The 72,089-nt window shown below is 44.6% G+C and overlaps 2 protein-coding genes across 2 annotated transcripts; both read left to right on the top strand.

Moving 5' to 3' along the window:
* Window positions 1-19,814: 19,814 nt before the first annotated feature.
* Window positions 19,815-48,937, top strand: GRPR (gastrin releasing peptide receptor; the record flags this gene model as incomplete). Its single annotated transcript, XM_080795610.1, has 3 exons — window positions 19,815-20,227; window positions 46,378-46,729; window positions 48,548-48,937. The coding sequence occupies 3 exons, from the start codon at window positions 19,815-19,817 to the stop codon at window positions 48,935-48,937; spliced, it is 1,155 nt and encodes a 384-aa protein (XP_080651736.1).
* A 15,410-nt stretch (window positions 48,938-64,347) lies between these two features.
* MAGEB17 (MAGE family member B17) lies at window positions 64,348-65,385 on the top strand (the record flags this gene model as incomplete). Its single annotated transcript, XM_080794913.1, has 1 exon — window positions 64,348-65,385. The coding sequence occupies one exon, from the start codon at window positions 64,348-64,350 to the stop codon at window positions 65,383-65,385; it is 1,038 nt and encodes a 345-aa protein (XP_080651039.1).
* Window positions 65,386-72,089: the final 6,704 nt, after the last annotated feature.

A 72,089-nucleotide genomic window follows, 5' to 3' on the forward strand; every position in this document is an offset into this window, starting at 1 on the left:
ACCCTATTTACCTATTTATCGCACACATACACCCCACACACACATACGTACACACCTACATGCACGCACCCCTCTTTCTCTTTTTTTTTCTTAATAAAGCTTGGTAAACCAAATCTTTAGCAACTTAAAACTTATTAGCCTGGAGGGCTCTGTGTCTGCATTCTACCTACAGTAGCAGTGTTAGTGGTGAAGTAGGTTTTTATGGATACTTCTAATGCAGCAAAAAAAAAGAGGAAGGAAAACAAAGGGGAAAGTTAACTTTCTATATAGAAAGAGGTCGAATACTGTTATTTTGCCCTGTGACTAAATCATATAGTATAGTCAAGAATCTGTTATAAAGAATGAGTCGAGAAATACCTTACCAGAAAGGAGGATAATGATTGCTGGTCCCCTAAAGGTAAGCCTTGACTGAAGCTTTTGGTTGGAGTTCTATAAGCCAAACGTGTAAATGCTTCCGAGGAGTCTGGGAGATGCTGAGTCTTCTTCCCCTCGCACCTGTCTGTCCAGGAGACGTACTTCTTTTCAGTCAATAAAGAAACAAGGAGCTCTTTCTGAAACTTTTACTTTGAAGGTCAGAAATTAAATGTATACTGTGTATCTCGGGCTCACTCTCTGCACATTTCATGTGGCTCTTTAGCTACATGGTTGGAAGACTTTGTATTGCGCAGTGAGTTTTATTAACACAGACCTGACATACCCAGCCAGGGGAGCAGCACTCCCTGAAATCAATGCACTTTAGAAGTACAAGAAAAGATAAAGAAAAATACTCAACTATAGAGAAACAAAGAGAAGTTTATTTTAGGAAAAAAGTTAAAACTAGAAGAGACCTGAGGTTATATACTTCACAGATGAGGAAACTGAAGCCCAGAGACATTGCAAGATGTATCAGTCAATGATGGCTGGATAACAAACAAGTACAGGCTCTTAGCAGCTGGCAGTAAACATGTATTTAGCCAATGCATTTCTGGGCATTCACTTATTCAGAGTTTGGCTAATGGAGGTGTCTCGCGGCCAGAGTAGTTCTGTTTTCACATTTTAGGTCCTTGGGTTTACTCCAAATGACTCTCACCTTCCTTGAACCAGTAGCCACCTTGAGGAGGTTTTCCTTTGGTAATAGTAGAGGCGCAAGAAAGTGAGTAGATGCACAGGAGGTTTTTAAGGCCCAGACTTGGAACTGAAAGATTATTATTTCTGACCCCATGTTATTGGCCAACGTCAGTCACACAGCCAAGCCCAAAGTCATGGGGCAGGGAAGTATTCTCTGGCCATGATAAGGCCCTGCCAAGGGTATGGACTGAGGAAGTGATGGAGAGATAGAGCCAACCATTTAATCATCCATGCAAAATTTGCCTGTGGTCAAAGAGCTACACAATGGCTCATTGAAGACACTAGAATTTAGGTCTCCTGACCCACCCCCGGCCCATCCAGGGCATTTTCCAGTAACCAGGAAGGCACTCAGTAGAGCATACAATAGATATATTTAAAATATCTCTCTGGAAATGTAAATTATCAAAATGATACAACACTGCTCAACTGGTTACATTTATATTATATAGTTTTTTTCTATTTTCTGTTCACATCATTAAAAGCCATTCATACGTTCCCGTAATCACTATCTGCCAAAGGCATATGAGATTGATGCATGTTCAGCGTGGTACTGTTTTCATTCATTGCCAACCCAAGTTTCTCCAGCCTGTGGGTACTAAAGTGGTCACATTAGAAAGAAAAGTTCAGATTTCACTGGTTTTGCAAAATCCTTTCTCGTGGCTCAGGAGACGCCTTCTCATCTGCCCCTCAGGCTCCTCAAGAACATCTGCAGCTTGGTGCTACTCATCATCACAGCCAGCCTCTTGGGGACACCCAGGTGCCCCAGAGCTGTGAGCCCTCGAGTTGCCGACATGACACTGTGTTCCCCGCAGTCTTCTTCCACATCCTCAGTAGAGTGACAGTACAGTGCATTCTGGACCTTTCAGACTTTCTCATGCAGGTGGGTTCCCAAGTTTTTGCTGTTATCCTGTTTCTCCAGAGAGTTCAGACATGAGTATACAGAGCCAGACCAGGGACCTGTGTTCAAAGGACCATTTTTGACTCTTCCCTAAGGTGACACAGAGCAACTTTCTCTTCATTCAGCCAAGGGCGTTTATGCAAATCAGTTTATAGATATAAATTCGCCAGACATATCTGAATCACAGTTAAGGCCTAAACTCAGATTGTTTTCACATATTTTGTTCGAAGAATGAGCCCACAGATTAGCATTAAAAAATTGTCGCCCAAAATGGAATTCAGCAAAGGTGTGAGTCCATCATTTCCATTAGGAAACGGAAATTAATGATAAATAGCCGGTTTTAGTGACTCGCTTTGTAATTCTCTCATTTTTTTCTCCCTTAGAGATTATTACTTGACATTTTTAAGTGGTTTCTAAAATGCAATTTATAGAAAACTTCTCAGTTTCATGGGGCATAGCTAAGTTGAATTGGAACATGGCAGACCCATTTAATTTTGCTGAGAATGCATTTAGAAACTGAGTCTTTCTGCTAAATGCTTGTAAATATTCCCAAAGGTCATTTTTTTTTTCTTTGTTGAGATAAACTCTCAACATGGCCCTAAAGATGTAGATGAAATGGGGATTTAAATCTCAGCTTTCTGTTTCAGTTGAGAGATCTGAGCCTTCTTCCCCTTTGGCTAGAAAAACAAAATGGAAAGTGCACATTAGCAAATGCTTTCCTCCTTCAATACCACTTTGCCATGAGGGATCTGGTTTAGCCCTTCTCAAACATTTTAAACCAAAAAACACTTTTGAGACTCATCTGTCTCAATGGTGTACTTTTACGCTGAACTCTTGAAAATTACTATCTTCTCTATATATCCACCAAAGACACCAAAGAGATAAAAGCAAAAAAAAATTGTTTTTATTTTCTAAATATAAAATCATCTATTAAATATGGCTTTACAAACTGTACATGCCTCCCAGGTATTCTGATTTGCCCATGTGGAAAAGTACTTAAGTCCTGTCCCAGACTACCAGTGAAGCAGTTACTGTCTATACCTCACCCATATCTACCTGGGTCTTACCATTTTGGTGGACAGGTCTGATTTCTAGCTGACAAAATCTCATCTCTTTCCCTGAGAATTGTCTCTGGCCACAGAAGCCCTCTCTGACAATTCACAAGGCAGGCCAAAAAATTAACACCCCCCAACTCCCCTAGCAGTCTGAATTGGTGTGTAAATACCCCAGCTCCCTTGCCCCTCCAGTAAGATCATTCTGAGCCATGTGTTCTACATTGGGTCCCAGACTTCCCAGTGTGTTTGGTAGTGTACCCTTTATTTCTTCTTTCCCTTCCCTGAAACACCTCCCCACTCATCTGCCAGAACTTCCTTCATTATCTCACAAATAAATTATTTGCCCTAAAATTCATGTCTCCGGGCCTGCTTCTGGGGAAATTAAACCAATCAGATAAGACCAAGAAACACATTACAGCCTGATAACAGCATCAGGTAGAATACTCTGGACACTGGGAATACAAATATATGTAGGATATAGTCCCTACTCTTAAGTTCTTTAGAGTCAGTTTGGGCGAAGATGGGTTGAAGCATGTAAGCACAGTGTCCTCTGATATGTATTAATAGAGGTGCTACATAGGATTTATGGGCAGTTTCATCACTTTTCAGCTCTGGACCTCAGTTTCACCATCTGAAAAGTGGGGCATTGTGAGGATTAAATGAAACAGTGTATATAAAATGCGTAGGACAGCACCTGGCAATTGAATAGTGAATTCCTAAGTCATGCACTGAGGTACTGTGGAGCACTGCGGGAAATTCACTATGAGTACAGCAGGATGTTCTATTTATATGTTTGTCTGTTTGTTTCCAACTTTATTGAGGATTAATTGCCAAATGTAATTGTATATATTTAAAGTGTACAGTGTGATGATTTGATATACATATACATTGTAGCATGATTACAGAGATCAAGAGAATTAACACATTCATCACCTCACATAGTTAACTCTTTCCTGTATGTTTGTGTGTGAGTGGTGAGAATATCTATTCTCCACAACTTTCAAGTCTACAGTACCATTTATTAACTACAGTCATCAGGCTGTATATTAGATCCTCCAAACCTACTCATAACTGGAAGTTTGTACCCTTTGACCAACATCCCCCCATTTCCCCCATCCCAAGGCCCCTGGCAACTACCTTTCTATTCTCTGTTTCTATGAAATTAGCCTGCCTCTCTCTCTCTCTTTTTTTTTTTTTTTTTTTTGTTCTACATATAAATGGTACCATATAGTATTTGTCTTTCACTACCTGGCTTATTTCACTTAGCAGAATAGCTCCCAGTTTCATCCATTTTGTCACAACTAGCAGGCTTTCCCTCTGTTTTACAACCAAGTCATATTTTGTTGTATGTATGTGTATGCGTGTTGGTGTGCATATGTAGTGTGTATATACATTATATATAATCACATTTTCTTTATCCATTTTCCTGTGAAAGGACTTTTAGATTGTTTCCATGGCTTCATTCTTGTGAATAATGCTGCAGTAAACATGGCATGCAGATATCTCTTTGAAATACTGATTTCTTTTCCTTTGGATACAAACCCAAGAGTGAGATTAGCAGGATATTTTACATTTTTGAGGGAAACTCGGGGCTATACATCTTTTGGACACTATGCAAATGACAAGCTTGAGGTTAGATCTGGTGACATTACTTTTGATAACATGATGTCTTTGCAAACCTGGTGTTCAGCAGTTGTTGTGGTAAAAAGCAAATACCAAGTGAAAATCAATGCAGAACAGAAAATGGGGGAGGTGGTAGCTGATCTGATTCCAAGGTTTGAGAAATTGTACAGTGCCCAGTAGGTGCACACATCCCGCTGGGAAGTAACTGTGGTTATTGAAGACTGAAATTTTTTGAAAATTATTTATATGCATTATTTTTTTCCAATGGCTGCTTAATTTTTAGGATATAAATATTCAATAAGTCACTTGGACTTAGTTGCTTAACAAATGGAATTGTTAGGTGTTTCTTTTGGCCTAGAAATCCCATGAAAGAAACTACAGAGACACAGAGTACTGTGAACTGAGGAAGTTTTGGAATCTCCAGTTTATTATATTTTAGCTACTTATATACCTACTTGAAAATTGAAATTAATTAAAAAATATTTCGCACATGCAACTTGGACTATATCAGTCTACTACTTAAAAAATCTCTGTGTCCTTCCTTACGTGGTTACCAAGAAAATACGAAATTTCTCAGACCTTTATTGTAGACCTTCCATGTTCCCCACCCACCCACCCAACATGCCTTTCAGGTTTAATCTTCTATCACTATCATCTGGCTAATGCAATATATTCACCATTCCCGGAGTTATGACTTGCTCTCTCTACCACCTTCTTGGCCCAAGATGCACTCTCTTTTCTCTTTATGGTATCCTACTAATTCCTCAAGAATCTTCAAAACCCAAAATAAGCTCTATCCCCTCCATTGAAGAAATTTCTCTTTCTCCTCTGTCAGATGTCATCTCTCCTGCTTGAAGCATCTGAAGACTTCTCCTACAACTTTTGCAAACGTTTATCTCATTTCCCCCTCCTTTCTTTTCTCCCTATTAAATGGGAAGTTTTCATATGGTAAGGACCGTTTCTTACATGGGCTTCTATACACTGCAGTGTTAACTACCTTGAATGGATTATTCGAATGGGTTGGTGAACGGAAGCAGGGATGCATGGGTAGATGAATGGCTAGATAACAAGCTGATGGATGGGTAAAAATATCGATGCATTGGATGGAGGACAGGTAACTGATGGATGGGTAGATGAAGAGGCGCACGGGTGAGCGAGTGGATGTGTGAATAAATGTTACAGCAATTTGAAAACCCGTTTTTCCTGATATTTTAGTCCCTCATGGTCATAAATTACTGAGGGGTTACCTCCAATTAACAATCCTTTTACCATTCCATGCCTTACTAGAACTCTTACATCCCTTCTCATCTTATCATGAATTAGAACAAAATCTGCTACTAACCAATAAGATCTGCTTCTCCCAGTCAGTTTTATACATCAGATCATTCTCCCTATCAAATCATTTGATTTGTCTGTCAAAAAAAAAAGTATATTGATTATGACATCTAATTTTTATTATATATAATGTATTTTGTATTCTATAGTCACATAAAGGCAGCGTGCTTATAGCGAAAAATCAAATATCCCCATAAAATGTGGGAATTAGCTAATTTTATACAAATATGGCTCAAGAGACTATAATGGAGTGGACTGTGAAGATCAAACACAAAATTTGACAGTGATCCTGAGAAAGGGAACTACTGTTCACTGAGCACTGCTATGTGTCACTTAATTTTCACAACTACTTTCTGAATTAGAGATTATTATTCCTATTTTCTAAACGATAAAATAGAAATATACAGAAGTTGTGAATCTAGCCCAAGGTGGCCCATTTCAATACGGGGGAAACAGTACTGAGAGTTGCACAGTTGTTACCAATTTGACACGGCTCAGACCCACACTTTTTGCTCTTGCCACATCAGGGTACATACGTGGACACACAGCAGTGAGAACTAGAAAGAAAGCTTTAAACAGAGAAAAATTGGCCTAGGTTTGTCCTCCACTCTTCAATCTGCAGATCCTAGTAACATCAACTGCTTGAACCCAGGAGCCATAACAATTACAGTTGTCTACTTCACATTTCAAAGAATCAAGGAGTAAAAAGGCAATAAAGGAATAAAGGCAATGGAAGACAAGAGGGCCCTGGGAAATCTGCAGGATTCACTTTATCAGTGGCAGAAGCAAAGACTCTTTCCCTGTCTCTCTTCCCCCCACCAGGCCTGTTGAGCATCCGGATCAGACTCCGTTCCGTGGCCCCAGCTCAGAAGTTAAAGTGGGTCTTGAAGGCGTTTAAGTGCTGGAGGTTCTCAGCTAACCGTACTCCTTGTAGCCGAACAACACATTTTGTCTGGAAGGAAGACCTGAGAAGTGCTTCTCCATGGCTACCATAGTTCTTCCAATGAAATGTCTCCTAGGAGACCACCGTGAACGGGAGATGGAAGAAGAGAAACAGGTAAGCTCACAGCAGACCTGATTTCTGACCGACCCCCACTCAACCATCTCTTAACCTCTCTAGGTCTCAGTTTCCTCAGCTAAGAAAGGGAGAGGGGGTTCTATTTGAAATCTAAGAAATATTTGATTCCAGATAGCATGAATTCTTATCTAGAAATCCCATGGAACTAACATGGTATTAAGAGCATGGACTCCAGGGCAGATGGCCTGAGTTTGAAATCTGGCTTTAGCACTGATCTTAGGTAAATCGTAAAAATCTCTCTGCGGGACGCCTTGGTGACTCAATCATAAAGCGTCTGCCTTTGGCTCAGATGATGATCCCAGGGTGTTGGGATCCAGCCCCACATTGGGCTCCCTGCTCCCTGCTCGGCCGGAAGCCTGCTGCTTCTCCCTCTCCCACTCCCCATGCTTGTGTTCCCTCTCTCGCTGTCTCTTTCTCATCAAACAAATAAATAAAATCTTAAAAATTAAAAAAGAAAATTAAGAAATAAAAATCTCTCTGGACTTTGGTTCCCTCCTCTTTAAGATGGGACGAATAATGGTACATACCTACCTAATGGGGGTGAAAATCAAAAGAGAAGGAGGCATTTATTCACACAGTGAATAGTCAGCAGACGCTAATAATAACTCCCGTCCCCTCGCTGCACATCTCCCCACGTACGAATACTCTTGAAAGGACCCCAAGCTTAGAGTGAGAATTTCAGGGGCAAATGGTCCAGGTTAGGCTGGGCTACAGCTGCTTCTAAGAAGGTTAGCCCTGCTTTTTAAATATCCTCGTTTTTGAGAAAGGGTAGAAAGCATTTTTCTTCCTAGAGTATAGTGTGTGTTGCTTCTGGGTTGTCTCTTCTCATTCATTCTCTGATCTGATGGTTTGCACCTCAATTGATTTTTTAATTGAAGGTCTTTAAAAATTGTTAATTGAGTTCTGCTCCTCTGACCATTTGAAGTCACTGAGTCTCAAACAAACACTGAGTCTCTTATGGGCTTTAGAAGCCCATAAACATCATCATGTGCTACGACCTGCTCAGAGCTATTAACAGTCTATTCTTATATTTTTTGGATGCTTGACAACCAGGCTTCCTTTGCTATGGCCTTAATGAGGCATCACCCGGAAGGCAGCCTCACAGCAGGGGTGGGGGTGGGGGTGGGGGGTGGGGGTCTGGCCAATCTCTTTTAAAGGCAAGGTTCGCATATTTTCAAAATTGATTCCAATGATGATACGGACCCCAAAGAGAAAGACTGTTGTCAATCATAGTCATCAAACGTGGAGCTTCCAAGTGAACGAAGAGGATTGTACGTTTGGACGACTGGAATGAGGTCTTTCTCATCGCAGTAGAACAGCAGGGCTATTCCTTTTGAAAGGACATCCTCACTGTTGGCAAAAGGATGCAGAAGTGGAATTAGGGCAGGGATGAGGGTGTGTGAGGGGGAGATTAAAAAACAACACATCAAGGCTTGCTCTGATCCTAGAAGTAGCCTCTTTGCCATGGGATCAGATATGGCAAATGTTCATGGTTGTTAAGAGTCAATCAGGGGGCGCCTGGCTGTCTCAGTCAGTAGAGCATGTGACTCTCGGTCTCAGGGTTGTAAGTCTGAGCCCCATGTTGAGTCTAGATTTACTTAAAAATAAAATCTTAAAAAAAATAGTCATCCGGAAGCATAGCAGTGCCTTCAGAAAAATGGTGCATAATTTGCTTTATGTTTCCATGAAGATGTTTCATTTCATTTACTGAAAGAGGGAGCACAGTTGAGGTCCTTTCACGACTGGGAACCAGTGAGCAGAATCCCTTCTCTCTACTCTACATGTTAAATTACTTTGATATTAAAGAAATGTGCCTGAAGTCATGAGACAGGAAGTGAGCATCCTGTTTATGTCCCTAGAGGCAAGACAAAACAAAACAAAAAGAAAAGAAAAACAGGAAAACAAAAAATACAGGACACCATTGCTGAGGAAGAAATAGAAACCACAGCTGCTGGACTCTGTGTTTTTTCCCATTTGTTTTTCAGCTTCCTAATTTTTTATCCCTAGTTTCTACTCACTTGTATTTCAGCAGACTTTTTCCTTCTTCCTATCTGTCCATTTCACCTCCCAGGAGAACCTCGAAGTCTCTTCAGTTCTACCCTTTGTCCCCTGAGAGGCATGCTTAAGTACCCAGTTATCAGAACACACTTCCTAGCCCATGTAAGTTCAGGCAAATTGCTTCCCCTCCTCTTAGCTTGTGTCCTCATCTGTAAAAAGCATCCGAATCACTGTTAGCTCTATTACATATCCTCTGTCCTCACTCCTTCCTGTAAATCCAGGATCACTCATTAACTAGCAACTTAAGGAATTTAAGGATTATTATTAATTATTATTAATTTAGTAAAGTAAGGAAAACTGGCTAAAAGAAACAGGTGAATGCTGGTATAGTAGCTTTCAAGTTGAGGGGAGGAATGGAGTGTTAGCCGTCATTGAAGTATGAGAAGGCACTCTCTAGAATTTTTGCATAAGGGTCTAGAATAATCATTTGAGCTCATATAATTCATATAGGAAAATAGGGATGTAGGCAAAGCCGTATCTAGTTTCTCTGACCCCATGATAGAGAGCCCCTTCATTACATCTACTTGGAAAAGAATTTGGACTAAAAATGGATCGCACTCTTTCAGCTTCTGTAGGACAGAAGCGGAATTTAAAATACATTAATACAGCTGTGGGGAGGAATGGGAAAGGATGACAGAGAGAGAAGGTAGTAAAAAAAAAGCAAATCAGTCCCTTTCCCCACTGCATTGAAGAGGTGTTTTCCTAGGCTGACCATCCGCTGGCCAGTCTGAAGTCAGTTCCATCCCAAATCATGGGCGTCCCATGGCACTTCAATCTTGGGCCCCCAGATTGATGTAGACCAAAAGAAAGGCATATCTGAATGGCCGGAATGATGCTGCCAACCTTCTGGAAAGCTCCAATGTATGCCTCAAGCCAAGGCCTCAAAGACATGTGCAGAGTTACTTGGTTGGCATTATTAATCCTGTCAATCCTAGATTATGTTTTAGACATTGTACAAGCTTTTAACAGTGGAGGATTTAAAACCTAAAGAAAACAGACACATGCATAACACGAGCTGCCCCGTACCCTTCATCTATCATTATCATCTTGGGGCCGGTCCTGTTTCATTTTTACCCCAAACCACTTCTCCACTTTCCCATATGATTTTGAAGCAAATCCAGGCTATCATATCATTTCATCCCTAAGTATTTGAGCAAGTTTCTTTGAAACAGAAGTTCACAAACTCTGGCCCATGGATCAACTTACTGTTTTATCAGTGAGGTTTACTGGAATGCAGCCATGCCCATTCATTTACCTCTTGTCGGTTGCCATTTCCCAGAGACCCTATGGGACATAAAGCCCAAAACATTTACTATTTGCCCTCTAAGAAAAAGTTTGATAAGCTGCCCCATCCCTGCTCTAAAAGATATGGACTTTAAAAAAACATAACTAGAATACTATTATCACACCTCAAAAATTACCAGTAATTTACTATGCAGTAACTTGAAATTGTTTAGGAATTTACACCTTACTAAGTGCCTTCCTATTTGTTACTTCATTTGAATCTGCAACCACTCTCTGAGATAAAGCTGGAAAACTTTAATGCCATCTAAATCCCTTTTCTATATGAAGAAACATGGAAGCATAGAGAATTTAAAAGTGATCTCATCAAAGCCAGGCAGCTCATAAGCAGTTTGAATAAGCCTCTGCCTCTGATACATTGTGGTAGGTCAAAGGGAAGTTTGAATTCTGCAGTATGTGGCTGATAAACTCCCGTGTCCTTCTCAGTTCTACTTCATGAGTACGTGACTTGAAGAACCTGGGGTGGCATATCTATTTCAGACATGACTTGGAGTTAATTTAAGGCGAACCTCCTTCAAGCAGTAAAAATAACCGAGTTTTTATACTGGGTGGTGAGTTCCCATCGAACCACTCTGCGTTTGAAGAGCTACAGTGGCGTCTGGAGAAAAATCTATGGGTAATCCTGTTTCCTCACATCTTCCTTAGAGAAGAACATGGTGTATCATTTTACAGGCCAAAGAAAAAGGGTGAAATGTGAGGGGTGGAAATTCACTTTAGTTATGCGAGTACCCAGAGTCTGGGAGTGCATCCCAACTTTTTCTGTCCCATAAAGCTGGCTGGAAACATAATAAAAACCAGTCTTTCTCATGAGAAACCTGATGGCATTTTTATTGGTTTGCCTTTGAGATAATACTCCACCTTCGGGAAGAAAATCCAAGGGAGCTTCTAATAGTGGGAAATAGTCACAGAAAGTCCAACTGTATTTCAGAAACAATAAGAAAATTAGTTACCATTTTCACATGACCTGAAACTCTCTATAATCAAAGGTCATCACCCAAGCAGGGTCTGGATTATTTAAAATGAAAGCTTGTTTATGTTTACAAGTTAGCTTTCTTTAAGAAATTGAAAATGTTGGGACGCCTGGGTGGCTCAGTTGGTGAAGCGGCTGCCTTCAGCTCAGGTCATGATCCCAGCGTCCTGGGATCGAGTCCCACATCGGGCTCCTTGCTAAGCAGGGAGCCTGCTTCTCCTTCTGCCTCTGCCTGCTACTCTGTCTGCCTGTGCTCACTCTCTCTGACAAAAAAAAAAAAAAGAAAGAAAAAAGAAATTGAAAATGTTGTCCTCATTAGGCAGTTGGCTCCCTGAGAGTAGGGACCATTGCAGGGCCTCGAACTGGGTCTGGTGGGGTAGGGCGCTTCATGTAAGTGGTGTTGAATGGCTACATGGTATCAACATCATTACTTCAGATCTGAGCACAGTCATACTTCTGGTCACCAAAAGGAACCTTTCCCCCCAAATAATAACTACAGTGGAGAATCCTGATAGGTACCACCTTAACTAAGTGATCAAGGTTAACATCACCACTGATAAGTCATGTAGATATCACATAGCCTGTGGTAGGCTGAATAATGGCCCCCCCGTGATATCCAGGTTCTGATCCCTGGATCCTGTGACTGTGTTATATGGCAAACCTTATGTGACAAAAGGGACTTTGCAGTTGCAGTTGGGATGGGGAAATTATCCTGGATTATCTGGGTGAGCCCAATGTAATCTTAAGAGTCCTTATAGGGGTGCTGGGTGGCTCAGTTGGTTAAGTGTCTGCTTTTGGCTCAGATCATGATCCTGGGATCCTGGGATCAACTCCTGCATTGGGCTCCCTGCTCACTGGGAGTCTGTTTCTCCTCTCCCTCTGCCTGCCGCTCCCCGTGCTTGCCTTATAAGAGGGAGGCAGAGAGAGATCTGACTATGGAAGAAGAGAACGCAATGTGATGACAGAAGCAGAGACTGGAGTGCTGTACCACTCCACTCCACTGCCAAAGAATGCTGGGAGCCTCCAGAGGCTGGCAGAAACAAGGAACAATTCTCCCTGGAGCCTTCCAAAGGAAGCAGGCCTGCCAACATTGATTTTAGCCCTGTAAGACTCATTTCAGACTTCTGGCCTTCAGAATGATAAGAGGATAAATTTCTGTCACTTTCAGCCACTAAATTCATGGTAATTTGTTACAGCAGCAACAAAGACATACTCTCAGATATAATGTGATGAGAAGAGCACCTACTCTCTGTGGTTTTCTTGTTCCCGTCATAATGAAAAGACATCAGACAAACCCAAATGGAGGCATGCTCTACACAATACCCGACTAGTGAGTGCTCTTCAAAAGTGTCAAGGTCATGAGAAACAAGAAAGCCAGAGAAAGTGTCACAGAAAAGAGGAAACTAAAGAATCATTAAGGACTGAATAGAGTGTGGCATCTTGAACTGGATCCTGGAACAGAGAATGACAGTGATAGACTGGTGCAATCTGAATAAAGTCTGTAGTTCAGATAGTCTTACTGTACCCATGCTAATTTCTTAGTTTCGTAGACATCGACAATAGAGGAAACTGGGGGAAGGGTATATGGGAACTCTTCGTACCATTATTGCAAATTTCTGTAAACCTAAAGTTATTTCAAAATAAAATGTTTAAAAAGGAATCCCTCCCAGTAATGTTTATCTCATCAGCTCTGTTATGGGGGGTGGGGATAATACAGGGATGTGTTTTAGGGATTTGGGGGCTATACTGATTGGATTCCCCTGGAAGAAAGGAAGAAATAGCTGGAAAGAGAGATGACTGAGGGTAGAAGGAAGCTGCCACTCTCCACTGCACTGGGTACCACTGGGTGGTACTAATACCTCAGGTCATCCTGGAGTTATAGGTAAGGGGGAAATGCCCCTGTATCTAACGTAGGGAGAATTAATGGCACAGAACAGTTCAGTGGCAAATGATGTTCATTGAATTAATTTGATTTGCCCAAGCTCACGGAGCAAAGAGGGGAATGGAATATAAGTTGCCTAATTTCCAGGTATATGGTGGCTAGATAAGAAAGATCAGCTCATTCACAATATTTTAAAAATCCATCTATTTCATCCGGAAAAGAAGCTTTGGTGTTACTGAATAACAAGTGGATTTTAGTCTCCATAACTTTCCTAGATTCAATCATACTTTTTTCCCCCCTCATACTCTGCCTCACCACTCAAGTTTCAATTCAGGTTTCTAGCACTTGCCTTCTCTGGTATTTCTTTTCTGTTTTGTTTTGTTTTGTTTTGTCTTTTTGGTGTTTTTCTTTTCTCACCTTCTTCCTCCATTCCACTTACCAGGTATTACCTATTGCTGCATAACAAATTACTATAACACAGTGGAGTAAAAGGAAAAACATTTATTAACTCACATTCTCCATGGGTTGGGAATTTGGCTGTAGCTTGACTGGGCGGTTCTGGCTCTAAGCATCTCTGGAGGTTGCAGTCAAGATGGCAGCCAGGGCTGCAGTCATCTGAAGGCTCGACTGGGGCTGGAGGATCCAATTCCAAGACTCACATAGAGTCTCCGTAGACAGGAGGCCTCAGTTCCTCACCCAATGCACCTATCCATAGGGCCGTTTGACTGTCCTCATGACACGGTGGCTGACTCCCTTCAGAGCAAGTGATTCAGAGAGCGTGCACAGAGGAAGCTGCAACATCCTTTGTCATCTAATTTTGGAAGGGACACACTATCGTTGCTGCCTCGTTCTGTTTGTTAGAGGCCAGTCCCTAAGTGCAGCTCACACTCATGGGGAGGGAAATTAATCTTCACCTCTTGAGGGAAAAAGTACCAAGACTGATAGATATATTTTCAAACTACCACACCAGGTGCCCTCTTAGACGTGACTCTGACTGGAAGTTTGATCTTCTACCCCAGGCTTTCTCTGGGAAACCGCATTTCCTCCCACAGTTTCACATGGCTCAAAGTGAAACTTGGCTTTCTTTCAGAAGACTCCCCCCATCGCTCTTCCAAGTTTCCAAGCCCCATGAAAAGTCACAGAATGCTAAGAAAAGAGAAGGGAACTTGAAACGATCCCAACCTTTCAGGATCTGGATATAGTCACCTGTCTCTTTTGTTCTTGCTGCCGCACTAAAATGTGACATCTCTGATTCTTCTCAAGCAAGGGTTGCTGCAACTTTCAGCAGCTTCTCCATGGTGCTGCCACTGAATGACATTGAAGATATGTTCAGTACCCACTGACTTTCACCACATGACCTTGTCCTTGAACCCTGACTTTACTTGATTCTTGGCAAGTCCTTTTCTATACATTTGTCCTGTTCGACCTTCAGTGTGCTGGTTCTCAGGAAGTCCTCTGAATTATTTACCTCTTTGACTTCGGACTTCAGTTCTCATTTCCGTTGACTTCCTTCCTTTCCCTTGTTCAGCTAGCGAACTCAGTATACCTGGAACCCGATTTAGCATTTTTCTCCACGGAAGCGTCTTCCTTGTCCTTGCTCTTTATTCTATGAGTCATGAGCCTATCAAGAAAAATTCACTGCCTTTGGCTTCTTTGTTGCCTAAATTCCCCATATTTGTAATGACCTTCTTGCCCCTGTATTGTGTCAAAACGAGCTCATCTGCCGCTCAGTCTGGGACGGTTCCCAGCCATTATCAGGGACATCAAAAAGCCTCAGTTCCGTGGCTCTTCATTAGCTTCAGATTGGTCCAATTGCTGGCTCCGTTCTGAATTTGAGATTCCAGTTCCCTATCTGTCCCCACTTCCTGCCCTGGTTTCTTAGCGCTTTCTGCCATATCTCCCTAACACTTAGATCATCACTTCTCAGACTATTACAATGTCCACATGAAAACCTGAGGATCTTGTTAACATGCAGATTCTGATCCAGGAGGACTGGGGCGGTGCCCGAGATTCTGTATTTCTAAAGAGCTCCTGGGTAATACCAATGCTGCCGGCTCCAGGGCCACACTCAGTAGCAAGGGCTCCTAGCAACCCTCTCCTAAATGTGCTTCCTCACTCACCTTCTTCCTCCACAAAGGGGAATACACAAGTGCTGTCCGATTGCCGGGCTTTCTGGATCTCACACCGCCAGCATCATTGGTCTCCAGCATAGGACAGTGCTCAAATCCCCTGCAGAGGTCATGAAAAATACTGATTCTTGTGTTTCAACTCTAGAGATTCTGACTCAGTAGGTCTTGGGTAGGGTCTCGGAATCTATATTTTTAAGAAGCACCCCAGGCAGTCTTAATGATTTTTTAAGAACCATGTCTTATAGACTAAAGTCCAAACTGAAGTCTTAAATACAGTCTTCCCCAGCAGATCCAATCTCCTTTATTTCTCATTAATTAGTCCCCTCCAAACCTTTGTTCCAGGCAGGCTGTCTCTTAAAAAGACCCAAAGCATTCCCTCCTCTTCACTCTGGCTCCACCTGTAAATTCTACCCATTCTAGAATTAGTCGGCCTTATCTGTGTATGTTCCTTGTCATTCCACCAAGAATGCCAACTACTGGAAGACAAACCGCTACGCGCACAGCTGGTAGAAAGAGACTGTCTCCACTCTCTTTAGCCCTGTCAAGTCCAATCGTCCTCCCAAATTCTACCAAGTCACTGCCTCCACCCACATATTCAAGTCCCATGGGAAACGCACTTTTCTGGAAGAGTGGAAAATGTGACTCTCTTGACTGAAATAGAAGTGACACCCTGTCCTGACACATAAGAAGGGATGCTGAGTCACACTTCAGTCCTAGCTGGAAACAAGTCCCTGGGGACAGGGACTTTGTCTTACGTTTGTTCTGTGTTATTTTCATAAATCAAAAGCATCTCATGTTCACCATTAAATGAAATGCTAAGCAAATGTCTGAGTATGTCTGGTGATCTCCCAGAAGGTGACACATAATGGCAAGGATGGAGAGAGTCATTAGAGCTAATTAGTTGAAATGACATTAAAATTTTCTAATTAGCTTTTGTAAACATCCTTGTGCCAGGAAAACATGAGGTGTTGTACCTCAGTATATCTTTACTCCTAAAATATGACTAGAACAGCCTACAGTGCCACAGAACACGTAAGGCTAACACCAGCTGTGAGAAATCAGAATCTACCAGCATCCGCTTAAGTTACTTGGGAAGAAACGTTTCTGGCTCAGTTGGAATTAGGAAGTAAGGACGACTCAGCATCCTGGGATGTCTAAAGACAGAGAAACAACATCCAGGAGTCCTCTTTTTTTAAAAGATTTTATTTATTTACTTATTTGACACAGAGAGATACAGCTAGAAAGCACACAGAGGGGGCACGGGAGGCAGAGGGAGAGAGAGGAGCAGACTTTCCACGGAGCAAGGATCCTGGTGTGGGGCTTGATCCCCGGACTGCGGGATCATGACTTAAGCTGAAGGCAGATGCTTAACTGACTGAGCCACCCAGGCGCCCCTCCAGGAGTTCTCTTTCTAAACCAAAAATATGCTCTCTGGACCAAGCCTAAGAAGAATACATGATCTATCATGATGTCACCCAAACCTGCCTCTAGCTCGTTCCCCAACCCCTCTCTTCCAATCCAGGTGACTTTCCCGGACCTAAAGCTGTCCCCTGCCCACTGCCATGCTCTTTCTCTCATGCCTCTGTTCTAGGCACATACTATTTTCTTTGTTCAAGAGGTCCTGCCACACAGTCACTCAACCTTTAAGATCAAGTGTCACCTCTGGAGAAAAGGTAGTGGCTTCATTCTGGAAAGGGAATGGGTTCTGAATTGCTGCCACTTTTTTTTTTTTTTTTAAAGATGGAGTTTATTTCTGTTAAAACAATACTCAAGGAATTTTTCAGAAGGTCAGAAGGCCCAAAGATAGCTGGTTTAATATAATATTATAGCCAGGTGCCAGTTTTGAAATCTTCAGGACAACCCTGGGTGGTCTGACATCTCACTAATTCTCCCAGTCCACAGTGGTGAATTCCTCTGAGTTTTGGTGTAATTCACATGAGGCTATCCCTCCAGTAATGATGACCAAAAACAAATGCTAGAAGGAGTCATCGTCCTTGAGAGGAAGAAAGGTAAACGACCAGAGAAGAAAGCCACCATAGCAATTTCAAGAAGCAAAGTTATTAATTCAGTATAAAACAAACAGAAGCATTTGCAAAATCTATATGAAAACCCTTCTTGCAATATTCTTTGAAACCAGGTGCTGTGACTATGAGCTAGAGTAGCTGGGATCATGACGGATCTTATAAGAACCTGTATCTTCATATTCTTTTTCTCAGGCTCTTGTATGGTGCCTGAAAACTGGCAGACGTGGGATCGATGTCTTTCAAGTAAATGGAGGAGCCGCTGACTCACCTGTATGAGTAGGCCCTTCTGCCAATTAATGCAAGGTCGATCCCTCTTCTGACTTTATTGGGCTTTTCCAGAGTAAAACCACGACACTAATCTCTCTCAATCACAACCATAACAACAGCTTTATAGTAAGAGCAGCTAATATTAATTGAGCACTTCCTATGTGCCAAACGCTGTGAAATCTTAACATGGGTATTTTCAGTTAACTTCACAAATTATCCCCTCTTTTCAGATTAGGAGCTTGAAGTTGAAGACAACAACTCATTTAACTTGCCTACATCATTTGCCAGGGCAGTCGGTGAAGAAGGCCAGATCGAAGCCCAGAAGCCATATAGAGCATGATGAAGGTATAGTGCTAACAAGTAATCAACACTACCAGGCTCGTGGTTATTGACTCATTACCGGTGATACTGATCTCCCCTGAGCAGCTCTTCCCACTCCAGGCATGCGCAGTCAGGCTCTCTACGGCTGGCTGAGGGGCGCACAGGCCCTTTGGATTTGTGGAAGAGCGTGGAGGCCATCTCAGTGTTGTCACGGGCCGTTGGAAATTACCGTGACAACAAGCTTGGAGGCTTTTTGGGTGGCCTCTGGCCTGGTGATAAGTGCAAGCTTCTTTACTCCTTATGGATCCCAAAAAGCCAAACCTTCAATGGCAGAACCCATCAGTAACTGGCTTCCTGTGATATTCCTGGGAGAGCAGGCTCCTCCGAAGTCTTGAAGATAAACCCTCGTCACGTCTGTGTGAGTTGTTGGCTAAAGGTCCAAACTCAAGCCTTTTCTGGCCCCCGATCAACTCTGAGTTATATCTTACCATTCCCCCATTCCTTGGTATTCTATCTGTAAGCCCTTTTCAGTTCATTTCCCACTCAGGGCTTAAGAGGAAAGTTGCTACAAAACCTGGCAGGCAGTCGATAAAAAATTGCAAGTAACTGCATCAAAATGCCAGTTGATGTAATTTTTAGGTCCAGTGAGAAAAATCCCATTTTTCTGGAAAAGACTACTGATCTTTGAGATTTGAGAATGCAGCCAGCGCCCGATTTTATTTTTCCCTGGTAAAGGGAACAATAACGGCCTGGCAAATCTATGGGGAAGAGCGTGTGTGTGTGTGTGTGTGTGTGTGTGTGTTTTCTGCTTCGGCCCTCCCAGATGTCCGTTACTGAAGGTTTAAGGCACAAATCCCATGCCCATTTTTTTTTTCCCTCAGTGGCTGCCCGCCTTCAAAGAGCCATGGGGAAGGCCGGTGGGACAGCTCCCACATGGGCATTCCGCGTGCATCCCTGTGTGTTTAATTCAGATACAGCCCGCATTTTACAGCCACTTGAACATGCCATTCTAACGTACTGGAAGAGATGAGAAATGGGGCTGTGAGTTCTATCTGGATCGATGGGCTCAGCATCAGCAAGGTTTGCAGTGCCTTTCAGAGGGTGCCACGTCCGAAATGAGAGGCCCAGGACATCTGCGGAATGGAGTCTGCGGGCCGGTTCCCATCTGGGAAGAGCCGGCTGCCGGGCGGTGATGAAAGTGTCCAGCAGGGGGCTGGCATTCTCTGTCTATACGTAGCCCTGGTTCCCCCGCAGAGCCCCGGCTCAGCGCCGCTGCTGTTTGCTGGTGAAGTCAGTGACGTGCACAGCATCCTGCCTAGAGGATTGGAGGGCTTCTCAGTGCAGTTTTTTTTCTACCCACTTTAAACCTTCAGGTTCGAACTATCAGGAAGGATAGGACATGCCGTATGAAAAGAGCCGGCCAAAAGTTCCTAGTAAACTGCAGCCAGAGAGACTCAGCCTAGAATGGAGGTAGAAGGAGTTGATACAGAGTGGGTTTAATTCCGGCTGACTTTTTGTTGTCGTTTGGTTGTAACTTATTGAATTTAGACATGTATTCCGTTGGCCATGTGAGGACCAGAGCAGGACCAGCATCAAAATAGCACCAGACCCTTCTGAATGCCACAGTGCATGTGTCCTCAGAGTATCTGTGTCAAGGAAGATAAAGAGCCCAGCCTAGATTTTAGCCTCATCTTCGCCCAACTACAAAATCAGAGTTAAGCAACAGCCTCTGAGAGCCCTTTTCAGGTGGGAAAGAACCCAGAGGATGGCTCTGAATGATTGCTTGCTTTTGAACTTGGAAGTGGAGCACTTCTTGTACTGCAACATCTCCAATCACAGTGCAGATCTACCCGCGAACGACGACTGGTTCCACCCAGGGGTCTTCTATGTCATCCCGGCCATCTATGGGGTCATCATTCTGATAGGCCTCATCGGCAACGTCACCCTGATCAAGATCTTCTGTACGGTGAAGGCCATGCGGAACGTGCCCAACCTGTTCATCTCCAGTCTGGCCTTGGGAGACCTGCTCCTCCTGGTAACGTGCGCTCCCGTGGATGCCAGCAGGTACCTGGCCGACAGATGGCTGTTTGGCCGGATTGGCTGCAAACTGATCCCATTCATACAGCTCACCTCGGTGGGGGTGTCTGTCTTCACGCTCACGGCTCTCTCTGCGGACAGGTGAGTTCTGGAGGAAAGTCACCTTCTCTCTGAGGGTAGCAGGTGCCTTGGGAAATGAGCCACCCGCTTGGGGCAGGCAGAGCTATTTGCACAAAGGGAAGTTTCACTCAAACTCAGATTCCCTTCTAGGCACGTTGTTCTGGGGATTACTTCTTGAGTTTGACATATCGGCTTAAGAAAGAAAAGTGAGGGGGTTGTGGGACAAAAGGGGACAAATGAAAAAAAAAAAAACCTCTGAGCATAAGATTGACATGTATTTTCTGGAGACAAATCGGTTTTGCATTGCTTTTTCCTACCTCCTCCCTCCCTGCAAAATTAATTGGTGAGAAAAAAAAAAAAAATCACACCTAATAGAGTTTACACTCCAGGCAAACATTTCTTAGAAGTAATTCAAAGGCTTCAGAGAACAGAAAAGTCCCACTGAATTTCTTCCTCAAAATATTCTTTCAGAAATAAACAAGAGGAGAAAATAAGCAGCATTTCTTTGAAATTTAGTTTCCTCAGACCATTTAACTTTTCTCATAGCTGATTTTGTACTTGGCTCTCTGTAACCAGAAAGCTGGTTTTTGTAAGTGTCCCTTCAGTGAAATCAAGCATTATGTGGATTTTTTTCCCCCTTGAGAAAGTTCCATTCAAGTTTGATTTTGAATTTTAATACCTTTATTGATGTACTTGCACATACAGTGCCTTCGGGGAGGGGGTCGGTAGGGGAGGGAGTCCAGCATTTCTTTCTGGGCAACACTCGTATCTGTGAACTGCTTTTCTTGTGTGAACGTGTTAAAAATTAAAAAATTTTTAAATTTTAAAATTCACATTTATTCAGTCTTAAATGTGAAATTTAAAAATTCACATTTATTCATTCTTAAAGATTCATAATCATTCCTCGAACATGTACCAAGCGTCTATTTTGTAAAAAAACACTTGCTTGAGTGAAACAGTCGGGAAATATCTGCAGGTTGTTGGCACACATTGCTGCCTAGATCTAACATGCTTCTGAGCTCTAGAAACTGGACCCAGTAACGTATTGATTCCAGAAACATCACGGAGCATACGGTCAAATTAAGAAAAACTGGGACGGTGAACCAGAGACTCAAGCTTTGATTCGAAAATGCTCTGTCTGTGATGCCATTACAGACGTATGAGGATCTGAGCATGTACCAGGAAAGGCATAGAAGCAGCTCTCGAAAGTTTATGCTCTGAAGAAAACTCCCACATTTTAACACAGACGGTAGTGGATTTTCATTTTATAGAGGAGCAAACAGTCCCCGGGTGATCTGGCTTTGTCAAGTAACGGCCGAATAAAGATAGTGTTATCAGTATTTATAGACACATGTTTATACTTAGCTGCCTGAAGTACACTGTTCATTTTCAAAGATGGAAAAATGAGAGCCCTGAGGCAAGGTTTGCACATCGTACCGGCTGGAGGGGCTTCCTCCATTCCCAGCTGGCTCTCCCCCAAACTTTGGCCCACCAGGTACTCGTGGCCACGGGCAGCCTCACCGGTTGTCCCGGGCCAGGTGGACCCTGGCGCAGGCAGAAGGTCTGTGGCTCATTCCACAGATGCTAAGGGCATCTCAGGATAGCGGTGAATTTTCCTGATGGGAGGGTAAGATTCTGGACTCCGGACAGGTGGGTACAGTGGTGTAGAGGGTGTTTACCGGCTTCTTGGGGCAGGGTGGGGGGACAGAGAGGAAGGCGAGGCTGCGGAACGTAAAGAGGCAGCTGCAGGGGACTCCTTCCCGAGTTGCCGAGCAGACCGAGTTCCCTGTGGGCAGAAAGGCTCTTTCCAAAGCCCGGTTGCAGCCTTTGCCAGCTCCCGTGTGTTCTCAGCAAGTTTAGAGTTCCTGTGTGTCCTTCCCCTACTAGAAGCTTCCCTGTACCTAACTTTCTGTGCTTTGCTGAGGTTTCAAAAAGCTGACGAGTCCCGTGAATCACAGGTAGTGCGTGTAATCAATTTCGACAAGAGTAAGTGCTGAGCTAGTTAAATCATGTAAACCTGTACTTATCTATTGAATCTCATTTTTACAAGCTACTGGGGTCTTACAATAACCTCACGAGGATGGCAGGGCAATCACAGAGACACACATACTCCTTTTTTCCCAACAAGTTACTATCTATATACAGTAAAGTGAACAAGTGTATAGCTCAATGGGGTTTTTACTTATGTCTTTAACCACATAACCACCACCCAGATGGAGATAAAAGTCCGCTTCCGCCCCCCCCCCAGGAGTTTCTTCTGTGCCTCGTTCCAGTGAATGCCCTAGAGAGGAGCAGTCACTATTTGGAGTTCAGTTAACACAGATTATTTTTGCCCGTTCTTTAACTGCATATAAAGGACATCATGGTTCTTATGCTTATCATGTCTGAGAGAGTCACCTGTGTGGGTGCGCACGGCAATGGGTTTCTTCTTAACTCTTGTGTGGATATTCTGCTGTATCCACTCGAATTTCTGTATTTCTGTATCCATTCGAATACTGATGGACATTGGGTTGTTTCCATAATAACCCACTCTGGGTATTCTTATTCATGACTTTTGGGGGACATACGTGTTTGTTTCTCTTGGGTTTGAGCCAGGGAATGGACCTGCTGGATCATAGGGGACACATATGTGTTTAGTAAGCATTGTCAAAGAGTTTCCTAAAGTGCTAGTCTGTATTTGACAGGGTGGTAGAAGGATGAACCAGCAGACCCTCCAAGCTGGATGATCAGCCCCCACCCTAACTCTACAGCCTCAGGGGTGCCGAGGTGGGAAGGGCAGTGGAGTGAGGCCTCCCTGCCCCCGAAGGTTCACCTGCAGTGCCGGGACTCATCCCCACCTCCCTGCTGCAGTCCTCCCTCCCCCCAGACCAACTTGAATCTTTGTTACTATGAAGGGAATAACAGTTTTCTGGAAAAGTTTATGCTGCTGCCACCGTGTCAGAGGGAGACTTCAAGGCAGTCCCAGAAACCGGAATGCTGGGGTTCACCCGGTTGGCCAATTGCAGATTTACATTCACGCCCTTCACCTCTGGTCCCTGCCCATCCTCTCCTTCCATGCTTTCTTCCTCTAGACATGCACTGATGTCCTCATACCTCATACTGAATTCCTGCCTCTGCTTCCTTTACCGATGCTGTGTCCCGCCCACTCTCCAGAACGCTTTCTCCTTCCCTGCCTAGAAGACGCTACTCCCCGTGTGACGTCCCTGCTTGGAATGGGCATCAACGGTGCTGCATTTTAGGCTATTTGCTGCCATTACTCCCCATTGAAAGGAGTCGGATTGAGTCACTTAGCTCCCTGACCTTAAGTTGAATCATCTGTAAAGAGAGTTGAGCTCGATTATTTCTAAGGTCCCTCCAAACTTTTTCTTATCTGTCATCTTGCCTAGCATTCAGAATATGGTTCAATCTTCCTCCTTAAAACCCTAAGCTGGACCATTCTAGCCCCGAGTTCCTAGCACTCCCCCAAACATAAAGCTTATTATCTGAGACATGAATTACCTTATGACTTCTTTCATTTTGCTCTTTGGAAGTATTTCACTCATTTGTCTCTTTTTAGCCTTTCATATATTCACTGCATTAACTTTTCAAGTAGGTTATTAATGCTGAGGGCAGGGGCGCCTGGGGGGCTCTGTCGGTTAAGCCTCTGCATTCAGCTCAGGTCATGATTCCAGGGTCCTGAGATCGAGCGCCACATCGAGCTCCCTCTTCAGTGGGGGGCCTGCTTCTCTCTCTCCCTCTGCCTGCTGCTCCCCCTGCTTGTGCGTACCCACTCTCTCTCTCTGTCAAATAAAATCTTTTAAAAAAAAAAAAAAAAGGATGCTGAGGGTGGAAATTTCTTAAGAAATCACAGGATTCCTTGGCACCAAATGGGTGATCAGTAAACACTGATTAATTAATTATTTAATTAATTAATCCATACTTTTCTTCTCATTCTTCTTCTTCCCTTTTTCAGAATTCATCGGAAAGCATATTCTTTAAAATGTCTCATACAGTCACCAGCTTATCTCTTCCTGTCTATGAGGCTCTCCCTGTTTGAGTAAATGTGAGAAAAACCTTTCCGTGAGTGCATTCAGGGGATGACGATGTGTGGATGGACGGACAGATGAAAAGACAGGTGGATGGATGAGTGGATGGGTAGAAGGACGGACGATGATCGGATGGATGGATATACTTTTTACATGCTGGTCTTTCCTATTAGATGCCCATTTCTGTACTAGGTGCCTCATTGTTAGGTAAATGGAGTTTAAGACCAAAATTGGGCCCTCAACTGGAGAAGCGTTGGGAGAATTTGTGTTTTCTTTTCCAATAAATGTAAAGTTTAAAACTAGATGTAATGCTGACAGCATAGAATGCCCAAGTTATATTGTGCCTGCTTCATATTCTGCTGGAATGGAACTGGCCGAATGAATGTTAAAGGCAGATGGATAGAGGAGTTACGCCGTAATTGTGATCCTTCCTTGATTTCATGGAAAAGACTATTCATACATCTTCCCCCACCTTGTGACTGGCAATGTATAAAGAAACAGGAAAGAGTTGCATTTATGTAAACTTCTTGAAGTATAGATTCTTTGAATTAATTGCAAGGAATTTATGAGCTAATGGGCTTTCGGCCTTTGCTGCCATCTCAGGCTTCATGGTCCAGCACCTGAGCCCCTAACCGAGTAAAACTAAAAATTCTGTTCTCTAGTCACACCAGCCACGTGTCCCAGGCTCAGTAACCACATGTGACTCTACTGGACAGTGCAGATACAGGACATTTCCATCATGGCAGAGAGTTCTGTTGGACAGAACTAGTTGAACTAGCTGCCAGAACAAACACTGTTGTAGCTAAATTCCTTTTTTTTTTTTTTTATTTTTAGAGAGAGAGACAGAGAGAGCACAGGCGTGTGATCGGGGTGGGGGTGGGGCGGCGAGGAGGGGCAGAGGGAAATGGAGAGAGAATCTTAAGCAGGCCCCATACCCAGCCCGGAGCCCAGCAAGAGGGGGCTTGATCCCACAACCCTGAGATCATGACCTGAGCAGCAATCAAGGTTTGGACACTTAACCGACTGAACCACCCAGGCGCCCCTCTAGCTAAACTCTTCTCATTGCTTCCACACGTGCCTTCTGTTCTCCCCTCTCTGACTTTATTTCCCCCTCCTTAAGAGCTGGCTTCCGTTGCCTCCCTCTCTCCAAATCCTATGAATCGTTCAAGGCACAGTTCAGGTCACGTCTCCTCTGTGAAGCATTCGCTGATCTTTTGCTTTCACTGATATTTCCCTTTCTCAAGATGTTTTTGCCTGTACCATGAAATACCAAATCTGTCCCGCATTGTATTACTGGGTCCTTTGTGTAGATGTGTTTTCGACGTCCTTAATCATGTGGCAAGCTCCTTGGGGTCTGTGCCTTCTATGACACCCGGGCCTACTGTACATCTAGTAAGAGGACGATAACCACAGCTTGGTTTGAGCAGTGACAAGTAGAAGTCATCTTAAAATTCAAACCCTTGTTTGACAGAGACCAAACGATGGAATTTGGCCTTGTCACGGCAGATTGAGAGTACAGTCAGACCGCCATCCTGCTCTCCCCGTTTGAAGTCCTAGTGCGTTCCGGGGAACTGGAAACTTTTCTTTACGCACCACCAAAACAGAGTCTGATTCCATTTCCCTTCCCTGGACAGTGGGAGCTTCTGATTCCAAACCCTACTGTTCTGACGGAGGATAACCTGAGTAGCCCCAAAGTGGTGCCCTCCTAAAGGGGTCACCCCAGTGATGCCGGAGGCTCCTGTAATGTTCTAGAGGCCCAGCTGCAGATTTCAAGGAGATGGGCACTTTCACACAAGAGAGGACAATTTAATTTCTTGTAAAGCATCTTTTCCAGAAAGTCCCTCTGTTGGAGGGGCTCACATGAGTCACCAGTTCGTCACTTCTCGATAGTATGACTGTCCTGAGGCATACTGCCTCTCTGGAAGGAAACTCATCTTGTGTTTCCTCGGGGTGATGGATCTGCCACGGCTGCTGGCAGACTCTGGGGTGCCCAGAGGGCAGGTGCGGCAGAAGTGGGGTTTCCCAGCAAGGCTCTTTCAACTGGAGTGCTGTGGGCAGAAGGGCAGAAAAGGATTTTGACCTTGTCTCTCACACATTATCTTCGAAAGTGTTAAACTTCCATGTGATTAATTAAGTATCGTTTCTGGCAACTTAATATGCATGGAGGCAGAAAGGAAAAAAAGCACAAACTTGATTGTGAAACATACTGAACAGCCTGAAATGGCTTCCTGGTGAGGTTTTTTGAACTGTGCTTGTCAATAACATCCTTTGAAAAATAGACTAAATTAGCATTTTTGCACTTGTAAATCTTCCTGGTGTGTAGGGTTTGCATAAATTCTCCCTTAATTAAAACACATGTTTTGCAGAATAAAAGAAAAAAAAAATCTCCATTCCTCTCTTTCCACCTCCCAGTCATGGAACAAGGGATTTTGTTTCTTGTAGTCATCTTTGAAATTATGCTGATTAGTATCTGATATTTGTTGCTACCTGAAATGATTTGATTTGTCTAGGAACCTGTAAGAGGCTGCTAGTTCAGTTTACACATTAAATATCACTTTCTATTGGGGTGTCTGGGTGGCTGAGTCAGTTAAGCACCCGACTCTTGATTTCAGCTCAGGTCATGATCTCAGGGTCGTGAGATTGAGCCCGACGTTGGGCTCTGTGCGGGCATGGAGTCTGCTTGGGATTCTCTCTCCCTCTCCCCCTGCCCCTCTGCGCCCTCTAAAAAAATAAATAAATATCACTTTCTAAGGAAGGTCTTCGTTGGCCATTCATTCTAAAGGAATGACCAACACTACTCTATCATCCAGTTTCTTTTTTCAGGTTGATTGAGGTATAACTTATGTACAGTAAACTTTTAGGTGTACATTTCTCTGAATTTTGACAAACTTATGCAGTAGGTAACCACCGCCACTAGAGTCCAGATGCAGAACATCCATCACCCCAGATACTATCAGGTCCTTGTGTAATCTGTCCCCTTCCTTCACCCTCAGCTCCCGAAAACCACTGATCTTTTCCAAAATAGCATATGAATGACATTATACAGTGTATAGTTGTTTAAGTCTGGCTTCTTTCAGCTCACATTGTTGTGTGTATCAGGAGCCCATTCCTACTTATTGCTGGGTAGTGTTCCACTGCGTGGGTATACCAGTTGGTTTATCTCTCCTTGAGTCAACTGGTTGTTTTTGAGTTTGGGTGATTATGAATAAAGTTGTCATCAATGTTCACATAGGATTTTGTATGGATGAATGTCTTCATTTTTCTTAGGTAAATATCATCCATTTTCTTGAGAATTATTTTGTTCATTTATTTGCTCACTTATTTTCTGTCTTCTAGCACTAGAAATATAACCCTCCCCAAAATGGGAGGCTATCTCATTCAGTAGCATATTCTCTGATACTAAAACCATCCCTAGCCTGCAGTAGATGCTTGGGAATTGTTGAATACATGAGTGGATGGAAACATGAAGGAAGGAGTAAAGAAATGAATGAATTCTGGTAGGTCCTACAGAGAAAACCTGAAAGGCTGGATTATGGTTTGTGAATCATGTTCATCTCCCTTTTTTTTTTTTTTTTGAAGATTTTATTTATTTGTTTGACAGACAGCAGGAGAGCACAGGCAAGGGGAGCAGCAGTCAGAGGGAGAGGGAGAAGCAAGCTTCCCACTGAGCAGGGAGCCTGATGCAGGGCTCGATCCCAGGACTCTGGGATCATGACCTGAGCCAAAGACAGTTGTTTAATCCACTGAGCCACCCAGGCGCCCCTATATTCATCTCCTTTGATGGTTAGCAGAATGACTGCAGCAGAACAGTCATCCCAACTCTAGATGAAAAGACCTTATCCAGGTTTTATGGGAACTATTTGGAGGATGCCTTTTTTTTCTTTTTCCCCAAGAGAGCCAACCCGGGGAGGGGGTAGGCAGAGGGAGAAGCAGACTCCCCGCTGAGCAGGGAGCCTGATGCGGGGCTCGATCCCAGGACCCTGGGATCATGACCTGAGCCGAAGGCAGACGCTGAATAACTGAGCCATCCAGGCACCCTGGAGGATGCTTTTTAAGAAAAAACAAGTAAAATTATGAATGCAAAGTTAGGTAGAAATGTGGCCATTTTAAAAGATTTAGAAAAATATTAGATTTAGGAATCACGGTGTTAAAAATGTAAATAAGTTGATAAATTCTACAAACATCACAAAATCCAGAAAAATAATATCTATTATTCATTGCCTGACACATGACCATCACACTTGTTTTCTTAAGTATTTTGGCTTCATCCTCATTTGTCTCCTCTTAAAATGGCCATGGTTTGGTGATATCCTTTTCTGTAGAGAAATGAGAAAGACGAGTCAGACTTGTAGCATGGTTGATTAAAATGGGCTTATTATTAAGAAGTTAGAAAAGTTTCTTTCAGCTCCATAAGTCATTACTGGTTATGTCATATATGTTTAGTATTATTTAGGATTATTGTATAATGATTAAGATTATTTGAGAAACCCACTATCAAATTTCTTTCCTGTATGGGCTATACACTTTCACAGTATTTAAAATTTTGTGCCTTGAGTAATCTTAAGGGCTCATTTAATTAACATCCATTAACCTGTTTGCCATGAATGCCACTGCATTATAAGTTTTAAGTTTTCCTCATCAATGTTGGTATTTTGAGGATATGCATAACATGAGTCACTTCACACAAATGTCTTTGCTCTTTGTAACTTGGCTACAGGTTTCTGTCCTATAAACACAGACACTCTGGTAAATTCGACTTTGCTGATATATTTGGATTTAAATCTACCATGTTATATTATGTGATTGTTATTGGTCTCACCTGTCTCATTATCCTTTCTCCCTTTCTTCTTGCCTTCTTTTAAATTAGTGAAATATTTTAATTATTCTACACCTCCCCATGAATTTAATTATATATTCTCTTCTTAGTATTCTTTCAGGGGCTACCCTAGAGTTTACAAACATGTATCCTTCACTTATTAGAATTTGCTATAAATTAGTACTTTCCCACTTCCAGGACAATTCAAAGATTGCAATGCAAGGACACTTTAATTTTAATTCCCTTCTGCCTTTTTGTGGGAGGTAGGGTGGAGGGAGCTATGGTTATTTTATATTTTAATTCTCTTTGTATTTTAAAACCCACAACTCATTATGTTCATTGTTTACACATACTTTACATTTACTCACATATTTACCTTTAGGCTTAAATTTATTCCTGTATTTACCTTTCCTGCTGTTCTCTATTTTTTCCTGCAACTCTGACTTCACCTGAGATCATTTTACTTCTGCCCAAAGAATGCCCTTCAGTATTTTACTGAGTGTACATCTAATGGGGATACATTTTCTGGTTTGGTGTGTATGAAAATGCCTTTCTTTGATGTCAATTGGGGAGGAGATTTTCACTGGGCATAGAACTCTGAGCCAGTAGTTCTGATCCTTCACACTTCGACACCGCATTTATTGTACGTGAACTTCCACTATGATGACAGATGTCAGTCTTGAATTATGGACTTGCCGCTCTTTGAATGATTTTAAGATTTTTTTATCTTTGGTTTTCAGCAGCATTACCATGATGCACTTAGCTGTGGTTTTCTTTGTATTTTCCCTGCTTGAGAGTCATAGCCTTTCTTAAATCTGTGATTTGCAGATTTTAGCCAGTATTGTCAAGTTCTCAACCATTACAACTTCCAATATTGCTTCTGTCACATTCTCTTTTCCTCTCCTTTTTTATGCTGTCTACATACCAGCAGACTACCACAGGTGAACTTGAAGCTTTTCAAATGTTCTTCCTCCTTTGCTTGTTTTTTGCTTTTTACTGAGGCAGAAAATGTCATCCTAGGGTCAGGCCTCTGTTTCTAGAAACTGTTTGAAACGCAATCTCCTTCACCATGTCCCATAAATTTCCTATGTTTTACTCCGTTTTCCTTTCTTCTTTTCTCATTGTACTTCACTGTGGCCATTTTCACTCACGAATCCTCTCTTCAGCTGTGTCTGGTCTTTCCATTTGGTTCCATCTTGTCATCTAATTTCTTGAACTGGTCCCAATATATTTTAAAATCCCTCTCTGGATAATTCTAACACGCAGAAGCTCTATAAGCCGGTTTCTATTACAAATTTTCTTCTCTTGTTTTTTGGCCATTTTGTTTTGCCTCCTGGTATACAAGGCCATTTTGTTTGACCACCTGATTCTGTAGATGAAGAACTGTAAATAATTTGAGGCTCTGGATATTATCATCTTTCAGAAAAGATTAGCTTTTGCTTCTTGGAGATCATCAGAGGTGGCAGTTTATCTGACCCAATCAGGGACTGAGCAGATTGGAGGCCGGGCTTTGGTCTTTGCAAGAATTAGTTCACCCCTCCTACTAAGGTGTCCCCCTTTGGGAATCCAAACTGAGAGCTTGGAGCGTTTACCTGGCCTCCTCTCCTTGGCGGGCCTTGAACTCCATTGACTGTCCTCCTTCCTCCTAAAAATGCTAGAAGCTCTGCTCAACTTTATTTCTCTGCGGCTGTTTGAAACTTGGTAAATGCCTTATGGGGAAAATGGTGCTACTAGCTTCATCTCTTTATGCTTCCCACCTTCCCAGGGCTTGGGCCCCTCAAATCCTCACTGTCTTGGTATTTCTCTGATGTTTTCAAAGAGATCTTCGAACTTTTCATTTTAGGAGAGTTACTCAGCAACAAGCTGCTCTGCCATTATCCGAAGTGGAAAATCCCATCCCACCTCTCTTAAAGACCTGATCTGCTGCCCTTGAAGCTATTCATATCCCAGTTCCTCTAAAGAAGAGTGCAGAACTCCCCAGTCGGGCCTGTGGGACCAGCATCCACAGCCTCACATTGTCTTAGCAGTTTAGATTCAGAGAAGTGAGCTCTGGCTAACTTCAAAGTGAGTAAGTCGGGACTCTCGGCTGAGGCCCGCCGCAGTGGACACCGCCAAGTGGTGGAGGCACATCAGAGCCCCCGGGACCTTTCAACTATGCCAGGACTCTTAGGCCCAAAAAGCAAGAGCTCGAGCCGACATTGAGTGATGCAGTGATTGATAACAGCTAAAATTTCATGGCAAGGAAAGAGCCAAAATGTTCCTGGGGTACATTTCTTTAAACTTTACTTCTTTATTACTTTTTCTTTTTTTTGTATTGTACTCAGACCAATTGGCTAGTGGGAATAGCTAAAGGTACATAGGAAAGAAGCAGGAAGAAAATGTGAAGTGCGGCACAGAAAGAAATTCATTTCCAGCGTGAGAAGAACGTATTGTGACAATAATAATATGTCCATGTGACTCACTTATTTCTTTATGCTGTCTACATATAAATAGAATGACTACAGGTCGACTTCAAGCTTTTCAAGGTTTCCTTTTTTCCCCCTTTGGTGGTGTTTTTTGTTTGTTGTGTTTTGTTTAATTCTCAGACAGTTTCATCATTACCAGGGTTGGGCCTCTGAGAAATATGTTAGACACAATTAAAAAACAATACAAAATTATGTAAGAACAAAATTACAGTAGTTTCTCCTTGAGAGCCTATGGGAAATGCGTATTTCTTTTTAAATAAATGACAAAACAGATTTTTAAGAATTTCATTATTATTTATTCTTTTCCCCTTCTACTTTATTTTTTTTTTAAAGATTTATTTAGGGGCGCCTCGGTGGCTCAGTGGGTTAAGCCTCTGCCTTCGGCTCAGGTCATGATCTCGGGGTCCTGGGATCGAGCCCCACATCGGGCTCTCTGCTCAGCAGGGAGCCTGCTTCCCCCCACCCCACCTGCCTCTCTGCCTACTTGTGATCTCTCTGTCAAATAAATAAATTAAATTAAATTAAAAGATTTATTTATTTATTGGAAAAAGAGAGCACATGTGTGTGTGCATGTGTGGTCAAGCCAGGAGATGGGCAGCGGAAGAGGGAGAGAAGCAGACTCCCTGTCGAGTGCGGAGCCTGATGTGGGTCTTGATCCCATGACCCTCAGATCATGACCTGAGTTGAAATCAAGAGTCGGACGCTCAACTGACTGAGGCAGCCAGGCACCCCTCCCCTTCTACTTCAAATGATCAGAAACACCACAGAAGAATAGAAAAATCAGAATTTGACATCTTTTCTTTCCTAGGTTTTTCAGCAGAGGTGAAATTGAAGGTTAAAATGATGGTTTGAGGGAAACAAGCACCACAGGATGAAGATAAGCATAGTACATATTTAAAATATTCTTTACTGGTGCTTTAAAAAGACCTGAGACTGAAGAGCTATAGTCAAATATAACTAACTAGGGGATGCAGAGACGTAGGTTCAAGTCTTGGTTCTCAGCTAACCAACTGTGCGACCTCTGTGGGCACTTGTTTGCTCTTCTGTAATGTGAAGGGAATGGGACTTAATGACTCGTAAGTTTTAAATTCCATAATTATACAGAAAACAGGTTTGTCATTAAACATGTACTCACACATCCGCACCATGGTAAAAGCACTTCGCAGACTGACCCAGCATCGTCTGTTCTAAGAGCACCTCACGAAGGGGAATGTTATATGTTAAGTATCATTCTGTTCTTTCAGGGCTTTACCTGGGCCTAGCTTGCTTCCCCAAACAGATTTTAATCCTTCATGGTCAAGGACTTTTATGTCCATAGTGCCAAGGAGAGCCCGAGGTACTAAATTAGCACTTACCTGCGCCGATACATTGACAAAGCATCCTGGACAATGAGCGTTTAGCACTGGAACACCAACAGCAAAGGTCAGTGGCCTGTTGTCTTATTATCACAAACTAATAAGCGTAACAGGCAGAGCGCTGTGTAAAATGAAGACAGACTCTCTCCCCCATTAAAGAAGGAAACAGCAATTTTGGTATAAACAGGCAGAGAACAACAGAAATGCTAGCCGTGTTCACGCATTCAGTGCACACAGGCTGGGGACCAGTAAACATTTTTTGTCAAGGGGCCCTATATTTTCAGCTTTGTGGGCCATAATGTCTCTGTTGCAACCACTCGACACTGCCATTATACCATGAAAGCAGCTCTACATGTTATGTAAGAAAATGGGCGTAGCTGTGTTGCTATGAAACCTTACCGACTGACCCTGAAGTTTGAATTTCATGTACTTTTCACATGTCACAAAATGTGATTCTTCTTTTGATCATTCCCCAACCATTTAAAATATAAAAACTAGTCTTAGCCCGGGGTACCTGGGTGGCTCAGTCATTAAGCATCTGTCTTCGGCTCAGGTCATGATCCCGGGGTACTGGGATAAAGCCCCACGACAGGCTCCCTGCTCAGCTCATTGGGCTCTCCCTCTCCCACTCCCCCTGCTTGTGTTCCCTCTCTCGCTGTGTCTATCTCTGTCAAATAAATAAATAAATAAATAAATAAATAAATAAAATCTTTTAAACAAAAACAAAAACTACTCTTAGCTCGTGGGCCATGCGCAAATGGGCAGAGGGACAGAGTTGGCCCATAGATCCTTGGTTTGCTCTCCCTTGATGTAGAAGCGTGTGCATGCTTGCTGACGTGGTCATTAAGCAGTGAGTCTTCACTATATGGTTTCTGAGTAGAGTTGACACACAATGTTACATTAGTTTCAGGCATACAGCTTTGTGATTTGACATGTTTCTACATTATGCTATGTTCACCACAAGGACAGCTACCTACCTGTCCCATTACATCACTATTACAATATCAAAGTAGAACCTAGGGGAATCCATAACCCCTGTCCAGTTAGCCAGGATAGACTATCCTATGGGATCTGAAAAAACAATACGAGATGAATCACACAGCTCTGTGGTGCTTTAAAGTATGAGGCACTGTCAAGTCATGCACATTTGCTTTCGAATCAAAAACTTGAGAGTCTTTAAGTCTTTAAGATATGTGTCTTTTCCAACATGCCCTGGGTCCACTGTGATACTAACAGTTGTCTAAATGAAGAAAAGTAGAGAGGTTTTTTAAGTAGAGAGTTTTAACTCCAGGCTTACCCAGATCCCAGCTCGCTTGGTTGGTGGGCATGGGGGCGGGGGGTGCAGAGGGTTCCTGCTGCTCCTCGCAGAAGTGAAGATGTAACCAGATGCTGCACTTCTCCCAGCCTCCTCCAGATGGTTTCACCATCATGCACAGTGCTGCCTCCTCTAAATTCTTCTCTTGTAAGCAAGGCCCTTTACAATTATGTAAAGGGGGAATTGTTCTCAGGGAGAATCATTTCCTCAGTACATCCAGGGATGTGTCTGGGCTTGAAATGGTTAGAGAAATACGAAGTGTTTGGGTCATGGCAGATGTCTTGGGAGAAGGCTGTTAGCACTTTTATACTAAAATTTTTAACTGAAAAAAGTCATTCAGATGCACTGTCTAGACCATTTTCTTTGATGATAGCTTTGCTGACTCAAAGCAAACTTTTTCAGTTGGTTCTTAATTAAGATGCCCCCGAAGTTGCCTGGTGACAAACTTCTAAATTTTTCTTCCCTCCCTCCTTCCCTCCCCCTCCTCCTTCCTTCCTTCCTAAGTGTATTGTGGTAAAATATACATAACATAAAACTGACTATTTTGATCATTTTTAGGTGCTCAGTTCTGTGGCATCCTGTGGTACATTCACATGGTTGTACAACCATCACCACCATGCACCCCCAGGATTTTTTTCATTTTCCCAATCTGAAATTCCCTATTAAATAATCACTGTCCTTTCTTTCATTGTTTTTTTTCTTTGTTCTTTCTTTTATTGGTAATTTTTGGAGGTCACATTTAGTGTAGCACTATTCATAGTGAGGACAAGTTCAAAAGCACTAAATTTGAAATGATGTCTGAGTTGGGAGTCCTGGCTCTTCTCATTGTCAACGGTGTGACTTTGGGCAAATCACTCTACAGGTCTCAGTTTTCAGATCTTAAAATGGGGACAAGGATATTTACTTTTAATATATCACAGGACTGTTCTAATTTTTATAATGAAATGAGGTTAATGTATTGACTTCTTTATGAAATGTTAGAATTCCTAGTCAAAAAAGTGAGTGTACCATTAGCATGATTGTTATTTCTGTTCATAAGGGAGCTGAGAGGATGTTGTTGAAATCTCAACCAGGTGTTCAGGGGATAGTCATTTCTTTTCATGGAATGCGATAGCCTTTTATTTAAATTGTGCTTCCTAGTTTCCAAAGTGCTTTTGAAACACCTCATTTAGCTCCTTGTTATAGCAAGTTAAGGTTGATATCATTAGTTAGGAAACGGAAATCTGAAAGTCTCGTGGTTTAAGATCTGGACCCAGGACCTCCGTTGAAACCTGCGCTCCGCCACCTGCTGGTTGTGTGAGCTTGGGTGACCTATTTCATCTCCTTGTGCAGCAGATTCTTCATCTGTTAAGAAGACGATGACCACAGTAGTACCTACTTTCTTGCGTCATTATAAGGGATTCAGAAAGTTAATTCCTGAAAAGTGTTAAGAGCTATATCAGGCACATAGTCTAATACAAGTTTTTGTTAAATAAATAGTATAAAATAAAATAAAGGAAACTGAGACAGCATGCTTATGCAAAAATAGCAAATTATGGAAGTGGGTGTAAAAGCCAGGGCTCCCCATCTCCCTCCGGTCCCTCCATCTAACTGTCTTGGGCTCCTTCATCACCCAGTGGTACCTCACTAACACCATCAGGATCAACCTTCTGGGCCAGAGGACCCAAAAAGCTACAAAGTTAGGTCAACATTTCACCCTGTATGAAGCCTCTCATAAAAGGTTATTTAAATATAGTGCCATTAAATTTTTATACTTAGATACAATGACTCATAGCTCATGATATTTTTGAGCTTTAATAATAATTCCTGTTTTGAAAAAAAAAGATAATGCATTTTATTGAGATAATTTAGAAATTCTATTTTTATCCCCAATAATTTGAAATATATTAAAAAACCAACATTGTCTCTGATATTTCATTGTCTGTGTATGCATTTGGTAAACTGAAGGGACCGGGAGAAGAATTTGCGTCATGGCTGCTGTTGGGGGCCCAGCCATATCCCTCGCACTCCCTGGAGGTCCCTTACAGACCTGGACTTGCTGTCTTTCTCGGACCAAGAGCGCTACCTGGCCATGGGAGGGTTTGAAGCAGGTGGGAGTGCTCCAGAATGCACAATGGAGGACCGTTCTCAACCAAAGAGGGATGGGAGTCTGTGAGAAACACCTCAGCCTCCTCATGCCTTGGTGGCACAGTTCTGGAATGGGCTCGCCAGTCTCTCAGGGTGTCCCCAGCAGGCCTGTGCTCCAGCTGCCCAGAATGGCACCCGTCATTGGCTTCCTGTCCCGTCCTGTGCTTCCTGGGATCCCCCCTCAAACAAACTACTTCCCCCTAAATCCTTGTCTCGGGGCCTGTTGGGCCGTGAATGACCATTTTTGACGACAGTTTATTGCCCGAGTCTATCTGACCTTCGGCCCTAGAGCACGGGTGATTTTTCTCTTCTTTGTGAGTTCTCCCTGTTCGCTAGCTTCTCTGTTACTCAGTTGAGCTAATGCAGGCCATGTCTAACTACAACTCGCAAGTGGGATTTATAAACGTTCCTCAAACTTTGGGGCTTATAAATTGCTGAGACAGTCTAACAAGTTATAAATATATGTTCTTCCCTCCATAACATTTTTTAAGGAATGGCCTACGAACAGCTTGTGCCAGGATGTGTGTGCGGCGACTGACACTGCACTAGGTGACTGCTCTCCTTTGTCATTTGACACATACCCCCGGCAACTGTAATGCTTCATCCTGCTTATACCCCTTCTGACAAATTCCCTTACAGGATTAGCACGGAGCTTTGGAATCAGGTCATCCTGCTGAAACTCATTTGGGCCCTAAACGTCAATATTTGCCCAACTCCTTCTGCCACGGCACCATGAGATGTCCAACAATTATTTGCAGCTCTCTTTCCGTTTTATACCTCAGCCTCTGCATCCCTCATAGCCCAAAAACAGTACCTGCCCTTCAGAACTTTCTCCGTGTCAGCCCCCCTTTCTCTAGCCCCATGCCAGCCTCTGGATTTCAGAGTTTCCCTGATGCCATTTTCAGCTTGGTGCCCAAGTCTCATTTGCATGGCCTCTTGAGGCCCTGTGGCCTCTGACTTTATGAAAGAGCTCAGACCTCACTCTAGGCCCAGGCCACGGCGAACTTGAGGGTGTGCACATGGCAGGGCAAGAGGCAGAGGAGTCAGTGTAACAGACTCAAGGAAGAAAGGAATTTTGTCTCTGCCTCGAACCACCATGTTTTCACCACGGATGGAGCAGGTGGGGAATGGACATTCTAATCATTTTTTTGCTCTTCTCCTTTAATTTCAATACCAGCAAAAGGGCAGAATTTGCCACTTCAAAATGTGCCCTTTTGGCGTTAGGTTTATTTTAGGCTGATTATTTTTTAAGAAACAGCAGACACAGGACAGGCTCTGAAAATCTTAATCAAAGTTACCCTTTTGTAAGAGACACTGACATTTATAAGGGAACTCTCATCTGTGGGTTCATGCCCTTCAGCAGAGGTGCAGCCTGCTTTAACAGGTAAGGGAGGAAGGTATCAAAACTTCTATTTATACTGATTTTTATTTAATAACAAAGATGAATTAAACATTAGAAATATGTACTCTTGAAATTGAGGCTCACTGTCTCCCTGAGTCCACATCAGAGGATCCCTTATCACGTGCAGCTCAGGCAGCAGGAGTACAAGGCTCAGCATATAGAAGGGTCAACCGTGGCACCTTCTTCTCCCCCGCACTTTCGGGTTTTGGAGAGGCTTCCCAGATTGCTGGGTTTTGGCATGATCTACTTTTAATTAAACTAACATCCCCAAATGGATAAGCAGCTTTAAAATATTCCTGCGAAACAAAACCCCACAGATTGTCAATGATACTAAAATTGCAAACCAAGAGAACAATATGAATATAACAAAGAAGATAGTTCCCTCCTTCCTGGTACAGGCACTAATCAGATATGACACATTCAATCACATTAGAATTATAATAAAGTTTTTCTGATGACAAACAGGTTGACAGTTAATAAAACAGAATAAATCATATAACACATTATTATCTTTTTTTCTATGTAAGTAAGTTTCACGCCCAGCATGGAGCCCAGCACGGGGCTTGAACTCACAACCCTGAGATCAAGACCTGAGCTGAGCTACCCAGGTGCCCCTAACACATTATTTTGAATTTGTTATTTTACTGTTAGTTTCTCTTTTTCTAGTTTATCTTTTTAAAATTCTGTATTTTAGCATGTTTTCTCCCTTGTTTATGAACTTCTGTATAATAGCCACCCAAATTCAACAATTAACATTTCCTAGACTTTGTTCTTGGCTATCCAGTGCGTGTGTATGTGTGTGTGTGCATGCGTGTGCACACACATTTGTTTGTTTTGTTTTGTTATGTTGAACTCTGGAAAGTAAGGTGCAAATATCCTGAGTATTTCAGTGTGTATTCCCTAAGAACACGGACACTCTTCTACAGAGCCCCAATACCATTATCACACCTAACGAAATTAACAATTAATTCCTTAATACAATCTATGTATTAAAGAATATTACATAAGTAATATTATACATACGTACATAACACTACATAAGTAATATGTAATCACATTTCCCCCACTTTCAAAAAAAAAAGAAGTTACTACTTTTTAAAAAACATCCAGGATCAAATTAAGGCATACGCACTGCATTTGTTTGTTATATTTCTTTTCTTCCATTCCTATTGAGTTACAAGTGACACATAACATTGTATAAGTTTAAGATGCATAATTCACTGTATGTACATATTGTGAAAAGGATAACTTGTTATCTCTTTTATCTCCTTTAAGGTGTTAACAGTAGCTCCCCTATATTCTTCTAAAAAATGATGTTGACTGTTTTGATGAATCTAAGTGAGTTATCTTGTAGAAGGTGCTAGAATTGGATTTCCATTGCATTTTATGAGGAGGCACATGATCTCAGATGGTCCCATTATCGGTGATGCTAAATTTAATCAAGGCCGTATTACGAATTTCGTGGGTCCTTGGCACTTTTACCTTCACGGACCCTTTCTCCATAAAAAAAATTAATAACTATACTTTATAATTATCTCAGCATAAAGATAAATATAATCCAAGATGGGTTATATTCATCTTTTTTTCTTTTATTTCCAAAAGAAATTGAAACACTTTCCTAAACCCCTAAAAGTATTGTGGGCCATAGGCCTTGTGCCTACTCTAACTAGTAGAGACGTTCACCCAGGGTTTGACCACCTGGTGAAAGGAGTGACTTCTGGATCTCCCCAACATAAAGGTACATTTTCCTCTTTGCAATTAGATAGTAGTCTATGGGGAGACTCTTTGAGTCTATGTGAATATCCTATTCCCCTAAAACCTCTCCTTCAGTGGTTTTATCATTTTTGCCAGAATCAGTTATTACATTGAAGACTACAGTTATTATCTCCTGTGGAGGGATGAGAATACTGAAGTGCAGAGTCTATGATTTGTCCAAGACCATAAATCTACTTGGTGGTATCACCATTAGGAACCAGATCTCTGCTCCCAAGTCCACATTAGAGGCCAGAGAAAACCAGAGTATATCAAGAAGGAGTGAAAAAAGAGCATTGGAGCTACTTGGCCTGGAGAGAACAGAAAAGGATAACTATAATGTGTTATACACTTAAAGATAATGGTTGGCTGTGCACCAAGGACCAGCAAGTTCTGCACTGGCAGAGTAATAGCTCAAAGGGAGATAAGATGCCATTGCTCTGGATTATGGTCATTTTACAAGTCAGCTAATAATCGCCTCACATTTCTTCAGAAAACTTCCTGATGTTATTCTCAGGACAAAATAAAGCTGATGTTTAATAGCCTCATCAAATCTGATTAGGTGTTAGGATTCTAACTAAATGCTGACAATGTGCCAAGGACCTAGACCATTTGATTCCTTTACTTTTCTCTTCACCTCAGTCCGCTCCAAGTAGTGTGCCTCAGGAGATTTTAAAATATTGTTGTTCAACAATTCCTACAGACTTCAGTAGGTAATTATGGACAAATGAGGGCTGAGATGCTGCATTCTTAAAAATAAACACACTGCCCATATTTGAATAAAAGACATATGCTTCTGTGGGCAAAGGTTTCCAACCCTGGGTGTGGGAGTCCACTCCTGCTACTTGCCAAAAATCTCTTTGAGACATTAATCTTATGACACAGAAAGTTTCTGACCTTTCTGATGTTTGCATAAGAAAAATGAAGCACAGATGTTTTTAGGAGTGGAAGCAACTGTCTCGAGCCCCATGGTATCAGAGGAGTGAATCTGTCAGTCTGTAGAAGAATGATTCTTACTCAATATGTAAAAGTGAATCTTATTTTTGAGAAGTTGGGAATAAGAGACACAGCTGCAAGTCACAGATTATTAATTAATTAGCAAGTATGCACTGAGCCTCTACTTTGAATTAAATGGTGCGTAGAACAAGGAACCTGGAGCATTTTTAGTGACACAGGAAGAAGAGGAACAGATGTTTAAGTTTCTAAGCTCAGGACATTTATTATGAAGTCAGGTAGAAAAGACATACCCATGGAAAGCTAGCAAAGAATTTAAGATGGTGCCTAGTAAACATAAACTGAAGAAAACATTAATAATCCTGTCATAAAATTAGACAGGTTGGGAGAAAGAACAGGAATGATGGAGGCCTAGATTGGGCAGCAAAAGCTTCATCAAGATGGTACTTATCAGCTGGAATCTGGAAGGACAGGATTCCGATGAATGAAGACTCCAGGACTGGGCAGAAAGAAAGGAGGAAGGCAGGAGAGTGACGGACAATTTAGGAACAGACCGTAGACTAGTCCATCTCTTGGGTACGATTAAGGTTGATAGCTCATTCTTTCAGAGGGCAGCAAGTGGGGGATAATGCATGCAAAATGATGCTGGAAATGAATCTGATGATAACTTTAAATGTCCATCATGTCTAACTGTTCTAGATAAGGCTCTTGCGTTGACAAAGAACAGAAGCCACTCAAACTAACTCAAGTGAAAAGGAAATGGGAGAATTTAAGACTGTAACAGGAGACCTCTTGTACATTCATAAGCAGTTCATGGACCAGGAACCAGGGGTCCTCCATTTGACTTAGAGCCACATCATCTTAGCTTCTTTTTTCTTTTCTTTTTTTGGGAGAGGGGGAGGAGCAGAGTGAGAGGGAGGGAGAAAGTCTCAAACAGACTCCACGCTGAGTGCAGAGCCCAACACAGGACTCATCTCACAATCCTGAGATCATGACCTGAGCCGAAACCAAAAGTCAGACGCTCAACTGACTGTGCCACCCAGGTGCCCCTTGGGAGAGAAAGAATCTTAAGCAGACTCCACACTCAGTGAGGAGCCTTATTTGGGGCTCAACCTCACAACCTGAGATCATGTCCTGAGTCGAAATCAAGAGTTGGACGCTTAACTGACTGAGCCACCCAGGCACCCCATCAGCTTCTTTCAAGTGTGCCTCATTCTTTCTCTTTCTCTCAATCTCCTTACTCTGCTTATTTATCTTACACATGTTTAAAATATGCCCACTCCCTTTCTTGACAACAAAATCTTTTATTTCCAGCATCTGTTAATTGACTAACTACATCCTCTCTCTCTCTCTCTCTCTCTCTTTTTTTTTTTTTTTTTCAGTTTAAATGCTTAAGAGAAAGAGAGGCTCTTTAGTAGCTGGTCAGGCAGTTCACTGGCTACTTTAGATGAAGTATCCACCCCAGTCCAACCAGCCATCACTCCTAAACAAGAACCACCACCCCTGCCCCCCACCCCCCCGTGGTGTCTCCCTGCATTGGGCGCTCTGGGGAGAGCTATCTAAACCAGAAGAAGAAACAGACTGACATGTCCCATGCTCTATAGAACCGTAAGACTTCCAGGGAACATTTGATGTGTTCCATACCCATTTGGGAAACTTCTGGTTTGTTTCTCTGCTTCTAAGAAGGATTTACCTGGAGCTTTCTTCCAAAAGAGCTATGATATCCTGAAAGGAGTTGGTCCTCAACTGAATGCTGACTCCACCACTTCTGAAAGTGAGCCTCAGTTTGTCACCTGTACAATGGGGATCATGGCACCTATCCGTTGTCTGGAACATAAATGAGATAATGTGGATGCTATTCTCTGCTTGGCATAAAGCAAGAGCTTAATAAATGGGATTTATTTAATTACTTTTGATATTTTATGAATATGTCATAACAAAATTGCAGTGCATTTTTACTTATTTTTTAATTGCACAAGTGATACATAAATGTATCTGGATATTTAAAAGCAATTCCTAGACTCTATATTACTTCACTGTAAATATATTCATAGTAATATTTTAGGGCGTGCTTTTAACAAATAATGTCTTTTTTTTTAAAGGTTTTATTTATTTATTTGACAGACAGAGATCACAAGTAGGCAGAAAGGCAGGCAGAGGGAGAGGGAAGCAGGCTCCCCACTGAGCAGAGAGCCCGATGCGGGGCTCGATCCCAGGACCCTGGGATCATGACCTGAGCTGAAGGCAGAGGCTTAACCCACTGAGCCACCCAGGCATCCCAACAAATAATGTCTTTTTAAAAAACACAGAAGCACAATACCATTATCACACCCAGTACATTAAAAATAACTTTTTGATATTACCAGTAGTAAATCTATATTTGATTTTCCTCAATAATCTCAAAGATATCTTTTTATATGGTTGTTTGGTTTGAATCACAATCCAACAGGAGCCATTGCACTTAATATGTATTACACATCCCAGTAGGTCTATAAACATCCTCCTTCCTTTTTAAAAATCCTTTTTCTCCTTTTTAATGCCATATATTTGTTGGGGAAAAAAATGGAGTCATTTCTGTAGAATTTTCCAGTTTGGGATTTGACTATCTTCATCATTTAGCAGATTCTTTTATCCCCACATTTTCTGAAAACTGGTACATAGATATAGAGGCTTTATTTAGATTCAAATTATTTTTCTGGCAAAACTAGAAAAGTAATGTTTTTATACTATCTTTCTTTTAAAAGAATTTTTATTTATTTTTTTTGACAGAGAGAGCGAGCGAGCACAAGCAGGTGGAGTAGCAGGTAAAGGGAGAGAGAAAACCAGGCTCCCCACAGAGCAAGGAGCCAGATGTGGGGCCCATCCCAGGACCCCAGGATCATGACCTGACCCGAAGGCAGACACTTAACAACTGAGCCACCCAGGCATCCCTATACTATCTTTTATGTTTTAAAAGTTGTGAATTTGAAATAGCAGCTCAACAGTTCCCATGGCATTTGCACTTGGGAGTATAAGATTCCCAAGAGAAAAGGAGGTAAGCCATTCACTGTGGTTTCTGCCTCATGCAGAAGTGAGTCACTCATGCAGGAGTCAATCACCTTCACTTGGAGACTTAATAGTACTTATGACTGCTTTCTGCCAGAAAATGCAGATAGAAGTCATAATTGCTACTTTATCTATAATTGATTTATCAGAGATAGCTTTAGTCATATACATCTTTGGCTGAAGATGTTGACATACCTTTAATTAAAGATATAAATTCCTTGCCTACATTCTAAGCTAGGAACAAAAATGTTTGAGATGACAGTGAGTAGAGAAAGTGCCAAAAGAAAATAAAACTTCCTCTGAAATTTTTATGTTTTTCTGTAATTGTTTTAAATGAACTAATACAGGGGCACCTGGGTAGCTCAGTTGGTTAAGCAACTGCCTTCGGCTCCGGTCATGATCCTGGAGTCCCAGAATCGAGTCCTGCATCAGGCTCCCCACTCAGCAGGGAGTCTGCTTCTCCCTCTGACCCTCCCCCATCTCAGGCTCTCTCTCTCATTCTCTTTCAAAATAATAAATAAAATCTTTTTAAAAATGAACTAATAGAGTCTGTGAATAGAAAAAGCAAACTGAGGTACACTGAAGCAGGACTATAGTATTGTTTCGGAGTGCTGGGGGTGCCCATGAAATAAGAGCCCTCTCTTCTCTACCTGAGCTGGGAACAGAGAGCTAGATAAAGAAATCGAGAACAATAAAAATAATTGCTTCTATGCCTGATAAATCTATTTGGAGACTGTGACTTAGGTCCACAGCAATAATGAATTGCAAACACCTGATCTCCTATATTACATGTGCCACTCCCCTAGTCAGGGACAATTAGACAACCATAGGCCTCTCTGAGCCCAGTGTACAGGCCAGGTTATTTTTCTCAAACTAACCTCTTAATAACTCACTCCCCGTTCCTGGAGGGAGGCAGAGAGTGAGTGAGGAACCAGGGTGCAGCAAAGAGTGGTAACCCAATAGAAGTTTAATCAACATAGAAGCAAGTAGAAACAAGTGTTCCCCCATCACTGAAGTCCATCACATAAAAGAGTATCAGTGGTAGAACCAGTTTTAACACAGCATTTTCATCAGTGAACACCTTCACATTTAGTGGGTCCCAACTCACAACTTCCTCACGATCACGGCTCACGTTCGAACAAATATTCGTGGAGTGTGCGCAGATCACAGTACTGGCAGATGCCAAGATGGAAGACACTCTGCCCACCAGAGGCTCATTCTCTAGTGGGTTCTCAGACAAGTGCATACAAGACTGGTGTTGTGTGCTAGGTGTTGGTGCTAGGTGTTGTTCGGGGAGCTGTGGCAGACATTGAGATGCTCTGCTCAGACCTCCCTTGAAGAAAAGATTCACTATCCCGCTGCAGGGACTGTGGTGAGCTGACAGCCTCCAGCTTCTGCTTTCAAGCAATGGTCATGGTCTTCTTGGACAGTTCCTGCCCAGTGACTAAACCAGATAGTAACTAAGGTCGCACTCTTGGGGTGGCCCCAGCCCATGACTAAGCAAAGTGGTGATATAAAGGCCTGGCCATTTCCATCCAAGGCAGGACTCCTCCACTGGGCAATCTCTGTTACCAAGCTCCCCATTAGGCTGGTATAGGGTGACCAGCTGTCCTGGTTTGTTGGAACTGAGCAATTTCCCAAGATGTAGGACTTTCAGTGCTAAAATTGGGAAATTTCCAGGCAAATTAAGATGGTTGGTCACTTTCCCTGGTATAGACCTTGTCAGGTCTGCATCAGAGTCTGAAAGCTCTCTACCATCCAATATTACTTCCTTCCCTTTGCCTTTCACAGGTATTACTCCCTAATAAATTTTTGTTCCCCTGGTTCCATCTCAGTGTCTGCTTCCCTGAGCACTCAGTTTAAAATAGGGGCACATATAGCACAGAACCCAGGAGGGACCTAAATACTCCAAGAGAAGATGAGACTGAAAGGAGAGCAGGGGAAGATTAATTTGACAATTACAGGGATGCTCCTTGTATAATTTTTTCAGTGGGCTATTTGTTCTGCACCCTTTGAAAAAGCGAAGAGGGATATGCAAATACTCAGTGACTTCAGGTTTCCTAAACTGCATTTGAATACTCAAAATGAAGGCTTTGCTGAAAACCAAACAAAAACAAACAAAACCCCCCAACCTTCTTGCCCCTGTGTCCTTCTTTAAATTTTTTAAAGATTTTTATTTACTTATTTTAGAGAGAAAGAAAGAGTGCAAGCAGGGGGAGAGCATAAGGAGAGGGAGAGGGAATCTCAAGCAGACTCTGTGCTGAGTGTGGAAACTGACTCAGGGTTTGATCCCTTGACTCTGAGATCATGACCTGAGCCAAAACCAAGGGTCAGAAGCTTAACCCACTGAGCCACCCAGGCGCCAGGTGCCTGCTGTGTCCTTCGTTAAACATGCTTGTTACTAATTTCTATGATTTAGGAAGAGAAGTGAAAGGAGCGGGCATCTGGGTGGCTCAGTCGGTTAAGCATCTGCCTTCGGCTCAGGTCATGATCCTGGGGTCCCGGGATCAAGCCCCGCATTGGGCTCCTTGCTAAGCAGGGAACCTGCTTCCCCCCTGCTTGTGCGCACGCTCTCTCTTACAAATAAATAAATAAAACCTTAAACAAAAGAAAAGGAGCTTCAGCTTTCCTGAGAAGCATTCTTAAACTCAGGAGGGACTGTGGGAAGAATCGGGAACACATCCTTCAGAGCCAGGACTAGGATAAGGAGAGCAAGGTACTCGGGTATGACATTAAAGGAGGCATTCGCTGTCATGGTTGTTTGAATACAGAGTCAGCACTTGCATGAAACTGAGAGGGAGCACCCCCTTAAATACTGCACCCAGCTGCCTGGCTTGCCTCACCCTAGTCCCAGCCCCGGCATCCATAATAATATTAGGCAACTGATACATGACATTGGCTCTTTTCTGCCCCAGGTACAAAGCCATCGTCCGACCAATGGATATCCAGGCCTCTCATGCTCTGATGAAGATCTGCCTCAAAGCCGCATTGATCTGGATTATCTCCATGCTTCTGGCCATCCCGGAGGCTGTGTTTTCTGATCTACATCCCTTCCATGAGGAAAGCACCAACCAGACCTTCATTAGCTGTGCCCCATACCCACACTCTAATGAGCTGCACCCCAAAATTCACTCCATGGCTTCCTTCCTGGTCTTCTACATCATTCCATTGTCGATTATCTCTGTCTACTACTACTTCATTGCCAGAAATCTGATCCAGAGTGCTTACAATCTGCCTGTGGAAGGGAATATACATGTCAAGAAGCAGGTGAGTGTTTAGGATTGATTCACTTCCTCTTTAGGACTTTGGTCCCCTTTGCACTCCACTGACAACCACATTATTTAGGGGGTCACATCACCTGATTCTATAATTAGAGGAGGTGGGTGATGGTAAATGGAAACTCCTAGTCACAGAAGCCCAGGAATTCAGGTGTTCTTTATAATCTTGTTTTCTTACTAAAGACGTAAGCTAGCAAGGTGTTGAGAATCTGGAAGAGTTGGAAGTGTGGGTTTCTTTTTGAGAAATAGCTGAGTAAGTATTGTTAACAAAATAAAATAATGGGGCACCTGCGTGGCTCAGTGGGTTAAGCCTCTGCCTTCGGCTCAGGTCATAATCCCAGAGTCCTGGGATGGAGCCCCACATCGGGCTCTCTGCTCAGCAGGGAGCCTGATTCCCACCCCTCCACCCCGCCTGCTGCCTCTCTGCTTACTTGTGATCTCTGTCTGTCAAATAAATAAATAAAATCTTTAAAAAAAAAAAAAAAGAGGCAGCATTATTTCTCAAAAAGAAAAAAATTTAAAAATTTAAAAAAGTAAAATATTGAGACTCCTAGGGATGTGACTTCTTTAAACTCCAGTCAAATTCTTTGGATAGGAAGACGGTTACCACATGGGGACAAAGCAGAGGGAACAGGAAAATGAGGCTGGTTGAAGAAACAGAAGTAGTTTGATTAAGATAGGCTCACATCGCTTTGGGTTCAAATCCAAACTTAATGACTAACTTGCTTACACACTCTGGCCCTCAGTTCTCTTACCCATGATACAGGGTGATGACCCCTGGATTGTGAGGCTGTGTGACCTGGAGCGCAGAATGCAGGATGCCCTCCATACGTGTTAGACCCCCTCGCCATTCCCCGTAACACTGCGTAATGTCAAACTTGAGGTATGAATAGCAGAAACCAGGGGCTCCAGCTTTCTCCTCTTTGTCAGTTCTTGCTTTCTCGTCAAAATGTAGATCATGTGGTATTTATGATAGAAAAAGCAGAAAGACTCCCCGTCCGTTTAAATGTACAGCTGACTCAGTTGGTGGCTTTACCCTTTAAAGTACCCCTCTTTATGAGGAGAGAGTGGCAGTTCTCAGTGACACTGTCTCTACATTTGAAAGACCTCTCAATAGTGAACATCCACTGTACCTCAAATGCTTAAACGGGAAAGATGTTTCCCCTTGTAGAAATTAGGAGAGGGTGCTGGGAACAAAAAGTTCTAAGAACCTTCCTGTATCGTATAGCCCAGAAATAACTTGAGATTTAAAAAAAATAATAATAGGAAAAAATAATAATAATAGTAGGAAGTTATTTTGGCTTGGCCAATGAGAAAGAACAAAGCTGGCTGCTTTTTTGAGCATCAGAGGAAACAAGAAATGATTAACTGTGGAGCCAAGAAAGACATGAAGTCATATGGCTGATAAACTGCACCAGGGCTCTCCTGAGGAAAAAGAGGTCACTTACTAAAATTTCATTGTGCAATCCATTCAAGCATGTAATCAACTCTGTTTAAAGATCTGTTCTCAGTGGCACATTCTAACTATATTCTACTTCATGGGTTTCTGCTTCCTGGCTTTTCCATCTCTGTCTTTCTGACTTTCCCCCCTTTTCTCCATCTGTTTCTGTTGCTTTTCTCTCGTTTTACTGGATTTTCTCCTGTCCTCTTTCTCCCACTGAACTCTTTTTCTGTGGCTTTGTGAGCTCATCTATTCCCCCGATTCTTTTTCCCTGTTTTTTTCTCTGTCTGCATCTTTGTCTCTCTGCATTCATCCCACACTTGTCCCCTGGTCCCTCTGCCACCATGTGTGTGACTCTCTCCTTAGATTGAATCCCGGAAGCGCCTCGCCAAAACGGTGCTGGTGTTCGTGGGCCTCTTCGCCTTCTGCTGGCTCCCCAACCACATCATCTACCTGTACCGCTCCTACCACTACTCCGAGGTGGACACCTCCATGCTCCACTTCATCACCAGCATCTGTGCCCGCCTCCTGGCCTTCACCAACTCCTGTGTGAACCCTTTCGCCCTCTACCTGCTGAGCAAGAGTTTCAGGAAACAATTCAACACCCAGCTCCTCTGCTGTCGGCCTGGCCTGATGACCCGCTCTCACAGCACTGGCAGAAGTACCACGTGCATGACCTCCTTCAAGAGCACCAACCCCTCTGTGGCCACCTTCAGCCTCATCAATGGAAACATCTGTCATGAAGGGTACGTCTAGGCTGACCCTTGACCCTGTCACCCGGGGTCCCCGCTTTTGCTTTATGGCTAGTAAAGAACCCCTCACATCTGTTGTTGTCTCTATACCCTCCAAAGACCCTTCGAAAGGCTGTGAATTTGTAGGCAAGTAGCAGAGAAGCCCAAATGGATTGCTGTGGTGTTTGAAAGGCCCATCGAGGCTTATATTTTCCATTTCAACTTCTGAATGTTCTTCTGATGTTGAGCCAACTGTCCCTTTCTAGAAAAGGGAATAAGAAATTATCTTTTTTTAAAAAATATTTTATTTATTTATTTGACAGACAGAGATCACAAGTAGGCAGAGAAGCAGGCAGAGAGAGAGAGGAGGAAGCAGGCTCTCTGTGGAGCAGAGAGCCCGATGTGGGGCTCGATCCCAGGACCCTGGGATCATGACCTGAGCCGAAGGCAGAGGCTTTAACCCACTGAGCCACCCAGGCACCCGAGAAATTATTATCTTAAGCATCAAGCCCTGATACACGAGTATGGCCAATTAAGTCATAGAAACTATATGAACCACCAGATTTATATAGCAGAACAATTATATATAAAATGTCCACTTTTAAAAGTGAAGTGAAAGACTTCACCTTGTCATTTGTTGAAGCAGAAACTAGTGCTTTTTTTTTTTTACACACCTAACATGAAAGCCAACCCTGTGAAAAAGTCGCATGTAGGAGGGACCATTCCCAAATTGGTAACACTGGAAGCCTGAGTATTGACTGTTTTTAAAAGATGTTACTGGGGACATCGGAGAAACACTCAACACATCATTTTAAGGCAAAAACACAACCAAACACATAGACACATATACCAAGATCCATGCGATTGATATCTCAGATTGATATCTCAGACTCTGAATTCTAACTCAGAGCCATGGTATAGTTAGTTCTACCATAAAAGAGAAGTTCTTGTGGGGAAGAATTTGGTCATGCTTTCAATTCATCATTTACAAGTACGTGAAGTGTAATATTTACTTTTGGTATACAGGTTTTCAGCCAAATGTATTTACTTAGATTTGGCTGTCCTTGTCTGCTACACTGAAGCAGTAATTTCTTATGAAAAAACAAGGGGGGCGGGGAATCACATCTCAGTGGAAACAGAAACATGTTTACATTTCACATATGCTTACCTAAAATCTGTGGGAGGAAATGAATAAAATTTATGTAATATATATTTCTGTTTGAATATGTCTAAGTAATTTACAGGGCTTAGCTTTCAGAAAGAATTGTAAAATTCTAAAACACTACAGATACATTAAGTTTCTAGTTAAGAGGAGCATTTATGAAAAGGTCATGTGCAGAAAAATACTGGACTGAAATCTTATTATTTTTCTGAGCAAAGAGATTTGACGATCTTACTTTGGAAACCCTGAACCAAGTTTTTCTTGACTCCAGGAAAGGGCTGATTCTGACAGATGGCAAACATGTTAACCCACATTCTGCAAAATGTGCCCTAAGGTGTATCCCTCACATCCAAATTCTGCAAATGTGCCCCAAGGTCTATCCCTCACATCCAAAGATGATTTTAGGTCTGGTTTTCTCTGTCCAAGTGAGAAGGAGCTGTCAATTGGAGTGAGACCTCTTCACTTCTGTACCCACCTGCTTTCCTGGTACTCCATAACAGCACTGGACAGTTTGAAAAGAACCAAGATTCTGAGCTGGGCATCCCAACTCTGTCTCTAGCTATGAGTTTACCTATCAGTCTCCCTTGTCTCGACTCACGTTTTCATCTCTAGCAGGAGAGGTCAGTATTAAGGTCCCTCTGCTGCTAACATCCTTGGGTCTTGTCGTCGTTTCTAGTTCTGTCTCTAAAGCCTTTATACAGCCCACCCGCTCGCTGCCCCGCTTCTGTTACCTTTGCAACAACTCCTCTTGGGAAATCCTTGAGCCCGCATTCTCCAGTCCTGTTTCCGTGAGTGCAATGGAAGGAGCCCGACTGTTCAATCGCTTCCAGGAGCTCACTGGAACCATCTGTGTGAAAAATCTGCCATTAGCTTAGTACATTTGGGAATTCAAGCTGAAAGACACATAAGAAAACATATTGGTCGATCTCCTCATTGCCCAAAGGGTAGTGTTCCCGCTCACCTCCGACCTCCGTGCCCCCATCACCGTAAACGAGCGCTCCACGATTTTAGCCTTGGATTTCTTCAAAACTCTTGGGTATGAAGTCACTTCGTACCTGGTTAGGGGCTGCAGTGTCTAGCATTCTGGGTGCGTAGTGTGACTTGTTCAAGCATCGCAGACTGACCTGCTTTCAAAGACATTTGGGGAGTAGGACTTGTCTTAATGTCTCCTTCAGGGAACACCGTGGCATAGATTGAGTCGGCCTCCTCCCTAGCTTCTGCACAGACAGCAAGGAGACTGAAGTCGAGGTTAAGTTCTGTGTCCCGAGGCAAATCTTACCACCTCTCTGGGACTCTGAAATGAAAGGGTTGGAGAAGGCCTCTGCCCGTCAGTGAGCCCGGACTGGTAAAATGTCTGTGAATCAACTGATGGATAGACCCAAACCTTTTTATTGGGATGGACTGAGCCGGGCCCTTCTCTAGGGACGGCAACTTCTTACTCCACCTCAAGAACCTGAAATTAGGGTGAGAGACACCCCGGCCCCCAAGTGACATCACCTCCCTGTTAGGGCAGAGCGTGCCAGGGGCCGGAGCTAAGACATTTCACGCCTGGCTTCCAAAGATAATCAGGTTTAGCGCTTATGTCTTTGGCGAGGGAAAAAAAAAATCAATTTTTGCTGTGGAAAACCATCTGTGTTTATTCAATTGACAGACACTACCTTTCAATCTATCTTAAATTGAGCCTCCCTGAGGCAGGCAGCTCAACAGTGATAGATTAAGCAATAAACAAGGCAGCCTTCCCACCAACGGCTGCTGCCGGCAGGGAAGGCGCCGCGGCTGTTAGGAGCGATATTCCACAGCGAGATGATGCTCCCCGCTTGGCGCAGATGAGGCCCCTCCCCGCTGGCGACCTGATGAGTCCCCGTAAATGTGGATGGCTAAACCCTCTTCTGGCTGCCCTCACTCCCCCCCACTGCACCTGGCTTTCTGCCTCATTAACGAGCCCTGGATTTCCCTCTTTGCCACACAAACAATTTGGCTTCATCTTGAAGGATGGAGAACCCTTAAGTAAAGAATCAGTTTAGAGGCTGCTTCAGATGACCCAAACTCAGCTTGTTATGAAAACGCACACTGAACAGAAATAAATGAACTTGGCCATGGGACACGGGCACACTGAAGTTATAGTTTTCATTTACACCCAAAGTAGAGGTGGTTAGTGGTTTCAGAGTCTATTCCTATACCAGATGTCTTCTAGGAATAGAGAGTAGCTTTGTTTGGGGACTACACGTTGAATGACATCTTCAATCTGTGGACTAAAAGGTGGCTAAGTCACTTTCCTAAAAGCCAGATAGAAATGATCGCCCCAGGACCGTGACGGTATGAGAGCTGAATGAGCGGTACTCACTTCCGCGGTGGTGAGTTTCGGGGGGCGGGTGGGTGGGAGGGTATTGGTGGTGGCAAACTATCTTGCCATTTCTGCCCTTCACATCCAGGTCCCAGAGGAGCTGTTGTTAGACAGCGGCTCTGAACTAACCCTGGGTTGCTGGGAGGAGTGGAGCGCATTTTGCACATTGTCTAAAGTTCAGCTGAATTTTCATAAAATGGATTAACAGCTGAAAACAAAGAAATCAGTCACTCTCCTGGGGCCAGGTTTTGTGTCCGCTGTTCAAAGAAACCAAGCTCTAACAAGCTCTAGTTTATTCTGCCTGTGACTGTCATTCCCCTTGGCCCCAACCCTGACAGAGCCCCCAGCCCCTATCCCCAACACAAACACAATAACTTTAATATCAAACCACCTCGCACCATAACTTTGTTCTTCAAAGACACCCTTTTGTTGGGTAGAGGCCGAGTGTGAACTCCGGCGGAATATACCCAGCACAGTCAACAAATCGCACACAGGAACAGACTTTTCTGAAACCACATTAGAAGCGCACTCAGTGGGATTCATCTGATTTTTCAGAAGTTTAAGAGCCCCTGTGTTAAAATACTGCATGTCCACGATGATTTACCCGAGCCTTCCCTGCTCACCAAAGAGCTGCTTAACATCCTTCACTATGGAAATCTGTAAATGGCATTTACTAGTGACCATCTAGATCAGATGGAAAGACCCAGGACCGATGAGGCTACAGATGTGGAACCATATTCCACCTACAAAAGGGTGATTTCACATGCTCCGCCATCATCTGATTTCATCTGCGTTCACGGCCATTCTGTGCTACCGAAGACCAGCGCTGATGACACTGAAGCAGAAGTCTAAGAGAACGAAGGGCGGGAGCCTGGGGAGTAAAAACACAAGCCACGGCACACGCCGCAGCTGTGTGGAACCTCAGTGGAGCTCTGTGGCTCGAGAAGTGCCGGAAAGGAAAGGGCTCGACTTCACCAGGCACCAGTGATGTGCCGAATGCGGTGCTGAGCCCGTTCCCATTCCCACGCACGAGCACCCTGGAGAGCGTTCAGATGACGAAGCTGAGGCTCAGGGAGATCCCGTCACCCTCTTGAGGTCACACGGCACAGTGGAATGGCAGAGTATTAACGTGGCCCTAGATCTCTCTTAAGACCCTGTCCATTCCACTGCTCAGCACCCCTTCCCAAATCCAGCCCATGCGAGAAATTAAGCTCACAGTAACTCACAGCCCCGTTCCCCACTCTAGCTTTGTCCAGACGCACGAGCTACCCAGGAGGCTGATTCCGGGGTACACACAGAGGCATGGAAGGTGCTTCTGAGCACGGAAGTTAAGGACTTGCTGCAGGCAGAGGCTGAAACGTCGCACAGAGCAGGTGGGCGAGGAAGTCCCTCCGTTCGGTTGCCCCCAGAGACACGATGCAGTTGCAACTGGAAGCCCTGGGAAGAATTTCCCATTTGGTTCGGTGACTAACCAAGGAGGGAAAAAAAAACCTTGCCAAACAGCCATATACAGACCCAAGTGAGAACAGTCAATCCGGACATCCTTCTTTGAATTCGGATTCTTTGGAGAACAGGTATCAGGAAGGGGTAGAACCCCCTCCCCATTCCTACCCTCCCCTGTCAAACAGTAAGATATGATAGCAGACGGTCTTCTGGAAGCCTGGAGACCCAGGCTATAAGAATAGCCTTTAACAGAAAGACATCTCCTGGACTAAGTCATGAGCTCAGGTATGCACTTAGGCATCTGAGTGCCCTAGGTGCCCTGTTAAAAACATAGACACCATCGTCTCTCTGCCCGTTCTGAGCTCACATTCTAGAAGATAAGATTATTTCCTTTTTTCCTCCAAATTTAAAATTCATTCCCAGAGCCATATAATGACATGGCAGGACTCACATAATTTTATGGTCTTTTAAAAGGATCATTTTAATGGACAGTAAAACTTCACACATTCAACACCTCATTAATTCCCAGATGAGCTTGAAATTTTTGGTATACCTCGGGATTTCAGTGTTCAAGGTACATTATATAATTTAGGACTGTTGTGAATCCGTATTTTTTCATCACTCTGCTTAAGTTTTAGCCAGTGCTACTGATATATCGATACTAATAATGTATAACATTATGAAAGTAAAAGTGATTAAAAAAAAAATTCCCCCTCACCCCCGTAATCTGGGGTTAACAGATTCAAACACAACCTTTCTTACATCCAAGTCAGCAGAATTTTGGGTAATAAAATTTGTTGAAAAGGTCTGAGTTGTAAAAATACATGGCACAAACTTCTTTATGTCATTTTCTGTTTTGTTTTAAATATTAGGCTCATATTTTGTAAATTTTAATTGTACTTGTCACTATTAACTGTAAATATTTATTGCATCAAAAATGTGCTCTGTGTTAAATAAGTCAGAACAAGTTCCAGGTGTGGTACTTTGTATAAATAATGTCATGGCTTGGCTTTGCCTAGACTCCTTAGACTAATGAATTATTTATAAGAAATTCACAATATTAATATGAATGATTCAGGTTCTTTTAAATGTGCAAACTTAACAGTGTGACCATGTGAAATTCTCTGAAGTGTGCTCAATGACTGTACTCTAGTTTTTCTGAGACATGTTTCCAGTGCGTCCATCACACTGTATGTGATCTGTGTGACATTACGTCAAATCAGTGTAGCTGAATATTTAAGCCATAGAAGATAAGAAATGTGTTTTATTTCTTAATATAATAAAGCATAATTTATTAAATGGACAGATGCATGTATTCAGTGTTCAATAAAAATAAAGCTGTTGCATGGATATAGTCGGTGGCCATCTGCTCCCGGGCTCTTCTGTTCCAGAACCGTCTACATTAGAATCACCCAGGCTGCTTGTTGCAAAATGCAGATTCTCCAATTCCCAATTGATGGAACACCTGGGGGTTTGGCCTAAAAATCCGCATTTTAAAACAAGGTCCCCAGGTGATTCCTCAAAACGCAAGGGTTTTGTTTCATTAAACTTTTAAGATATATATTTAACTTTTGAATAAGTAAGCTTTTCTCATGATTCAAAATCGAAAGTATAAGAAAGCATATTCAGGGAAAAGTCCCAGGGCTACTCACCGTTCCCAGCCGCCATCAGCACTCCCCCTCCATGGGTGAGCACTATGGCTACGCTGTTAGATGCGTATGCTACTGGCCACTTGTTACGCACCTGCCAGTAAATACAATACTTGTTTTCCTGTAGCCCAGCACCATTTTACAGAAATGGTAGCATATTATATGCATTGTTTTGCCCCTTGTTTGCTTCACTACACACTATATCTATCTTGGAGAGCTTTCCACATCATTATACAACATTCTTCCTCATTCTTTCTTATATCTGCATAGCATCTCCTACTTTATTTATTCAGTCCCCCTTTGATGAACACTTAGGTTGTCTCCAGTATTTAGCTATGATGAACCGGGTTGCAAAGAAAAACACATAATCGCACACATGAGCAAGCGTTGCTGTAGGAAAACATCTTAAATGTGGAATTGCAGAAATAAAGACCATATACTTTTAGTATTTGACGGATACTCCAAATCGCTTTTTAGGCCTTAAATACCAAAGTTCGAGAACCTCTGCTTTCTGGAATAACCCTAGCCATCAGAGAGCAGGAAAGCACAAAAGAGATAACACAGTTGGTTGCAAATGGGGGCTGTTGAAGCTCCCCGCACTCCAGGTGAGGAGAGCACGCCTATCAGAAACAGTGAACAAGTTCCTCGAGGGGCACACTGACAGCCATGCCAAGGAGGCCCCAGAGTGCAGGGGTGTCTATGATCACGACCACAGGGTCATCTTGGGAGAAGGCTCTCCGGATGGATCCCTCACCGTTAACTTGTAAGTGCTGTCTAAACGTGTCAATGTTTTGAGTAGCTAAAAGACGTGACTCGTGATTGTGCCTAAAGGAGACCCTGCATCTCGTTTTCCTGAGTTACATGGGAAGATGAGCAGACACACCAGTATCTCTGAGACACCCTGGGTATAAAAATCCAGCTGACATTTAAGGTTGCTCCATGTTAATAGCTGAGCGCTCTATCCAAAGCCCAGGTGAATTTTCTTATCAGAAACTCTAACTTCTTTGTAAGCACACTGCCTGCCATGTCAGAAAAGTGGCTTCATTGATGCATAGATTGTAATACTGAGAATTTAATACTCTCTTTAGAGTCTTGGATTATTGAAGTTGGAAGATACCCCAGAGAATGCCCAGACACAACCCCACATCTCACCAGCGAGGAAGTTAAAGAGAGCATCGTGATTTGGGTTTCCACATGGTCATCAGACTTCAGAGAAATGAAAACAACAGGCTTGGAGATGGCATGGATGAGGAGAGGTTCATCACGCCCTTCTGCTAGAGGGAAGGGAAATCTGTGCACGGCTATCTGGTAACACATCAGGCAGAGAACCTTCCTTCCTGTTCCCTGGGCTCAACATTGAAAAACTTTGGCTTCTAATACAAGAGATATCAGATAACATCTTATTAAGAAAACAACACAAAAGTAGGCATCTTGTCCCCTGAATATGGACTGAACTATGTTCAATATTATAAAAATCAGAAAAGTCAAGCATTTTCTCTAGGTCACTTGACATTTATGACATTTATGTTTCCCAGTGTCCCTTCCCACCTTCTGTGATAGCCCAGTGCTCCTCCATGTCCCTCAGAGGGACTGGACTAGCTCTGACTCCCCAGTGTGCTGTCTGCTAGAACAGTCTATGTTCGTGGGTCCACTCCTGAGGAGTTTTCCAGGACATTGCTACTTAAAGTATTGTCTGTGGACCGGCAGTGTTGACATCACCTGTTAAAAAATGCAGGCTCGGGGCGCGTGGGGGGCTCAGTGGGTTAAAGCCTCTGCCTTCGGCTCAGGTCATGATCCCAGGGTCCTGGAATCGAGCCCCACATCAGGCTCTCTGCTCAGCGGAGAGCCTGCTTCCTCCTCTCTCTCTGCCTGCCTCTGCCTACTTGTGATCTCTGTCTGTCAAATAAATAAATAAATAATCTTAAAAAAAAAAAAATGCAGGTTCTTGGGACACCTGGGTGGCTCAGTGCGATAAGCATCGGACTCCCGATTTCGGCTCAGCTCGTGAAATCAGATGTGTAGGATCAAGCCCTGCATCAGGCTCCGTGCTCAGTACAGTCTGCCTGAGATTCTCTCTCTCTCTCTCTCTCTCCATCTGCCCCTCCCCCCACAAGTGTTGGCTCACTCTCTCTCTTTTTCTCAAATAAATCAATAAAATCTTTTAAACAAATGCAGGCTCTTGGATCCTGCCTCAGCCTTCTGCATTAGAATTTTGACAGATTCCCCAAGTGAATCCTATGCATATTCAGACAAGTGCCACTGTTAGTTGACCTCACTGGTAGACCACAAGAAAGGAAAAATAATCAGTTGTGTGATGAGTCCTTAAACTTTTTTAAAAAGTTATTTATTTATTTATTTGACAGAGAGAGAGAGAGAGAGAGAGAGCAAGAGAGGGAACACAAGCAGGAGGAGTGGGAGAGGGAGAAGCAGGCTGAGCAGGGAGCCCGACGCAGGGCTCCATCCCAGGACTGGGCCGAAGGCAGACGCTTAATGACTGAGCCACCCAGGCACCTGTGTGATGAGTTCTACGATGACTCCAGGCCTGTAAGACCTAGATAACCTCCCAGGCCCTGGAGAGCAAGGAGGGGACACTGGGGGATTTGGCCACTCCGTAGGGCCGGAGTTTGGCCCAGAAGACTAAAGTGGTAAACAGGCCACATGAGGAAAGAGATTCCAGAAGGTTGGAGGAAATGTGTGGACACCACCCGATGGCATAACAAAAGTATCAAGAAGAGGTTGTCAAAAGCTCCAGTGGACCTGCCCTCGCAGAAGCAGAATCGAGACTGCAGGCAAAATCCTGCCTGCTGTCCCTTTAAAGCAGAAGGGTGTGGTTCTGTTTGGACAGATGAGAAAGGGAAATCTCTCGCAAGTGGAGGGTGAAAACCAGTTAGGTCCTTCCTGAATGTTGTGAAGGGAGCAAAGGGGCATCAACCTCCTAGTGGTCTCTAGCTCTCATGGTGTCTTAAAGTTTCTGCCTTGTTGCACAGTTTAAGAGAATACAGAAAAGAGGTCACTCCAAATTCTGCAGGCGCCTAATGATCAAAGCCAGTCCCGCTGACATGCTAACTGGTCATTTATATTCAAAACTAAAATCGCTCTCTCTCAATATCCTTCCCCTCTTTTGGTGTCCCCTTTGCCTTGTAATGGCTGTCAAAATTCTCCCATTCATCTAAACTCAAAACCCGCTTAAGATTCTCTCTCCATCTCCCTTTGCCCCTCCCCTCCTCTAGCTCTCCTGCTCTTTAAGTTAAAAAAAAAAAAAAAAGAAAGAAAGAAAAATCCTCATGCCCATCTTCCCGCCCAAACAACTGCATCAGAATCTCTGGGAGGGGAGAACCAGGCAGTCCTAGTCAAAGCTCCCCAAGGGACTGCAATGAGCAGACAACGTTAAAGACCACGTCAACTGAGATGTCCTCTTACATCTCGGCTGGCCTGAATCCAACCCATTCCTCAAAGCTCAGCTCAGTCTGTGAAGCATGCCTGCTCACCTGTGCTCAATCGGCACTTTCTGCGTGGGTCCTAGCTTTTATCCTAAGCTGCCTTGAATCATACTTACTTGTGTGAATGCTGGCCTCTCCCCCTAGATCTGGGATTGACAGACATTTTCTGTAAAGGGCCAGGTAGCAAATATTTTGGCCTTGTGAGATCTACAGTCTCTGTCAAGACTGCTCAACCCTCTCTTTGTAGCATCAAATCAGCCATAGATAACATGTCAATGAATGAACGTGGCTGTGTTTTAAGAAGTCTGTATTTGCAAACCCCGACGGTGGGCTAGATTTGGCTTGAAAGCTATGGCTGCTGACCTCCCAGCACAAGACTGAAATAGCGCTTTAGGGGCAAGAATCGTTCAGTCTCTCTCACTCTCTCCTGCTCTCCCTCCCTGCCTCTCCAGCCCTAGTGTCTATCACAGTGCCTGAATCAGTGATAGACACCCACAAAACTCCCTTTGTGGGGGTCTATGTGGTCAGTCTCTCACAACCAAGCCCAAGCCTGTGTAAGGCAAAATGAGGCAGGAGGAGTCAAAGTCTGTCGATTCTGCCTTTTAGGCAAATGTTAACATTTACCTTACTTATCATTCCCTGCGGAACTGTCAAACAGTCTTCATTTGCAGCGCACAGAGGCACTCATCAACAGTGAAAATTCGGGGGCGCCTGGGTGGCTCAGTGGGTTAAAGCCTCTGCCTTCGGCTCAGGTCATGATCCCAGAGTCCTGGGATCGAGCCCCACATCAGACTCTCTGCTCAGCGGGGAGCCTGCTTCCTCCTCTCTCTCTGCCTGCCTCTGCCTACTTGTGATCTCTGTCTGTCAAATAAAGAAATAAAATCTTAAAAAGAAAAACAAAAACAAACAGTGAAAATGCGTTCCTGGGCCAGGACTAACTTTCCAGCTGCACACGGCATCCCTCCTACCACGCTCTAGGCTGCTCAGCACCTTTGAGAAGATTCATGAGGTGCGAGCATCTGAACACAGGTCAGTGTGTGTAAGAGGGAGCTGTCCAGTTTGCAAGCCCAAACTGTAAGAAAGCACCCTGATTAGCAGCACCAACTAATGCTGACATAACTCACCAGTATTGAACAACCGTGCCTGCTCCGGACACTAGTGAAAGGAACCAGGGCTCCCTGGCCTGTAACCACAGACAGGTGAGCCCTTGAGAGCTCCTTAAGGTACATCACTGTAGGTGGTCACACTTGTTTTAAAATGTCTCAGGCCGTTTGGGCTACTATAACAAAAATACCATCGACCAGTAGCTTATGAACACCAACGATGTATTTCTCCCAGTTCTGAAAGCTGGGAAGTCCAAGATCAAGGGGCCCGCAGATTTGGGGTTTGGTGAGAGCCCACTTCCTGGTGCAGAGATGGCTCCTTCTTGCTTGTCGCACACAGCGGAAGGGGTCAGCGGATCTTTCGCAGGGCGCTTGAATGACAGCACCGCTCTCACCCCCCGAGGACTCCACCCTCACGGCCCAAACGCCTCCCAAAGGCCCCACCTCCTCATACCATCACCCTGGGGGCTAAAACTAGAGCACATGAATTTGGGAGAGACACATTCAGTCCACGATTAGGGGTTCATTTTAATAAGGAAATATGCCTTGTATCTCCTAATTCACGTTTCTTCACCCTGCTCTAAAGTGTATCTATGGGGCGCCTCGGGGGCTCAGTCAGTTAAAGCCTCTGCCTTTGGCTCAGGTCATGACCCCAGGGTCCTGGGATCGAGCCCCGCATCCGGCTCCCTGCTCAGCGGGAAGCCTGCTTCTGCCTCTCCCTCTGCTGCTCCCCCTGCTTGTGCTCTCTCTCTCTCTCTGGCTCCCTCTCTCAAATAAATAAATAAAATCTTTACAGTAAATAAATAAATAATAAATATCTCAGGCAATGAGAAGAAAAGGCTGTGTACAAACTCCTGCATTGGCGCACACTATCAGAGCAAGAAGAATTCTAAAATAAATGAAGAGTGTGAATAAAGAAAAAAGAGATAATATCTGGCAATCACGTGATCATGTACGTCTGCACTGTCACAGCACATCAAAAGAACAGGGGCTAAAAAATCCTGAGGCTCTGCCCCTTCCCTGTAGAAAGTTAAGAGGGTCAAAGTCACAGTCAAAGTTCTCTGGCTGGTGAGAGCACATCACCTGCCCTAGGACTCTTACCTTAAGCTATAGCTTCTTCAGGTCTCATAACTCTGGGGCAAGGAACTATTTTCTGCAAAATTTACAGCTGGGAAACTGCTCAGGAGTTTGAACGGATGTGGCATTTCCCAGAAAGCCTTTAATCAAGGAGACAGGAGCTGAAATGAGCATCCCTATGTAGGAGGACTTGGGGAGACAAACATTCCAGAATATAGACAATGCACAGAGACCGGCATGTGGCTGCTTGAAGACCTATAGGGTCCCGGGCAGGCGTGTGCAGCTAAGTATCCTGGTACCCTACAGCACTGTCAAGAACACGAGACCCTTGGTCTAAGGAGGGCAACCTCAGGTCAGCAGAGAGGGGAGTGTGAGCCTCTAACAGGCTTCAAGGGGAGGACCCAGCCAGGAGAGTGGGGTCCCGTGGAGCTCTGCCCTGGCTGTCCGTCATGGGAAGTCTGGATCTGGCTAACCCCAACTTCTAATTCTGTAGTCCCAGGAGATAAGGGTCTTGATCTGAGGGGGACAGCCCCACGTTTCCTGAGAGTGAAGTCCCAGGATTAGCCAGGTGTCAAGGTGATGAAATTTAGGGAGCAATGAGGGAATTACCCCCACTCTAACGGAGGAGACCCCACAGAGCCTACCCCCACCCCCACCCCCACCCCCACCCCGCAACTTGCGAGGCCCAGGTTGAGGCAGAGTCGCCAGGCCAAAGAAGCCCTTCATTTCCGCCTGCAGGGCCTCAGAAAGAGGAAGTCCTTAATCTAGTGGGATTGGGCCCCAATTCTACAGAGGGAGGAAACCCAAGAACTAACAAGAGCCAAGGTGAGGATCTAGTGATATGAGATCATTCCCGCCAGCGGAGAGGGTCACACATTCCCAGCGCCCTGTTCTTTGTAGTAGGAAGCTGAGCGCTCAGCCCAGGAGCTCCTCGTTCCTGTCCAGAGGCCTTGGTAGAAAGGCAGCGCTGACAGTTATGACGAGGCAGAGTTCTAGCCCTAACTGGAATTCAGGGGAAAACCCAGAATACTGAAGAGAGGACCTCTACCCAAAGGAGGTGGGGGGTGCCCAGAGTCCCACGCCTGCTGCCAGGTCTGGGAGTCTGTAGCAATGGCAGTCAGACGTGGTGCCCTCCGACTTTCTCTTCTAGGGACTCGGGGACAGTGTGAGATTGGTGGACTCAAGTGGGTAGAGGAAGGAGTTCCCGGCTCGGATTGATATCACTGGGTTGCCGTAGTGCCGCCCCTGCTGACAGCCCTCAGAGACCCCTAGGGGGCTTGGCCGGATGTGGCTTACTCTGACTTCCGTTTTGAAAGTTCTGGAAGGTGAGGAACTTAGCCTGACAGACACGACCTCGAGTTAGTGGAGAGGGACATTTCAGGATTGCTCAGGTATCAAGGTAAGGGCAGTGAATGTGGACTGAAGGAACCACTCTGCCCAGCACCAAGGAAGCCCCACGAAGTCCCGTGCTAGCCTCAGCACGGGGAGCCTCGGCAAAATTATTTGGCTTTTCTGTGGAGCGCACCACGGAGGGGAGGGCCTAGGCCGAAGTGGGGGTGGCAACAGTTCAGCTACAGGGAGAATCATGGGCCCTAACGGAAGTCCTAGTAGGACCTTAAGTGCTAATGAGGGGACCTTTCCCTCATAAGGGGGGAGGGGCCATCCGCCACTAGAGCAACAGGCAGGGATAGATGCAGTGCGTCCCTGCTTCCTGTCTAGCGACGGAAGGAAGTCAGGACTTGAGTGTGAGGCTGAGAGACCCAGACCTAGGAGTCGTCCCAGGTTTTGATATATCAGTGGGGTCCCAAACAGTCCTGCCCCTGCTGTCAGCCCTCGGAGGCCCCATACAGCCTTGGATATACCGAGGCTCGCCCTGACTTCTACGTTTGGGAACTCGGAAGGGGAGGACCTTGTTCTGAAAGGCATGAACTCTAATAAGTGGAGGGTAGAGTTCTAGGACCGGTCAGGTATGAAGGTGGAGATCCTGAATATGTACTGACACAACCACCCAGTGCCCTTGCCCCCCAGCTCTGAGAGGTCCCAGCGGAGCCGGGAGTGGGGGCTGACCTGCTTGAAATGTCCCAGGGAGAGGAAGGCCTCATCTACGTGGCCCCAGGTCAGCAGGAGGACACCAACACCCTAGTAGGATTCCAGATTGAGGACCCTGAGTGCTAATGAGAGGACCTCCCCCCAAAAGAGGGGGCGGGCCAGAGAGCAACCCATGCTTTCGGCTCCAGGAGGCTCAAGGCAGGTGTATCCAGATGTGGTGTGACCCAGCTTCCTCTCCAGTGCCTCAGAGAAGAGAAGACCTTGATCTGAGCCTGGTTGACTCAGTTCCATAGAATGGGGATTCAGAAGTCCAACCCTGAGCCAAGGTCAGAATTCTGGGTGAGGACTGAGCTAGCGACGCAATGGAGAGCTGTGGGATCCCATGGAGTCCCCATCCTCTTCTCATCCTCTGTAGGACCCAAGCAGCATTGGCGGGATGTAATTCACCCCGAACTTCCAACTCTGAGGTCCCATTTAAGCAAAGACCTTGGGTGAACGGCATGGGCTCAGGGTCCACCGGAGGGGGAGCAACAGGACTGGTCAAGGTGAGGATATCGAGGGAGGGAATGGGGACCAGTCAAGCCCCCAGTGGAGAGGGATGCACCAAGCCTCAGCCCTGGGAGGCCCAGGGCAGAGCTGACAGATTCAGGTGCCCCCTGACTTCAGTTTGCAGGGTTTCAAGAAAGGAGAGCCTTGGTTTAGCAGAGAGAGGAGTCCCAGGCCCTGTTGGGAATGAAGGTAAAAATCCCGTGTGAGCAATGGGAGAAACCACTCCCGGACAGAGCGGCTGCAGAAAGTGTTCCTGTGGCGTCAACCGGGAGAGCCGCGCGCAGAGCCGGTAGGGCGGGATGACACTTGGGGGCAGTGGAGCCGGATCGGAGAGGAACAGAGAAGCGAGGGTGTTCGCCCCAGCCGGGGCTGGCAGCCTGCAGCCTAAGGCAGGCTCTGACTTCCTCCACCAGGTCCTCAGGAGACAGACTGACTGACAGAACGGAAGCCCTGTGGGGTCCTACGGCAGCGCCCTCAAGGACACCTCCAGTGGGGCCAATTTAAAGCCGCAAAGACATCTCCCCGCTGAAGGGACTCTCACCCTTTTATCCTCCTCCTCCAGGTGCCCACACCAGGTGCCTTCCGGTCACACTCCTGCCTGCTGATCCTAACCGCAGTCATGCCTCGAGGTCAGAAGAGCAAGCTCCGGGCCCGTGAGAAACGCCGGCAGGCCCGACGTGAGAGCCAGGGCCTCGGGGGAGCTCAGGCCACGGCAGCAGTGGAAGAAGAGTCCCCCTCGTCCCCCCTGCCTGTCTGTGAGGGTGCGCCCCTGAGCTCCCCTGCAACAGGCCCTCCCCAGACGTCTCAGGGGGCCCGATCCACCGGCAGTCCTGATGCAAACATTTCAGGCTCAACTTCTGACGAAGGTGCCCAGAGCCGAGGGGGGGAAGGTGCAAGCTCCCCCCGGTTCCTGCCTTCCCCTGGGAGCTCTCACAGAGATCCTCTGACCGAGAAGGCAGGCATGCTGGTGCATTTTCTGCTGTACAAGTATAAAGTGAAGGAGCCCATCACAGAGGCAGAAATGCTGAAGGTGATCAACAAACAGTACGAGGAGCAATTCCCCGAGATCCTCAGGAAAACCACGGAGCGCCTGGAGCTGATCTTTGGCCTTGAGCTGAAGGAAGTTGACCCCAGCAGTCACTCTTACGCCTTTGTTAGCAAAGTGGGCCTTCCCACCGAGGGGCGTCTGAGCGATGGCGTGGGCTTTCCCAAGAACGGGCTCCTCATGCCTCTCCTGGGTGTGATCTTCATGAATGGCAACCGCGCCACGGAGGAGGAGTTGTGGGAATTCCTGAATGTGTTGGGGGTCTATGCTGGGAGGAGACACCTCATCTTTGGGGAGCCCAGGAAGCTCATCACCGAAGATCTGGTGCGCGAAAAGTACCTGGAGTACCGCCAGGTGCCCGACAGCGATCCTCCTCGCTATGAGTTCCTGTGGGGTTCAAGAGCCCACGCGGAAACCAGCAAGATGAAAGTCCTGGAGTTTTTGGCCAAAGTCAGTGATATTGTCCCCAGTGCCTTCCACAGCCGGTATGAAGAGGCGTTGAGAGATGAGGAAGAACGCGCCCAGGCCAGCCTGGCGGCCAAGGCTGCCACAGATGCCCCAGCCAGCGCCTGCTCCAAGGCCACATCCAGCAGCCCCCCTCAGCCTCAGTGAAGTCAAAGACAAGGCCTTCACCTTGCCCTTGGAAAGGGCTGCCAACCTCCTGATGCAGTGGGGAGTGAGGTGGAGTCAGACAGAGCAGAATGTATCTTTTCTTTGTGTTCTTGTTATTCATAAATACGTAAAGATTTACCTCTTTTTTCCTTATCTTTCCAATGTGTTCTTTTTAAAAACGTTTATTTAAATTCAGAATCTAAGTTTATGAATAACATGGCTCACATGTTTATTGCTGGTTATCAAATTTGAGAGTAATGCTTCTGTATTTTGTAAAACAAATTGAAAATCCTTACATCTCTTACTGTGATCCAGTACAAGAAAAACATAGCACCGGAAAAGGGATTTTCATTAAAATGTAAGAGAACCGCACAGTGAGAATGTTGAGATAACAAGATCGTGAAAAAAAAAAAAGGTAAAAAGTGGTTAATTCTTGGTTTTTCTTATTTCTTTTGCTCTTTCTTTTGGTAGAATTAAAAAAAATACACTTTTCAAGAATGTGAGAGAAAATAAATTGTCATGAATTAGAACTCTTGTTCCCCATCTCTTTTTTTCGCCAGACACGAATGGAGCATCTGCTCTTTGGAACACTTCACGCTAGTTCTAGGATGTGTACACAAAGAAGACCCAGCCCCTGCCGGTAACATTTTAGAGTCCAAGAGAAGCTATCAGATAAGGAACAGGGTGAGGACACTCCTAATCCTGAAGGACAGTAAACGGAAGGCAGAAGGAGGGCGGTGATTCTACATAAAAGCAGTCCAGGGTCAATCTCCAGAAACACGGCAATCTGGGAGCCCAGGACGCTGCCAGTCCCTCTCTGGGAGGGAATTTTAAGTCTGTCTGCACCAAGAGTTAGCTGAAGCTGTTGAAATGCTGAGCAGGGACCAGAGCCCCAGATGGTGGGTCTCACGATGGAAAGACTATGTCTGCAATGGAAAACTGCTCTTAACAGTTCCTTAGGGATGCAGTAAACCAGAGAGAAGTCCCCAGACACCTGGGGCAGAAGGGGTAGAAGGACTCCTGGGCTCTGCTCCCGGGCAGGTGAACACGGTCTCTCACTAGGTGTTTTGTGCACTCAGTGTGCAGAGAGTTTCTGAGAACAGGGTGAGAGTCTGCCAACCATTTTGTCCTGGCCTGGGGCGGGGCGGGAGATTGGCCGCTCCATTAAAAGGAAACCTAAATTGGGCATTCTTCTGTCATATGGCAAACTCTAACTGATGTCCAGATTTTTGGTGGTGGTGAAATGAGTAAAAACAGAGATGGGCTCCATGCAAAGGCAGCTGAGAGGGAAGCAAGTCACTGCCCTTTGCACACCTGTAGCAGCTTCATGGCATACTCAACTAGGAAGTCTACCACACACCCACATCAAATGACATCATCTTATGGGGAAATATTACTTCGTTTTATTTAGTAAGCAGCATTTTGGCTGATTTGGGTTTTTTCTTTTCCCCCTAGAGCACTGCATATTCTCTGACCTCCTCCTCAATTTTAAAAAAAATAAAAAATAAAAAATCCCAGTGTGGTATGTAGTACCACCTGGGTCAAAATAATCATGGTATTAATCGCTATTCGAAAATATCTCAATAGTTGTCAGGCTATGTGCCAGATTTGCAACATATATTCCATATATCCATCAGTCTTGGACAACAGGGCTTATCAAACATGGTCCACAGATAAAGAACCTGAGGTTCAGAGCGTTTGCCAACGTGAATGAGCTCATGCCGCCGGCAAGTTGCACAGCTGGTGCTGGACCCATGGTCTGAACGCATCTAGAGGCCACGCTACCTCTCAGCCAGAGGCAGACACCGTGTCCTAATTCCCATTTCCTTTCATGACTCCAAGATTGATAAAAAGAGGGCTCTGTGGACAAACTACTGGTTTGGAATACATGGCTAGCACAGTAAAATACCAAGATAAACAAGTGGTGTGAATAAAGAAAACGAGGATAGTTGGGAACCAGATGACCATCTGCGTACGCAGTGTCAGATCCCCCCGAAAGACAGGAGCTCACCAAACCATGCAGCTCCACCCCTGCCTGAGAGAAAGTCAATGTGTTAGAACCAAAGTTACATACGAGGCTAAGTCCAGGTGGTGAAGAGAAGGAAGAAATCGGCAGCCCAACCTCTGTCCCAGGCACGCTGCCTTGAGCTATAGCCTCCCTGTCTCCCATCACGGAGACTAACCTGCATCTGCCCTCAGACCTATAGTGCCCCAGGCAGGGCTGACCATCCACTCATCCTTCAGGGTTGTCTGGAACATGAGAGCCTTGGTCTAAGGAGGGTGACCTCAGTTCAGTAGAGGGAGAATTGCGAGCCACTGATACTCATCAAGGGGAGGACCTAGAATGAGGAATGAGGGAAGGATTCAGCCAGAACAATGGGATCCCACGGAGCCCTGCCCCAGCTGTCCGCTCTTGAGGTTCTGGAACAGTTGTGGCTGGATTTGGCTCACCCTGTCTTCCAATTCAGTAGTTCCAGGAAGGCGAGAATCTTGATCTGAGGGAGGGGGCCAGGTCCGCTGAGGGTGGCATCCCCAAAATGGGCCGGACACCACCGTGCTCGGTGTCAAGGCGAGGACACTGAAGGGGTGAGGGAGACACCCACCTGAGAACCCAGGACGCCCCACAAATCTCCCCTGCTCCTGCCCCAGCTGGTAACTCTGGGAAGCCTACAGGAGAGTTGTTAGATTGGGGCGCCCCCTCATTTCTTCCTGCGTGGGAGAAGGAAGAGAAGGGCTTTGGTCTAGTGGGGGTGGCCCCAGTTCCGCAGAGACGGAGACCCCAGAACTAACAGGAACTCGGTGATATGGGAGGAACTCAGTGATATGAGGGGACTCCCACTGGCAGAGAGGTTCCCACAGGACCCTGCAAGTTCTTACCCTTGGATGACAAAGGGTAGAGCACTTAGCCCGGGAGCCCTTCATTTTTGCCTGGAGAGTCACAGAGATGGGAGAGCCTTGGTGTAATAGGTGGTTCTAGTGTCACGGAGGGAGGATTTTGGGCCCTAATTGGTGTCCAGATGAGGACCCTGAGTACTAATGAAACTCTCCTCAAACGAGGGGACTTCTCCGAATCCCAACCCTGCTCTTGGCCTTGGGAGGCCTGAAGCAGGGACAAGCAGATATGTTACACCCCATGTTCTAGGCATTCAGGGAGGTGAGGACTCGAGTGTGAGGCTGACAGACACAGATCAGTAGATGGAGAAGTCCCAGGCGATGATGCATATCAGTGGGGTCCCCTTAGAGGTGTCATACAGCCTCGGTTGGATGCAGCTCACCCGGACTTTCTCCTTGGGGAATCCAGAAAGTGAGGGCATTGGTCTGAGGGGCACGGACTCAGAAAAGAAGATGAAGTTCCAGGTTGGGGACCCTGAATGTGGACTGAAGACCTCACTCTGCCTATAACCAAGGGAGCTGCCCAGTGCCCCCCACGCCCCACCCCTGTGCCCTCTCCCAGCACTAGGAGAGTGGAGCGAGCTTTGGGCTGACTTCTACCCATAGTTCCTCTCAAACCAAGAGAGGAGACTGGGCTCTAACTGGAATCCAAGTGAGGAACCCAAGTGCTAACCAGGGGACCTCTCTCCAAAAGGGGAGGCCATCCAGAGCCCCACCCCTGTTGGCAGTACTGGGAGCCCCATGCAGGGGTAGGCACATGTGGTGTACCTCAAGTTCTCCCTCTAGGGAGGTAGGGAGGTAAGGGCTTTGTTTAGAGGCTGGTGGACTCACAGCAGTAGAGCCCAGGCCAGAGAAGGCCATCACTGAGCTGTCAGCCCCAGGTCCCTTCTCCTCCTCTTAGGGATTCCAGGAAGGAGAGGGCCAGGTTTTAGGTGTCAACTTTAGAACAGCAGAAGGGAGGGGCCCAGGCCCTGCCAACAGTTGATTAGGATGGTGTTGACTGTAAACTGAAAGGCCTCCACCTCAGTAGAGAGGATCCCCACTACCAGCCCCTGCTATCACCCCAGACAGGCAAGGCGGGCAGGCTGCAGCCTAAGACACATTCTGACTTCCTCGGGGCTCCTCAGGGGACAGGCTGACCAAGAGAACGAGAGCCCTGTGGGGTCTAAAAGCAGTGCCCTGGCAGAGGGGCTCACAGCCTCTCATCCTTCTTTTCCAGGAGCCACACCACGGGCCCTTCTGCCACATTCCCTTCTGCTGTCCTCAGCCACAGTCATCAGATCTCGAGGTCAGAAGAGCCCTGCCAGGCCTGAGATGAGTCCCAGAGTCTTGGGGTGTACAGGCCACGACAGCAGTGGAAGAAGAGTCTCTGTCCTCCTCCTCTCCTTCTTTAGGACATATTCCCCAGAGCAAGAGTGATGTCGGGTCACAGAGCATTCTCCATGAGACTCAGTTCCAAACATCACCATTGCTTTCTGTCGGTGTTTTATGCACAGAATCTTAAGAAGGTGCTAAGAACAATGCTGGGGAAAGCACAAGTTCCTGCTAGGCACAAGTTCCATTATTAAAAATAATGTGAATATTTTTATATCATTGTTCACTAAAGTGGAGTCCCCTTAAGTCAGTGATACGGAGCCAAGGAAAGCAGACACACTATGAAATGGCTTTTCTATTCCAAATCAATCCAATATGCACCCCAAAAAGTGGCAAATCTAAGTGGGTTTGGTCGACGTACCCACAAATCCTCAAGAACAGGCAAAATGAAAACTGAGAAACAAGAGCGGGAGGAGAACAGGAGAGGCAGAGGTGGCCTCACACAAAGCTCTGAGAAGAGCTCATACAAGGGCAAAGCTAGGAGCAAACGCTCTGACGGACGGCAGATGTGTGGTGAGCTGGGGAGGAGTAAGAAGGACCTCTAGGGCAGAAGGGGTCTCTCTCCACACCTCCCCATTGAACACTGCCATTCAATTCTCTGCATTTACTGGGGAGCCAGTGGGCTCCAACAGGGTAGCTCCCTGCACGGACAACAGAGAGGTGGACAAGATAGTTCCCCCTCTTTTGTGGGCCAACAGGCTGGGATAAAAGATCTTAGTATCCTTTGACATTTAGATTCTCCAAGGAATTAGAACCCTCAACCACAACACTAGCAGGGAAAAAAAAAAAACCAAGAGCTTGATAAAAATCAGCAGTGTCTTTCTTTTCTGGGTTAAAGTTAATTTTGTTTCTTTTATCATGAGTCAGAAATTTCAGGACAACAATGCACTGAGATTATCCAGAGAACTTCTCATATCACTCTTCCTTTTTTCCCCCTTTAACTCTGAAATCTATATTGCATACAAAAAAATCCTATAAAATATGCATGTAGAGTCTATAGAATAATTACATGAACACTAAATGCCCACATGTAGATTAAGAAACAACATTGTCAGCACCTCAGTGACCCCCCAGTGGTCCTTCCCTAGTGATCTACCCCTTCCTACCTGCTATGGACTGAATGATTGTGCCCCTCACCCTAGTATGTTGAAGCCCCAGGGGTGTGGTACTTGGAAGTGGGGCCTTTGGGGAGGTAATAGATCAGGAGGGTGGAAGCGCCATGATGGGATTAGTGTCCTTACAGAGGAGAGCTAGCCCTCCACCTACCCCTAAGAAGACAGCCTTCAACAAACCAGGAAGAGGACCTTCACCAAGCCCAGAATCTGCTAGCACCTTGATCTTGGACCTCTCAGCCTCCAGAACTATGAGAAATAAATGCTTGTTGTTAAAGTAACCCAGTCTATGGTAATTTGTTCTAGCAGCCCGAGCTAACACACTATCCCAGAAGCAACCACTATTCTGAATTTCGTGTTGTTTTCTTTTCCTTTTCCCCCACTTTGAATATATCTTTAAACAATCTAATCTTTTCTTTGTCCAATTTTACCTGCTTTTGAACTTTATATAAATGGAACTGGGGCACCTGGGTGGCTCAGTTGGTTAAGTGTCTGGCTTCGGCTCAGGTCATGATCCCAGGATCCTGGCCGCCAATCCCGCACTGGGCTCATGGCTCAGCGGGGAGCCCGTTTCTCCCTCTCCCTCTGCCTGCCACTCTGCCTGCTTGTGCGCCCTCTGTCAAATAAATAAATAAAATCTTGAAAGGAAGGAAGGAAGGAAGGACGGAAGGAAGGAAGGAAGGAAGGAAGGAAAAAAATGGAACGACACTGTAGGTGACTTGCTTTTTTTGTTTTCCATTATACGTGTGATATTCACCCACGTTGAAGCATATGGTTCTAGTCTGTTCATTCTCATTGCTGTGTAAATTTGTTTTGTGCCAGTCTCAGCCTATCAGTAAGCACTGTTATAGCTGGACTGGCCCTTGTGGTTCTTATTATGATCATAAGTTGCTCCTCAGCAATGACCAATAATCGTCAGGGAATTTTGAAAAATAAAGGTTTATTGTTTACAGGACCTGAAAATGACACAGCACACCTGGGGCTACACAGTGAGGTTGCAGGTAAAACAGAGAACCAGCTAACTTGGGATTCTGCTTTTATTAGGGTCAAGGATGGGGGCCTAGGGTTTCTGCAAGTTCACTTTTTATTGGTGCGTTTAAAACATAAAAGCAGGAATTCAAAGCATAGGAAGAGAAAGAAAAATAGTGGCCCAAATGTTCAGTTATGGAAATCAACCAAGATCTCTAAAACAAAGAAGTCTGGGGTATAGGGAGTGGCATGGCTCTTAATCTAGTCTACTGTGACTGGCAACCTATTTATTTGAAATAGTCCTCTCTGAAGTAAATCCTGAGCAATCAGAACTTAAATCATGCATTTGCATTACAA

This window comes from Martes martes (genome assembly GCF_963455335.1).
Source record: "Martes martes genome assembly, chromosome: X".
NCBI classification, from domain to species: Eukaryota; Metazoa; Chordata; class Mammalia; order Carnivora; family Mustelidae; genus Martes; species Martes martes.